The sequence below is a fragment of the Amphiura filiformis genome, chromosome 18 (assembly GCF_039555335.1).
Source record: "Amphiura filiformis chromosome 18, Afil_fr2py, whole genome shotgun sequence".
In the NCBI taxonomy this organism is placed as follows: Eukaryota; Metazoa; Echinodermata; class Ophiuroidea; order Amphilepidida; family Amphiuridae; genus Amphiura; species Amphiura filiformis.
The window spans coordinates 44,833,815-44,905,903 of record NC_092645.1 but is presented as its reverse complement, the minus strand read 5'-3'; the positions used below and the strand labels follow the sequence as shown (position 1 = coordinate 44,905,903).

The window sequence follows — 72,089 nt, the reverse complement described above, 5'->3', positions numbered from 1 at the left end:
ACCAAATTGCACACCTTAATGGCGAAACACATGCAAAATCCTACCCTAAATGGCGTAGCACATGCAAAAACCATACCCTAAATGGCTTCAACTGAGAAATAACTAATTTATACCCTAAGTGGCGTAAACAGGAAAATGAGCTAATTTGATACCCAAGGTGTGTTTTTGGTGTTGCAGACCTATAGATACTAAAGAAAACATGCACAAAGGTAACAAAAATCAATTAAAAAGTGCTGATTTTTATCAAATTAGTGCAAACTCATTCAAACAATAATATTACTAACCCTAAACGTCTAAGGATTTGGCTGAAAAGGGACCCCTAAATGACGATACCTTCTGAAAAAGTACCCCTTTTTCAAAAAACGTAGATGACGCTGTGGGGTGAAAAACATACCCTTTTAGACGTTTTTCTTGGACGCGGGTGCGTAGCAAGTCAAGTAGTGAGTGCCCCCCCGGTATGTATTATCATTATAATATCCTGACAAAGTATCAGACTAATTAATTAACAAAGCGTACATTTGATTGAATTAATACCAAGAAAGCGAGGGCACTGTCAGATAATTATGCTAATTATACTTGATTAATGACATTATTCTATCCATGGTCACTCATCGATATAATTCTACAAATCTATGATACTAAAAAGTTTATCTGTGTTTATATGTGACGTGTCATGTCAAAAGGAGACACTTTAGGGCAAGTTATCAATTTTGAGGTTTTTACATAATTATCCTAAATATAAAGATCAATATTTTGCTCCACAGCGCCGTTTTCCCCAATGAAATCGGACATTCCTAAGCGAAGATATTGAGTTCGTAAGTTATGGTATTATAAAATTGGAAATTGAGATATCAGCCTTTAAAAATATTATTGACAATGTTGAGAGTAGGAATTACCTTGAAAATGTCTCAAAAATACAAGATGCCAGTCATATTCCGGTCTGAAACTATCAGACAATATTTTAAACATTAATAACATCACAAATTCACAACAAACCCAAATTGTGAAAAAAAATCACCCCGGGCAGATTTTTGGCTATTTCTCCATTTACGATCCTGCCCAAAAGTGTTTCCTTTTGATATGACACGTCATATATAAACATCGTAATTTTCTTATTACCTATGATTCAAACACGTGAAGCCCTATTTAAATGAAACACGATAACATTATGCCAATGTTAATTATTATATTTGATATAATTTATTACATCGCTACGGTGTGCACGGTTGTTTGATGTAGTGTAAAATCGTATCATTTTTAAGAAAAGTTAAACAATGATGGCGCTATTTATCTAAAATCTTGTTTGCATATTTACAAGGGTTAGACACCTGTATAATGGTATTAGAACATCATAAAAAAGACTAACAAAATGGCAAGGAAATTTTCAAAAAACTTTTTATAATGAAATGTAAGGAATAAGTCATATTATTTGGCTAATTTAAATTAAAGATATATGCAAATAACGCCCTCAATTTGTACCCAAATGAACAGTTTATAGAATAAACATACCACAAAATAGCAGAAAAAGATGAATAGGCCTAATTTGATATAGAAACGAACATCTATCTTAAAAATAACTTAAAATTATATGTGTATTAGTGTGATAGCTATTGGTATTGTCCAGGTCTAGAATTGAACATTATGTAATGTTTTCGCTACAAAAATTAATAAATGATCTCATCAAACAACCGGCAACCGTGATAGAAAGAGTCCTCGGTACAATAATCGGGCACCGAGTTCAGTAACTATCTGAACATCCCTTTAAGGGATCTAGAATGAGCGTTTTGAGCGTTTCGACAGTATTTTTGTGGGACATGAGAGCACATCAGACATATCGAATTGCATTCTGAATACGAAGAATGACCTTCTGATATCAAATATTTTTAATTTTTTGAAATTCGCGATATAATACAAATTTTATGACAAATTATTAAAATTTGATATTTTTTAAATTTTTGATATATAACAGTCCTCGAAGTAAACTTTATAAATCTAATGATATGTTTTTAAAGTGTATGTAGCTGGGAGGAAAAGCCGACGATCAATTGAAAATTTTAACCTTTCATATTGAAGATAAACATTTTTTTTCAAAAATACCTAATTTTTTTGTGTGTTTTGGGGGAAAATCCATATCTTCAATACAAAAGGTAAAAATTTTCAATTCATCGTCGGCTTTTCATCCCAGCTACATACACTTTAAAACACTTTAAGTACATATCATCAGATTTATAAAATTTACTTCGAGGACTGTTAAATATCAAAAATATCAATTTTTAATAATTTGCCATAAAATGTGTATTACATTTGATATCAGAAGGATATTCTTCGTATTCAGAATGCAATTCGATATGTCTGATGTGCTCTAAGGGCTGTGCAATAATTATGAGCCCTGGGGGGAGGGTAAAATTGGGGGGGGGGGGAAAGAAATTTTTGGCGAGGCGAAAGGGGGGGGCAAACGATTTTTGGCACCCATTCATGGGGCGCCTTTTATATAAAACGCTCTAAAAAGGCTTAGGAAAACAGCACGGAAACGCTTAAATATGCAAATTTTCCTGCTCGCTGCGCTCGCAACATCTATCTAGACCATTTAAGGTTTGAAAATTGGGATCCTAAAAATTTGGCATGTGCAAGGGGGGGGGGGCAAAGAATTTTTGGCAGGCCGAGAGGGGGGGCAAGTGATTTTTGGCCGGTCGAGAGGGGGGGGCAAGCGATTTTTGGAAATTTAAAAAATTGGGGGGAACATAATTATTGCACAGCCCCTAATGTCCCACAATAAATACTGTCCAAACGCTCATACCCCATCCCTTAAGGGGACCTCCAAGTTTTATTTATGGCTTTTCAGATTCTGAGTACAAAAAAAACAAATTTTTTTCCCGGGTTTACAAAACTTTGCCAACTTAAAATGACTTCTTTGTAAAGCTGGGGGAAATTGGCAGGAAAAGCAGAAGCATCAATATTACATTGTTACATGAACTCCAGACCTCCCATTTTATCAAAGAAATAATTTGGGACATCTTTCCATGGTGCATAACCTTCACTCAAAAATCTTTTTAACCACATTATCTTTAATGCTTTGTTTGTATTAAATACATTCACCCTATTCCTCTGTTTTCTTTTGGTGCAATTAAAACAGAACGTTTGATTTTTTTCCTGGTTTTCCACTCCATAAGAAGTTATATACAGTATCTTTTGAACATCAGATAACACATTTCCATCCACACAATCTGTGGACATCAAATAGGTCTTACTAAAAAAAAGACTTTCTCTAAGTGTTAGATCTCTTTGTCTCCAAATATCTAATTTGTCCTTTAATTTCGTGAGTCTTGGTTGACCCATCACATTTTTACTATCATAACCAACAAATGAGCCATTTTAACAGGTTCCTTGGTTGGTTTACTACACCCCTGGCAAATTTTGTGCCTATTTTGGGATTTTTCTCAAATATTATAGCGCATTGGTGACAAGTAAGATATGTATATTATAGGGGCAAGGACTGCTACTACTGCACTGAAAATTCAGCAACTCAAGGCAAGTAGTTATTGATTTATTGATCAAATATTGGTTTTCCCTCATTTTGACTGTAACTCCACAACTGTTGTCTGTGCCGAAATAAAAGTCCAGTGCAGTAGTCCTTGCCCCTATAATATACATATCTTACTTGTCACCAATGCGCTATAATATTTGAGAAAAATACAAAAATAGGCACAAAATTGGGCAGGGGTGTAGTACCCCCCTTAATGCCATAAACATAATCATTACAGTTTCTAAGATTTCCTATCTTCAATTCCGTTTTCTCCAAATTTATCTTCAAACCATGCAGACAACTTTCCAAACGTATCTATTTCTCTTACAAGATTCTTCACAGATTTCGAATCGGATAGAAAAAAGTTGCATCGTCTGCAAAAAAGGAGCACTTAAGCTCCACCCCAGTTTTATGTCATAAATATCCTTACATTTTAAAGTTATTAAAACCAACACTTCTATCACACACACGAATAATGATGCTGATAACGGGCATCCTTGGCGAACACCTCGTGTCAGATCAAACCAACCAGTAGAAACCCCCTTATTTATTACACAACTTTTAATATTTGAATAAAAACATTTTACCCATGAAAGCAGGTTTGGACCAAAATTAAATTTTTTCAAGGTTGCCATAAGAAAACTCCATTCAACGGAATCAAAAGCTTTCTCCAAATCGGCAAAAAGCAACATACCAGGAATATGGTTATCATTTATATACTGTAGTATATCTTCAACTAAACTAATGGGTTTTTTTTTCAATATATCTGTTTGATGATTACCTATATTATTTGGTAGTAGTACACTTTCTATTCGTTTGGCAATTGCCTTTGTACCTATTTTGTAATACATGTAGATATTTAATAATGATATTGGACGCCAATTTTTGATAAGCTTTGGATCTTTTCCAGGCTTAGGTAGAAGAGAAATTATTGCTTGTGATTACGTTGTTGAAAGTTGACCACTTTAGGTAACCGAAATTTAAAGAATCAACTGAAACATTTCCAACCAAATCCCAGAAACTCAATAGAAAAACCATCACTTACAGGAGATTTATATTCAGACATGTCATTCTTTTAAGGGATCTAAAATGAGCGTTTATTGCGTTTCGACAGTATTTTTTGTGGGACATGAGAGCACCTCAGACCTATCGAATTGCATTCTGAATACGAAGCATGTATTTCTGATATCAAATAATTTTCATTTTTTGAAAATCACAATATAATACAAATTTTATGACAAATTATAAAAATTTGATATTTTTCCAATTTTTGATATATAACAGTCCTCGAAGTAAATTATATAAATCTAATGATATATTCTTAAAGTGTATGTAGCAGGGAGGAAAAGCCGACGGTCAATTGAAAATTTTGACCTTTCATATTGAAGATATGGATTTTTTTCCCAAAAGACCTAATTTTTTTGGTGTTTTGGAAAAAAATCCATATCTTCAATACGAAAGGTCAAAATTTTCAATTGATCGTCGGCTTTTCATCCCACCTACATACACTTTAAGTATAAATCATCAGATTTATAAAGTTTACTTCAAGTACTTTTAAATATCAAAATATCAATTTTAATGATTTGCCATAAAATGTGTATTAAATTGCGAATTTCAAAAATCAAAATTATTTGATATCAGAATGACATTCTTCGTATTCAGAATGCAATTCGATATGTCTGATGTGCTCTAATGTCCCACAATAAATACTGTCCAAACGTTCATACCCCAGCCCTTAAGGTTTTGTAACATTCGTCTGAAGTCAAACGTTTGTCTCTCAAAGCTCTTGCTGTTGTGGAGAAAGCTTTGGAATTTCAATTTGATTTTATATTCCTCAATATCCTAATAACCTTCACAATCTTGAGAAAATATCTTCAGAAAAGAGTTTGATTTTGTTTTAAGGACATTATACCTGTAAAGTGTGCTGAGGCTTGTGGATCAACGTCTAGGCGTTGTGCCTGTGTGTAGCGCACTGCGCTTTTTTTTTTTTTTTTTTTTTTTTTTTTTTTTCTTTTTTTTATTTTTATTTTTTTTTTTTTTTTATTATTATTATTTACAAGACTGTATTTCATCAATTCCCCCTTATTGAAACATTTATTTTTTCCCCAAGTTAAAAAATATTTCATCATAATACCTTTCTCTGGATCTCACAATACTACCATTAACTTTGTATTGTATATTTCCCCGAAGTTTTTCTTTACTTCGGCATACTCGTGTACAAGTTTATTATCTGACTTTTTTTCAAGGTCAATTAATCTTTCATTGAAAGATCTTTCGCCTTTCACGAGCATTTCTTTCTCGATTTTTTCATGAATTCCCAAAATGGTATTACACTTTTGAATCAAATCATGATAATTAACACCTTCTATTATTGAACTTCCAAAAAACCAGGCCCACATGCAAGGCTCGGTATCACTCAAAGAAATCTTCATAATAATTGTTTGGTGATCGGACATAATACTTGGTACAATATTACAATCTACTATATTCATTTTAACAGGATTTGTTATTCAAGCTATTCTGGTAGGGTTTCTTATACAAAAATGTCTATTAGATTGTTTATAAAAAGAAGACGTTGGAGGGAAATTCGGCCATTCTTATGCTCATCCTTAATAATAGTATTATTTTTAGATTTTCTATCCAAAGTGATATCCATAGCTAAATTCATATCGCCCCCCCCCCACCTTTCGGCAAAATGACCCATTCAGCCACTTTTTTTGAAAATTCAGGCCGCCCCCAACCCCCCCCCCCCCCCCCACACACACACACCCACCCACATGTTTCAAGCTGAATTGTCAAGGTCCATCAAAATATTCATCCAATTTAATTTATTCTTGTACAAAATAACAAATTGTTTCCACTTCAATATTCCAGTTTGCATCGATTATCTGGGAGCTAGTTGCACCCCAAGAAACCAACCTTGCTCAAAACGCATTCACGGTCAGGAACGTAGCAAGTGCCTCAGAGGCCCATGGACAAGAAACAGTGCGGGCCCTTTTAGCAGGTCAATCTGGCCCAGCCTTTTAGCATCTCCTTTATTTCATTTTGATTTTTTCTTGGGGCCCTAAACGCTCACGGCCCATAGACTTCGTCCACCCTGTCCACCCGCTTGCTATACACCCCTGTTCACGGTGTTCACCTTTTTTCCAAAAATAAAATACACATTTTGTCGTAAGGGTTCACTCAGATGTTACACAAATTCTCAAAAAATTTCAAAGGTACATCTCAATCAATCAATCAATCAATCAATTTTATCCTCTTGTCATAAGGATTCAGGAAATTAAAGTTTGCGATGTACTGTTTTTGAGTTTTGAAAAATAAAACTAAAACCACAGGTCAATAGCTTAAAAAATACCTTTTCAATTTCTTTTATCATTAGGTTATAACGCAGGGTGATGGTGGCCTTGGTAATCCATACTGGGTGACGTCATTCAACGTGTCAACATTCCGGACTACTGGTGCCAACGAGGTGTTTGTTGAAGATCAAAATGGAACCGTGATTGTAAGTAATGACTATATGCTGGCTAAGTTATGTAATAATCGGATTAACTACCACATCATGCTGATCTTTCGCACCTGAAAGTATCTATGAAAAGACCGGTATTGTATTCAATCTATGATTGCAGGCATACACATGTGATGAGTGCAACCTGCTTGTAGTGCTGTGGTAGTTAATCCGATTTATTACGTCACTTTGCCAACATTTATAGTAAACATGCAGACCATCCAATCGTTGTGACATACTTTTTGTTCTGGTTCTGGTTCTGGTTAAATACTTCTCAACACTTTCTACAAAGCCAGGCGAGAAGGGTATTGTGCGCAGAACGTCAGATGCTAGTTGTTTCGAGCTGTGTTTTGGTGGTGTTTTAGGACTTCTTTCTTGAATACTTTGGTTTCTGTAATGTCGACTATGGTTTGAGGAAGCTGGTTCCAATCTTTGGTTGTGTTGGGGAAGTACGAGTACACCCAGCAGTCTTTCTTGCCTGTTGGTCTTTGGAAAGCTTTTGTATGGCGATTTCTGGAGTGACGTCTGACAGGCTGCAGAAACATTTGCTCCGGAATGGCTGCCTGACCACTGGTGATTTTGTGCATGAGGGTGAGTCTGTCTGCTTTGCGTCTGAGTTCTAAAGTGTCCCACTCAAGTTCGGCCATCATGCCTGTTGGACTACTAGTTTTTCTGTAGTCTCTCAAAACAAACTGAAATAACATTATCTCTTATGCAGATATTTCCGGGCAATGTTGATGAGTATTTCGAGGTAATCGCAACTTTTCCTGAACCAGTATTTGCCCGTATTGTATGCATCAACTGTGTACTGACCACACATAGAGGCTATTACCACCTGAGATTCGAAATATTAGGATGTAAAAATTCGTAGATATGTGACTCAACGCGACAGAATGAGGCAGATGTCGGTAAATGTAAATGCGACAGATGACAACATATATCAACAGTGAAAAAGGGTGTGATTTGATTGGACGATATCTCTTCAGATTCTGTTGTCCTAGTTCTAATTTTTCAAAGGTCAGCTAGTAACATGCCTCATTTTGTAGTACCATACATTCCCATTGTATATACAAGTGTCAGTCTTGAAATATCTTTGATTTCACATTGCATGTTTTGACAAACAATAAAATCAAAGTGAAAGGGTGCAATTTATTGTGGTTTTACTGCAAACAATTCTTAAACAATTCAAAAACATTGAGTATTGTGTACCTGCTTTCTGCTTTGGTACTGTTTATCAGAGTTTGAAAGTAACTTTATCTTACATGGCGCACCGCTTCGATTATTGCGTGCAGTACAGCTATCGAGCCGAAGCACGTAGTCAATTTTGTGTGTATTTCATTAGTGGAGAAAACAAATACTGAATGCATGAATCAGCCATGTTGGATGAGCAATTATTAGTTTGCAAAAAAGGTTCACTTTAATTACTAGTACTTGATTTGGGCCATCTCCCCTTAGTACACATCATGAAAGAAAGACAATCTTTTCTGCCAGATTCATTTCACACATACGAGGATATTTTATTCATGGCTGCAGCTAGTTGGGATTCAATATACCATCAAATTGTGTAACAATAAGCTATTCTGTTTAAAATCCACACTCCACCTGTGGAAGATTTAGCTGAAGTCTTCCACAGAGGGAATACAGGTTTCCAATAGAATATACAATTGGGTAAATTCCATTTGAATTACTCTGGTTGTGTCCTAAGATAGCCATATACAGGGGGAGTATGAGTTTCAAAATAATTAACCATAGCCAATTCCATCTCAAAAACATACTCCCTCTGTGGGAGATATTTCTTAAATCTTCCAAATGGGTATGGTAGATTTCAATTAGAAAATCCCAAAGAGCATGAAACATTGCAAGAAAGAGAGAAAGATTGAATTCAATCTTAATCTATTTTGTATAATACAACAAAACAAAAACACTTTTCAGCAGTGCTTTTTCTCTACACAATCATTTCTGAAGAAAAGTTCTGACTTCAGAGGCAATGTTAGATCGGCAGGTAGTGCTCAGAAGGTTAAATGCAGACACCATGGAAGACATGATCTTAATCTTCCACACACAGAGTGTGAATTTCAAATGTTTTTAATACTTTCGTTTCTTAATTCTATGTTTTAAAGCATTTAGAATTCCTGCGTTTAATCATTCTCTCTCTCTCTTTCTTACTTTTATATATCACATCATATAATATGACTGTTAAATATTGCACATAAGGTAAATGCTGATCAACTATAACACTATTACCGGTATATATACATAAACTTCTTCATCTTAACTATCTTAAGAGCTATCATATACTATATCTAGTTTCTTAAAGATGTCCTGGGGGCAACTTGTACAAGTGTCCGGATAACCAAGCAAGTTCCAGGGGATCCCGAGAGTGACTCCATACGAGACCAGAAACTGATAAAAATATACCCTATCTAAGACCACTTCTGTTTAAACAGATATCCCATCATGCCTATGCTTTGCAGCGTAGCATGGCTACCCTGTGTGAGACTAAGAATATTGCAACAATACCATTATGGCAAAATTCAACTATTTTTCTCAGAAAAAGGAGAAAATTTTGAAAAAATTACCCATCCTCTTTATTTCTCCCAATTTTCAATTGATTTTTGCGAAAAATACAATACAGCAATTGTGGAAGCCCTACCTGAGACTTGCTGGCTAAATTGGAGACCCTACACAAGACCTCTGAAAAGTTTTGTGATTTTTGATACCTCGTATTGCAAGTCCCGGGACTGCAACTGGTATTGCATTATTGAAATAAGCTTGGTTACCCGACAAGTGTATCAAGTTGCCCTACTGGGCAAGATGCTACAAATAATACTTTGCCTCATGAGAGGACGTTGTGAACATATGAAGAGTTACCTTCTTTAAATTGCAAGTTTGAGGTTATACATATCAATAACAACTGGCCATATTCATATTTTACTGGCTGGACTTTTTTTACTTCATTTTTTCCTGCTGTTTTACTCCCTGTCCTCCTTTTCAAACACAGTAACAAAACTTTTTCCAGAAACCCGTGACTACAGATTTTTCAGCATAAAATCGGACCAATACCCAAGAATTTCGAGAAAAAAAACACCCACTGAAGTAATAAATTCCCATATGCTTCATATAATTAGAGTATCCCCCAGGTTCAACCTTTAGAAACCTTCAAACCCCATTATTTTGATTGGTGACATAAACAATTTGATCTACAGTGTCTAGGATGGACAATTCATGTCACATGGTCTTTTTAATGGTTTTGGATGCTATGAACTGTTAATGCACATGTTTAGGATAAGTATTCTTGGTAAATATATTACCAATTTTGTTTTTAAATTCATCAAAATACACAGATAATACTTCAATATGGTGTTACGATTTGACAAGTATGTCATTATCATGCAAGTATATACACAAGTGATACCACAACAATATTTATAGAGTACGACCTTGAATTCAACATGACAAGCAAATGTTTATGTTCACAATTCTACATATCATCCTTGGGCAAAAAAAACTTATGTATCATTGGCCCCTGAGCATGTTTAAAGCAAAATCTCCTATGTAACCGGTTGGCCATTTTGTTTTAAACATGTTCAGGGGCCACAAACACGTAGGAGGTTTTTCCTGCCCAACGACGATATTCATATAAGGCTATTCCATAAATTAGTAGCACCCCATCACCCTCAAAGATGGAAATTCCCCCAAATGTGTTGCCGTTCAGAAATACCATCATTAAGTAATGGGATTTCCACAAAAATAAACCAATATTTTCAAAATACTGAAGACAACATAGGAAATTCCCAAATGGCTGGGTAAATTTTTCCCTGCCTTTTTTACAAAGCAATGAGAATTGCCAAATTTTTCCAATAAAATTCTCGCTCGTGAATTCCCAATTTTTGGATTCAAAAATTACTTGCCTTCATGGGGATGCCATTAATTTTTGGAAAAGCCGAATTTTTGATCTTGATATGATATGATAAATATGTAAATACTTTGTTCACGTGACAAAACACAAGAATTAGTAAAAGGTTTTCTTGGTATACAGATTTGAAGTTTCTCTAAAGCTCTCAATAGTTATAATGGTCAGTGGCGGACATGAGGGGCAAATTCCCAGCAGTCAGGACTCTTGCCCCCTGTTGCCCTCCCAGTAAATCCAGAATTACAACAATTTCACCTTTTTGCTGTAATTTTGCACAAAATTTGTTGAATTTGCCCCCCTGAAAATCAATTTGCCCCCTCAATCCCCCATAAAAAATTTCTGGCACCACCACTGATAATGGTTACAAATCCCGACATGAATTTTTACACACGTAACAAGTTTACGTTATCCATGTAGCTGTAAAAAACACTTTCTTCAAACATTTTTTTCCAGATTTTATACATTTGAAATTGTCCAATATAGTCAATAAGAAAACTATGAGAATTGTAATGGGCTGATCCATTTAAAGTCCCGACTCCCCCTTTGGAAATATCTTCCAGAGTGAGTATGTATTTCAAATGGAAATAGCACATTACCCATCTCAATTTGAAACTCATCCTCCCTCTGTGGAAGAGAGATACAGGTTAAATCTTTATCAGAGGGTGTAAGAAATTCAAATGGAGCTGCCTAATGTATTAATTCCATTTGAAATTCACACTCCCTCATCTTCCACAGGGGTAGTGTGGATTTTAAATGGAATTGCCCAATACCCTGTTTGCACTTGCAAAAGTCACAATAATTTTTACTATTGTCACAATCAATTTAATTTGTACAGTGTCAATCAGTTCAGTTGCAATCAATCATAATTTAAGAAGTTGTGCGTAATACCAATGACGACTTGCATCATTCATTTGAAGTAAATTTGAATAAGTAATCATCACGGTTGGTTGTAGCTAGCAGAATTTGAGTGCCTGGTGGCAATCTGCCTGATTTAGCAAGATTTCAACAAAAGTGGACATCTTTAAGGATAAATTTGGAAAATACACAAATTTTTTTAAGTTTTAGTGGTGGGCTCTAGCACCAAAATGCACCTCCACTGGTGGGCTCCAGTCCAGGGTGGTGGGCTCCACTGCTGCTCACCGTCGCTACAACCCTGGTAGTCATTAATTGCGACTTTCATGTGGTGCATACATGTTGTTGAATTACTGTTTATTTATCCTAAATAAATATCCTTTGGCTGCTTGCTGCACTTTTAGATATAACCAGTAAACAAAATTTACTTTCCTATACACAAACTAAATTGAATTCATTGTAAAAACCTTGTACACTAATTATATATGATAATAATCCTCAAGAAATAATTCAAAACATGTTTTAAATCTTAACGACGTAATTTAAAACACATCTCAATTCAAATCTGATGAACTTTTGCAGTGTAAACACAGTATTCTTGTACACACATACTTTTGTGTGTGTCTTTAAAATCTTGAATGCATGTAAATTCATTGAATGAAAACCATCATCATAACACTGTCACTTTATAATACACTGCTCAAAGAAATTAAAGGATCAGACTGATTTATAACTGAGGTTATTAACTATTTTAAACTGTTGCGATTTGGTCCTTCACAGCATCTTGTGAATGGTAGTGAGCTTTGGCAAATATTGCATTGCTCATTTCATAGCGAATGTGTAGAAGAATTCAAATATCACAGATATATGTGATAGGTCCTGTGGTTCTTGAGTTATGATGTAAACAGGGCTGAAACAACAACACTTTTGTAAAACGTACATAACTCATTAAGAACAATAAATTAAGCAAGTTTTTAAGGTATAGGATTTGTAGAATGAAGTTTTGCAAAACATCAAGGTGTTATTTTTCAATAATATATGGATCTAGATAACGAAAATTGATTTTTTTTGGTTTGCTTCGACCAACAATACCTCGTCTACCCTTAACATTGTAAATCAGATGAGTGTCATTTCATTCAGTAATATTTAGGCAACAGAACACTTGCACTACCAAACACTGGTGTGCAGTGATGCTATAAAATACCTCAGTTAGCACCATAAGAACAAAAAAGAAAGAAGGTAAAATCAAGATTGTCAGATTCTGATCCGTTAAAAGTTTTGAGTAGTGTATATGACCCGATCTCATCCAACCAATAATGCTAAAAATGTTAACCCTGTGGGCACTAGTGCTTTTCTTACAGTTGCGCCGATTGGTCAATTACAGATTATAATGATCCAAGTAACCAATCGAAATAGAGCTTTTATATCGCTTAGCAATTTTAACCATATCTCTGATTGGCTCAATACATAATATAGCCCTCTTGGTAACTAATCAAAATAGTTATTAGAGGCTGCTAATTCAGCCAGAATTGTCCACAGGGTTGAAGTTCAAGTTCTGAACAACCTTCCAAATATGCAAAATTTTTACTTTAAAACCTATAGCGGTTTTGGGATATCAAGTTTTTCAGTGCACAGTTTTTTAAATTCTTACATGTTTTACGATTTTACTTCTCAGAACAATTTGATTGCTTATCAAAAGAGGAAGCTTTCACCCAGTTTAACTCTTGGACGTCATTAGCACAATATTTGACATGCGGGGGCGCTTATGGGCTATTTTGCGCTATTGACACCAGACAGTGTCAGTCGTCTCATAACTTTCTTATGTTTTTGTTTGTTCCTATTCACCTTGTTTTTGCGACAAATTGTGACATTACAAAGACTGGATCACGTACAAAGAGGTATTTGAACAATATATTGCGTTAACTACATACCTGCCGGTATATTTCAATATATAACTGTTAAACAATCTTTCAACACAAAATTTTTTATAAATACCTCAAGTTGAAAGCATCTTTAAAGAGTTACTGACTAAAATACACCATTATGAATGTACAATATGGTATTTGTGTACAATGAACCAGACTTAAATATAAAGGTTTCTGATCATATTATTGATTAAATATGATGAGGTGCATACAAATTTGCATTGGTTAGCCAGCCTTGTATATTTTATATGTATACTATGCAGCCGATTTTACTATATTTACCAATTCTTGTGCTCTATATATGCTATACATAGCTCTACTATGATGCTATACTCCGTTCACGACCTTCGAATCAGACGATGACAAGGGTCAAAACATTTTAAATCATGTTTTCCAATTCTACAAACACGTTAACAACTATTAAAGCACTAGTAAGATATGCATAATTCAGTTACGATATCGATTATATACATACCACATTTACATGGTGAACAATTTCAATGCAGTCCTTAAATGACACAGAAATAATAAAAATATCAAACTTGCATAAATAAATAAAACGTAAAATCCATCACCCAAGGAAGTGTTTGGTTGTAACCAAAGAAGGTTTTGGTTTACAGCACATTGGGCTGATCCAGTTGAAATCAATACACCCCCTATGGAAGACATGTCCTTAATCTCCCACACAGGGAGTGTGAATTTCAAATGGTATTACCTGAATGGGTGGCTCCATTTGAACTCTACACCCCCTGTGTGAGAGATTAAGTTCATGATTCCATTGGGGTCAGGGTTCGAATTTGGCTGTATCGCATAGCAGTTTGCTCCACATTTTGAAGTAACTGCTACCCAATTTTGCATTTGTATAGCACTTTTTATAGTGCTTTAGTATAATGGAAGTATCCTGATTGGGGTGTATGGATTTAAACTGGAATAGCCCTTAAATTCAAATGAAAAACGATATACACAACACATAAATCTCAATGTAAAATAAAGGGCTAATTCTTTGTACAGATTACTAGTTATACTAGCTTACTCTATCTCAAACTTTTGTTTGTTTGGTGGATCAAATAAATGTTAAATATTTCAAACAATAAGTTAATGTGCATCCTTTTCATACGTAAGGCCATAATTCAAACATAATGTGCTATTCTAGTTGAAATCCAAACACCCGCTATGGAAGATATCACCTTAATCTCCCACACAAGGGGTGTAGATTTCAAATAGTGTCACCCATTTAGGTAGCCCCATTTGAAGTTCATACTCCCTTTGTTGGATATTATAAAGTCATGTTTTCCATAGGGGATATGGATTTCAACTGGAATAGCCCATTCTCTGCACCATTTTTAAAGGTTGTAGTCAAGGTTTAGGTTAAGGTATGGGTTAAGGGCCAAGTTTCTAACCACAGTAACCAGTGAGTTGTGACCCCAAATCGTAAATTCAAAAATCTGGGGTCGCAAGAAGTTCCAGGAAAAAAATGGCAAAGTAACACAATTCTGACAATCGATTCACAAGTTGTCAGACTTTCGTGATGTGGGGTAACATTATAAAGAGAGTTGGTCAACCATGGTTTACGGCATGAATCCTAAAAGAAAAGGATAATCATCATCACTCTAATTCTATAGATATATCAAACACAACTGATACATCAAACACAGCTGATACCATAGTAGTTTTACTCGCACCTTCTTGGTCTGCCGTATTTGAACAGTATGGCATTTTGTCCAGGCATTTGCAGGGATTCCCAAACTTTTTTTCCTGTGACCCAAATTTCATTAAAAAAATATAGCGCGAACCACAACATAATACTAATGCTGTTACTTACCCAAACTTATATCAGCATATTTTATATTTTACCGGGACAAAATTTGCATTTTTAATGCTAAAATGGGTCAAAATAGGGTTACGTTACCAATATGATGGTACCCTGCACTTCAATGTGCAGAGATGCATTAAAAAAAATTAATTGGCAAGTTTCGTGATCCCTTTTGGAAGAGGTCACGACCCCCAACAGGGCGACCCAAAGTTTGGGAATCGCTAGGGTATTGATTGATGGATTTCAATTGCAAATGCCCATTACGGTGCATAGGTATACCAACTTTATTTTATTTGCCAGCGAAGTGATTACATAACTCAGGGTAACTGGATCACACACCTTTTGGAATTGGTTGTACATGTCATGGACTTTATGTTGCGATTATGGTGCAGAACTCAAAAGCATGATCCAGTTGACATGGTGATAATCGGATTACATGTAACACTTCGCTGGCGAATAACAACTCGTCCCATCTTCCACCCACTCCTCAAACGATGAAAGACATAATGATATTTAGTAACATACAACAGTCACAGGTGAAATCGAAAATTTCCAGTAACTAATGTCAAGATATTTTAAATCACAAAGTCACAGAATCTGCAGGCTCAATAGGTTACTCAAGTTGAAATCCATACACCCCCTATGTAAGACATGACCTTAATCTCCCACACAGGGGATGTACTACAGTCATCAATTTAGATTTATAACTCCTTATTCACACTCCCTGTGTGGAAGATTAAGGTCATGTTTTCCATAGGGGTGTGTGGATTTCAACTGGAAAAACGCAATCCTGATCTCAAGGGAAATAAGGCCAAAAAAAAAAGGTTTGTCTCAAAGCTCACAAGAAATTTAAAAAAAAATGCGAAATTCGATTTTTGCCGATTTTTTTTTGAAAAAACTATAAAAAATTTTTTTTTTTTTGAAAAAAAAAAAATTTCCGCTTTTTTTTTTTGTCAAATCGTGGGATTTTACAAAAACGCGCGCAAGCTTTGAGACGAACCTTTTTTTTTTTTTGCCTAATAACTTGCAATCAACAGCTAACAGCTAATCCACTTTTTCCAAAAATTTTATACAGGAGGAATCTTTGAGAACAGGAAACAGGACATCGCAAAATTTTGGAATTGGGCTATTCCTTTTATAATCCACACTACCCCTGTGGAAGATGTCAGAAATATCTTCCACAGGGGGAGTATGTTTTTCAAATGTAACTGGTCAGAGTTAATCATTTTGAAACCATACTCCCCCCGTATTATGGCTTTACCTATATCTTCCACAACTGGAGTGAGTATTTCAAATGGAAGTTACTCAATTGTCTATTCTACACAACTTACACTCCCTCTGTGGAAGACTTCAGCTAAATCTTCCACAGGGGTAGTGTGGATTTTAAATGGAATAGCCCATTATTTCACATCATGCACCATGATGAAACAAATCTCTTTGAAAATCTCTCCACAAATTCTTTATATCACAATCATCATTCACTTAGTGATAAAGTAATATTCAGATTTCCTTTTATAAATTAAGCGTACTGCTAGCCGTCCAGCACGTATTATTTTACACAAGGTCCCATGCACACGCTTAACGGCGTGCACGTATACGCAATGATTAAGCTGTCAAAGGAACCTTGGAAAAGATTATATGACGCAATTCTGCCGTTATATCGTCCTTGATTGAAACTTACTGAGACTGAAAATACAGAGCATTACTACAGAAAAACTTTGGCAGAAAAATAAAACTTATTCTCACCATGTCTCGGACATGTCTTATTTCAGTCAAATACAAAAACACATTTCAAACCAGTGTTACTCTGGGCTGATTTTATAAAAACAAACTTTGCAAACCATCTTAAGCCCCCCCCTCCCCTGGAAGGTATGACCTTAATCTTCCACACAGGGATTGTGAATGGAGTTACCTGAATGGTGACTCCATTTGAAATCTACACTCCCTGTGTGGATGATTAAGGTCATGTCTTCCATAGGGGGTGTAAGGACTTCAACTGGAATAACCCAGTTGTGGAATCTCTAGTTGTCCCTGTAATGGGCATGTCATACTAGCAGTCGTAGGGTTGGTCTGAACCCTGGAATTATGGAAACTTTCAGGCCTCATATCTGCTAAATTGTTGGTTAATGTACATAAAAGTATATATACTTAGAATGGCAAGGTCTTGATCAACTCATCTGTGAGGTCATATTTGGGCCAAAATGCCATTTTTGGCCCAAAATAACAGTTTTTGGCCCACTTCTTTTTCGTTAAACGTAACAAAAAAATTCTTTGGCCTAACTCTTTTTTAATTATTTTTTAGAAACTAGATACAAATATCTAGGAGCCATTTTTTTATTTTTTTGAATTTTGACCAACTTCACCAAAAATATTTGAAATTTGGGTGAAAATCAGGTTTTTATGATTTTTTTTGAAACTTCAGTATTTTTTTGACCATTTTTGGTGCAAATTTCTCAAAGTTGGTCGAAATTCAAAAAAATAAAAAAACGGCTCCTAGATATTTTTATCTAGTTTTAAAAATCAATCATAAAAAACATATTTTTTGGAATTTTAGGCCAAAAATGAGTATTTTGGCCCAAATTTGACCTCACAGATGAACTTATCAAGTCTTTGCCATTCTAAATATGTATACTTTTATATACTTTAGACCAACAATTTAGCAGTTATAAGGCCCAAAAGTTTCCATAATTCCAGAGTTCAGACCAACCTTAAAAATAGCTTGTAATCAAATGCTGGTAGCATTTTTTACAATCGCTACCAACCTCCAGTCATGGCTAGGAATGTAGCGAAAAAGTTGCCTTCAAGTCTACTAGTTGCAATTTGACGCTAGGACATGCGACTTATTGATTAGATATCAGTAATCGCTCTTCTGATAAGCGACGGAGGTTATGTCACAAAAACCCCACGCTCCTTGTGATTGCGAAGTATGATATGCCCTTAAGATTAACCATGGGTTTGAGCACCAAATGTTGTAAAAATTAATGAAATTTCACCCTAATAGGATCAGCATGAACAAAATAGCTATTAAGAGTTTTTTGTCTAGACCAAAAAAAAAACTTGTTTTTTTGCTGACAATTTCGCCAGAAACCTGCTGGCTTTATCAAAGCGTTGATGATGTTATTGATTGGAGCGGAAATTTTGACCGGATATTATTTTTTTACCGGGAGTACTCCTGTCTCCAACGTTGGTCTTGAATAGAGGATTGAAAATATGACTTAGAAAGAATGTCCCCTCGTCTCTGTTCATGGTGTTGTCTCCTCTCTTGCGAATCCATACTGATTCCTCGACCCATTTTGTCCTGCTGTTTTCTTCCCTATCAAGAATTGATGAACTATTCCCGTCTATTAAATGGTTAGTCCTTGACATGTGATCAGAAATACCCGATTTTTATTTCAGTAAGCGCTTCCTTTCCTTTAGACCAGAAAAGCAGAAAACTTATTTTATTTTATTTGGTCTTGACAAAAACTCTAAATAACTGATTAATCAACAGACCTGACGAAACCCCTTCAGTCATGTACAAAACAGGCTCAACTCTAAGACCCGGTCTAAGTAGCATATTTAGACTGGGTCTAAATTTAAATCCATACAAAAAACTTTCAAACTTAGCCCAGTTTAGACTTGGTCTAACTTAAACCACTATGATGCAAACAAATTGTTCCCGTACATGGCCAATAATCCCTACCACATATAAGCCAGCTGGTTAACTGTTATATGCCCACAACTTCACCGTTCTATCTGCGCTTGAACTGAGGAAACTGAAATGAGATGGATGCCAACGGCACTGGATGACTTTATCTTTGTGTTCCGCTACAACTGTAGTTGGTAACTGCTTTGTTAAGTCACCTGTGAAGAGAACGGAATAGAAAATGTTGATGATTAGGCAAAAAAAAAAAAAAGGTTTGTCTAAAGCTTTTTTAGTTTTTTCCATAAAAATCGGCGAAAATCAGACTTTTTCTCAAAATACCATGAAAAAAAAGTCGTGAATAAAAAAAAAAAAAAAAAAGCATTTCGCATTTGTTTTTAAATTTCTCGTGAGCTTTGAGACAAACCTTTTTTTTTTTTTTTGGCACATGATGTGAACCCGTGCACAGCATATCCATAGGCACTACCAGCAAAATTATTGGCTTCTAAGAACCATTTTGTTTGGCTACAAAGGAGGCTATATCATGTATTGAGCCAATCAGAGCTGTTGTAAGAATAGTCAGTAGGTCTGAAAGGGATTAAGCTTAAAATTGCAAAGAGATCTAAAAGCTCTATTTTGATTGGTTACTCAGAGGATTATATAATGTAGTAGAGCACATGGGTAAATCCACTTGAAATCTACAATGGATTTCAACTGGACTAGCCCATTCTTTATACATACCTTGCAAATCTGTCAACACAATAGTATTATCATATGACCCTGTCAGAAGGTAGTACGCATTGGGTGAGAATCGCACAGAACGGATATCAGATGTGTGAGGCTGGTATGACTGCACCACGCGTCCTCCGCGTATGTCGTACAGCATACATGTAGCATCCTCGTGTCCACTGGCCAGCAATCGTCCTGACGGGTCCACACATACAGATGCAGCAGCGCTACCTAAGAAATATAAATGAAAATAGGATGGAAAGTTGTTCAATTCTCATGCCATGGAAGAGAAATTACTATCCCACAAGTGGTTAGCATTGCATATTTATTAATTGACAGGGATGACAGATGTAGAGAACCAGTATATTATAACAATAATGTGTTGAAGCATTTTTAGACAATTATTTTACATAAGAGTATTTCCTGTAAACTATAACTGTTTTGCAATAGCTGAGTTTATATGTGACCCGTTCCGACAAAACCAGGAACAAGTAGCATTTTTGACATTTCATGATTTGAATAAAAATGTAAGCACGGGACATTAAGCTTTACCAAAATTATATACATAGCATCAATACGTTTCAAGATATGGATAATTTTGTAAATGATACCTTGATATTTTTGCCAAATTGCTAGTCTGTGTAATGTGCTAATTAGTACACAGGATTGAATAGGGATTATTATAGTTCAACTCTACAGGGGGAGTATGAATTTCAAATGGAATGAACACATTTGCAGCTCCATTTGAAACTCACTCTCCCTCAGGGGAAGATTCAGGTTGAATCTTTCTCAGAGGGTGTATGATATTCAAATGGAGCTGCCTAATGTACCGATTCCATTTGAAATTCATACTCCCCCTGTCATGCCTGTGGCAGACATTTCCAAATTCTTCCTCAGGGGTGGTGTGGATTTTAAATGGAATAGCGCAATTCTTACCTTTTCCTGATTCCGATCCCGGACTGCCAATAATTTGGATGCATCTAGAAACCCGTAAATCCCACATCCGCACCGAGTTATCTTGCGAGCCTGACGCCACTAATCCGTTGCCCCACGAGAACACGGATAACACATGACCTGAAAACAAACAAACATTTATGCCACATCAAATGTTACTTCACACTTTAGATATTACATTATAAATACAAAATCAGTGTAGGCACTATTTATAACCTGCAATTGGGGGGGTCCATGAAAAGTTCCATCATGCAGTGGCATAGGGGCAAGGGAGGGCAAATGTCCTGGGCATCTTCTTTAGGGGGCACCAAATCAACCAATTCAGTGTCACCTAGATCGATTCTGCGCCCCCTCCAAACAGTGAAAGTCAATTTTTTTGCACGCATTTCAAATTCGACTTGATTATAACCTAATTAGTGGTATTTGTGCAAATGAGCACAACATTGTTTGAGGAATGGGGGCCATTCTGTATCCTTGCCCCTGGGCGACAACGCTTTCCGAAGCTACTGCTACTACACAATAAACATGTGAAAGGGCCTTGCTGAGAACTATGGAGATTTACTAACTAGTGTTGATATAATATCAATTGATGTATCACCAGTGGCATGCACATGCTTTCTACAGTGGGGGGGGGGGGCACAGGTCCCGAATCCCCCACTGAATTTTTCCACATTTGGACATTTCCTGCGGATGCCACTGTTGACTACTGGTAGGACAAATGACCAGACATAGGAAAGTTGTCAAGTGTCAATAAACACCCCTGTACATCACAGTTGTTTGATGGGATCATTTATTAATTTTTCAAAGAAAACATCAAGTACAACCAAATTTTAGGCTTAAACAGCTAAAAGTGATATCACGCTAATGTATACAGATGCTTTTGAGTCATTTTCAACTTTAATTTTCCCTCTTTCACAAAATAATTCACCTTTATAGCATTTTTTAAAGCTTTTTCGGATATAAAATGTATCTTTTAATGACAAAATTGGTGGCGCTATTTAGTTACTGGAAATTACTCTTTCAAGCTTTTAATGCAAATAATTTCTTTTATTGTTTGACAAAATATGTTTATAAAATTTCCTTGTTGCTTGTTTCACCTATTCCAGCTGTTTTAATGGCAGTATTAATCACCCACCCCTTGCAAAGAAATATGATTTAGGATAAATAGCGCCATCTATAGTTTGCATTTAGTTAATAATGAAGCCAATTCTATATACATCAAACAACCGTGACATGAGACACTGGTGAGTAAAATGAGACTATACAATTGGGGGACTAAAATATTCAACTGACTTACCAGTGTGTCCAGACAATGCATTAATAGTTTGTTGTTGTACACAGTCTGTTATGCAGATATTACAGTCCCCAGCACCACCACTCACTAACATGGGACTGTGAGATCCAGCCTGGAACACAAGATCACGCACTGTACCATCATGGACGGTTAACTCTGTGTCTGGACCTGCACAAAATAGTACAAGATATAAATCATATAATTATCAGTGACTTGTATTCATTAAAGGAGCATTACAGTCACACTTTTTGATAAATCCCATTTACAGCCTTTGCGAGTACACCTGAGATGTCGTCATTTGACATCACGCCGACTTGCAATGCGCAGTAACGATGTTCGCTAAACAATGTGTGCTTATGTTTCAGAATTTTTGATCAAAAGCAGAGCGAAGTGTGACTTTTTGACTTTTTCAAGTTATTTCTAGTACAATAATTGTTGTATTTGTGCACTTGGTCTTATAGGGAGGGGATTTCCTGCTGAAAACTACTCCCGTTAGGGGCATGTTTTTATAGAAATAAGGGGGCATATTTTTACTAAAAACTAGTCCTAGAAGGGTCAAGCATGAGTTCCCAGAAAGTCCTTAAGAACCTCACGAGCTGCAGATATTGTCATGATATATCCATCTAAAAAGGAATGTTTCAAATACACATCTTCATTCAGTTTTCAAGATGATCCTTCGGGGTCTCCCCGTCAGTCCGAAATCCTGTCAGTATGAACCACGGCTAGTCCGAATTTTTAGGGTTAGGGTTCGGTTTAGGTTTAGGGTTAGGATTCCTAAACCCTAAAAATTTGGACTAGCGGTGGTTCGGACTGACAGGGTTTCGGACCGACGCGGTGTACCCAATCCTTCCACTGTACTTTGTAGGCATAACACAATCAAAGACCCTGAATTCGAGGGGGGAGGAGGTTCCTGTTCAAAGTCAGGGGCAGTTGCAGTAGACTGATGAGAAAACTGAAAACAGGATGTAGTACAACCTGGGCTTGATAATCCCAACAACTCAAAGACTGTGCATGTCTTTATAGAAACGTGTCAAACACTGATGCATTTCAAGCCAAAATTTGACCAAATTTGCAATTTGCATTGTCCTGTGAAAGAAAAAAGGATAACGGGATCACTTCCTGAGTGGATTACAAGTGAATATATAAAGCTTTCTAAAGATAGGGATCATTACTATTCAAAAGCACATAAATCCAATAATCCTCATGATTGGGCAATGGCTAGAAAATTAAGAAATGATGTAAATAAACTTAATAAAACATTAAAGAAGAACTATTGCAATGATGCTATCAATATTAATATTAATGATTCAAAGAAATTATGGGGTACTATAAGGAAATTGATTCCTAAAAATAAGTCTTCTGCTACTAATGTTCAGACTAAGGATGGTTTTACTTGTAATGATGCTGAAACAGCCAATCAGTTTAATAGTTATTTTACTTCTATTGGTAATACGTTGGCTGATAAGTTTAATGATGATGATTGTAATAATGTTTTGTCTAATACTGGGGATTACATGTATGAAGATTTTCAATTTGATATCATAACTCCAGATTTCATCTTTGATCAAATTTGTAACTTTGCAAACAATAAGTCTTCAGGTATTGATAACTTCAGTATTAAACTCTTGAAGATAGCTGCACCAGTAATTTGTCACCCCTTGCATATATTTGTAACCTTTCGATGTTCACATCTACCTTCCCAAGTGAATGGAAGAAAGCAAAGGTTACTCCTATATTCAAGAGTGGTGACAAAATGATGCCAGCAACTTTAGGCCGATCTCAGTTCTTCCCTGTATTTCAAAGATTTTGGAGCGTGCTGTACATGATCAATTGTATAATTATCTCACATGTAATAATATTTTGAATCCATGTAAATCAGGTTTTAGGAAGAATCACAGTACTAATACTGCTCTTTTAGATGTAACAGATCATATTCTCAATAATATAAACAATGGTAAAGTTACAGGTTCAATTTTCTTAGATTTAAAGAAGGCATTTGACACGGTGAACCATGACCTTCTTATTTCTAAACTTAAATCATATGGTATTAAAGGAAATGCAATTAATTGGTTTCACTTTCGTATCTTAGTGGTAGATCTCAGGCAGTAAATATAAACTCTACCCTTTCAGATTTTAAGGAAATTGGTATCGGTGTTCCTCAAGGTTCAATCTTGGGACCGTTATTATTCATTGTATTTGTTAACTCTCTGCCTGAGTCTGTAAATTCTAACTGTAAGTGTGTAATGTATGCTGATGATACAACTATTTTACTTAGTACATCTGATCCCAATATTCTGCAAAATGATCTTAATGCTAACCTGAATAACATTGCTGATTGGTTCCAGGCCAACAATTTAACTCTTAACATAAAGAAAACTAAACTGATGTTATTTGGAACAAGACAAGCTCTTCATAAGTTTAACAATGTTTCTCTTGTCTATGGAAATGAACAAATTGAAAGAGTGGAAAAGTTTAAATATTTAGGAGTTACCTTTGATTCACATCTATCATGGAATGAACATGTAAATTATTTATCTTCTAACATATCCAAGCGTATAGGAGTTATTAAGAGAGTAAAGCAATACCTGCCATGGAAAACTGTCAAGATGCTTTTGCACGCCCTTGTCTTTCCTCATTTTGACTACTGCAGTTCTGTTTGGTCCAATTTCAGTGCCTGTCACAAAAATGAGCTCCAAATTTTGCATAATAGGCTAGCCCGAGTTTTGCTCTCTGCAGACATTAGAACTTCAGTAGACAATATGATGAGGGACCTAGACTGGGTTAAACTTGGCTGTAGATGGGAGCATCAATTACTTATTTTAACTTTTAAATGTCTCACACAAATTGCTCCTAATTATCTTTCATCTCATTTTACTTTCACTCATTCTACACATTCCAAATGTACAAGGGGTCAGTCTCAAAACAGTTTGGTTGTTCCAATATGGAAAACCTCTTCTGGAAAGAAAACTTTCCTTTACAGATCTTCAGTTGCTTGGAACAATCTTCCTCCAAATCTTCGTACCAATTTTAATTCAATGAGTTTGGGTGGATTCAAAAATGCAATTGGTCTGCTTAAGTTTTGTATTTATATTTTGAGCTCAACATTGCTGCATTTTGTTTTGTATCATGCATGTTTGGTTCTTTCATTTTGTATAATATATATATTTCTTTTTTTGTTATTATCATGTTCATGTATTATGTATATATATAATTTTAATCAGGTCTTCCAGGGAGACCAGTACATTTGTATTGATGGAATTTCCTGAATAAATAACGAATAAATAAATAAAATAAAATAAAACAAGAAGCGGCTACACCCAGCCATGGATTTTAAACTCATGTCCAAGTTTACCCACACAAACAATATAGTGTAATATTAAAAAGTAACTGAGTTTCCATGAATATGATTTTAATGGAAATGAAGGACCCTTCTAATTCTCACTTTCACAATTATAATTTACACATAAAAATCATCAATTAATCGTATTTGGCAACAACACATCAGCAACTCACCGTCCATGTGACTCTACTTGTTAAATTTCATTAATATAATTTAGTCAGTTTATCGTTTGACCCTACAGCTATATTGTCACTGGGACTCCAAGCTATACAATAGATAGAGCCTTTGTCATGTCATTCAATATCAGTTCGGGGGCACTCGTAATAAACGGACGTCTTTGATTTCAAAGACGGGTCAGTGATTTCACATACGGGGGTCTGTGATATCACATACATCGAGCTTTGTTGACAGCTGGGCACTCGATGCAACACATCGGAACGAAGCTGAGTGTATTAGAATAAGATTTCCTATGTTTAGCAAATATCTACCTGTGCAAAAAGTATATCTATCTGTGCAAATTCTGACAAATGGTCCCAGAACACACTTAGATTGCAATGGCCAAAATCGAATGTTTTGAAGTAAAAAAAATCCCAATTTTACTATCCAATTCATGAATTGGATAGTAAAATTAGCAGGCACTCAACATGCTCAACTTGGGCTTGTACAACCCTGATAAGGCCTATACACAAAATTATTCCCACTGCGCTGGCACGTTCACCAAAATTACTAATATCGTTTGCGACTGGGTTTTGAAACTAGGGAGTATGTGATTTATGAGACGTCTCTGAAATATGATACTGTTATGTGACATGACGCTTCAAGAGTATTTGATATCAGAGACGTCTATGAATTAGCAGTGGAGTGCCCCCGACTGATATAAATCTATATTTGGTCATAACACATAAGTAACTCACCATCCATGTTACTCTTCTCTGGGTTGAATTTCATTAATTTGATCAGTTTATCATTTGACCCTGTAGCTATTATGTTGCCACTAGGACTCCAAGCTATACAGTAGATAGAACCTTTGTCATTTCATTCAATATAAATCTATATTTGGTCATAACACATAAGTAACTCACCATCCATGCTACTCTTCTCCGGGATAAATTTCATCAATTTGATCAGTTTATCGTTTGACCCTGTAGCTATAATATTGTCACTGAGACTCCATAATACAGTAGATAGACCCTTGTGGTGACTGGTGCTTGGTTCGATATAAATTAATCTATATTTTACACAAGTAACTCACCATCCATGTTACTCTTCTCCGGGTTGAATTTCATTAATTTGATCAGTTTATCATTTGACCCTGTAGCTATGATATTACCACTAGGACTCCATGCTATACAGTAGATAGAGCCTTTGTGGTGCTTGGTACGCTTGAAGAGTACTGTAGGCTGCTTTGGATCGTCACCTTGGGAATGGCTGGAAAAAAACAAGAAATAATATTTATAATGCTGGTCATACACACAGGTCCGATTGGGCTATTCCAGTTGAAATCCACACTCCCCTGTGGAAGATTTTGGAAATATCTTCCATAGAAGGAGAATGTTTTTCAAATATAATTGGTCAGGGTTAGTCATTTTGAAACCCATACTCCCCCTGTATTATGGCTTTACCTATATCTTTCACAAATGGAGTGAGTATTTCAAATGGAAGTTTCCCAAATGTCTATTCTAATGAATATATTATATTTGAAACTTATACTCCTTCTGTGGAAGACTTTAGCTAAATCTTCCACAGGGGTAGTGTGGATTTTAAATGGAATAGCCAATTGGGCTATTATAAGTTTCAAACCCATACAACTCCTATGGAAGACATGACCTTAATCTCCCATACAAGGGGTGTAGATTTCAGATGGAGTCATACATTCAGGTAACCCCATTTAAAATTCACACTCCTTGTGTGGAAGATGCAGGTCATGTCTTCCATATGAGGTGTATGGATTCCAACTGGAAAAGCCCATTGCCCATTTCTCTTTCTGAAGAATAATGGCAGATTTGGCAGAGTAATGGCAGGTTTTTTTTTAATTAATTTGAAATTCTCCTAGACAAAGAACTCACTGCTAATTATCCCATTGTAACCCATACGAAAACCGCATTCTTTTTAAAATGTAGTCTTGACATCTTTCGCCTAAACACAAAGGCACACAACACCGTAAGCTGTTAGACACAGGTGATAGAACAATAGGCTCTTGTGAATATGCTAGAATCCTCATGCAATACAAAGTATGGGGACTTTCCCAGTAAGTGTAGAATATTGAAAATTCCAACCTGAAAGATCAATTTTGACCGATATTTTAGCTAGTTTTTTGCACACGTAATCAGGTTTTTTTACCCCCTCCCTCTCTAATGAAAGAACTTTAGTTTATAGGATATTCCTTTCTTGCATTAACCCTAACCCAACTATCGGAAGGGAAAGATGAAACGAAAAAGGAGAGAAGATGAACAAAGAAGTCACTTAGCACCCCCGGGATTCGAATCTCTGACCCTCACATGCCATGCAGAAGATCATAGACCTGTACAAATGTAGCCATGGGGGTTGCGCTGACATGGCCAGTGATTCCCTGGGTGTATGTGACCCACTCTGACAAAACCAGGAACAAGTCATATTTTTGCCAATTCATAATTTAAATATAAATGTAAGTACTGGACAATATGATACCAAAATTATATAAATAGCCTTTAAATATAAACCTTTATATCTTTGCCTAATTGCTATTTTGAGAAATGCGCCAATTAGTTTCCTGCTTTACACAAAGTTGAACTGTTAATTATTGATTTTAAAATGAAACTCTTTGAAATAAGTGCTTTCAAGGATTTGAAAGTCCACTTCCTCCCACAGTCAATTACCATGAAATCAAGAATTTCAAAATTCAGATTTTTTATGGGAATATCAGCTTTAGAAGCTAAAAACATGTCTGGCGACTTGTTCCGGGTTTTGTTGGAGTGGGTCATATATGACAGCATTCAAGCTTTGACTTACATTTGGCGGACACACGTGTGAAAAAAATATTTAGGGGTGAAAACAGTCAAAATTCTTGATTGCTTAAATGTTTTTAGGGTAAAATGTCACATATTTTCAGATTTTGGCACTTAAAACCCCTTATTTTTCACTGATTTTGAGAAAAATTCATTTTTTGGTCCAATTTTGGCAAAAAATGGCCATTTTGGGGTGACAAAAATTTTGACTTGCTAATTTCCTGTGAGTGTATGAACATGAAAACTACTGAGTAGTGCCTAAATTTTTATGCTAATTATGTGACAAAGGTACATTTGTGATATTCAAATCATTAAATGGGATAAATCTGTTTCTTTATTTTTGTAACAGGGTTAGAAAGATGGGGGTCAGGGTGACAATTGATTTGGGAAAAAAATGAAATTTTCGCCTAATTTTGAGCTTGAAAAAGCCGTAACTCCTCAATGGTATGACCTATTGAGATGCTTTTTGTGTCTTTATGTTCAGTATTTCACTAGCTAAATAGTGGTGTAAAACTTGACACAGTTGAATGTACTGACAAAAATTAAAGTAGTAATATGTTACCCCTACCCCTAACATTTGGCAGGTGTGAAAAAAATAAAGTTTTCATAAAAAAATAAGTCCTTCAAAACTGTGAGGTTTAAGGCTAAACAAATATAAACTTGCTATAGCCAAGACCTCCCTCTAGAGCAAGTTTATGTTTGTTTAGCCCTGAGAGTCCCAGTTTTGAAGGACTTATTTTTTTTTTTTTTTTTTTCGCTCAAATTTGAGGGCTTCGGGCAGAAATATGCCTGTACAGTGCTATGGGGAAAATTTTCAAGTTGACAATTATGCATTTTTTATGTCAGATTCAGTTTCTACACAAAATTTCACCCCAGAAAATGTTCCTTTAAGTAGGATATCTTTCACTTTAAGTTCCCACCATTATGTCCGCCAAACGCAAGTCAAAGCTTGAACGCTGTCATATATGACTTAGGCTGATTGCATCATAGCATCACGTGGAATGCATGCATGGGCAGTGCTTTTCATAGTGAGCTTTAGTGAGTTTCAGTAGGGTTAGGGTTAAAGAGTGAAATGGTTATCTCAAAAGTCAAAAGAATTTTACCTTATGTTTGACACGTCTGGATACAAACATACTCTCAGTGTTTTGGAATTAGCACCAACTGCATACATTGACCCAGTGGGGTCAAAGGTCACAGCTCGTATCGCTTGGATATCTTCAAGCATGGTCACTGGTACGTAGTCTGGTTTTCTTGCACTGTTGATCTGAAATAGGATGAAAAATCTTGTTTAACTTTAATGCTGTTCAAGTGCTATTTCAAAAGAGCATGATATTTTTGTAAGACAATAAATGCCCTCGAAACCTTTTAATATACTTAATGTAGCTTGTAATATGCGAGACCCATAACATCCTGGATCGTACATGTAATAGAATGATGTACACACAAGTTGGGTGTAGCACCCATATGAAAAGCCCTTTTCGTATTGTGCGGCTACAGTCTCTAGTAGAGAAGAACGGCCCTTGTTCACATTTTGAGAAGGTGCACAGTGTGAACACGGAAGTGGGGTTCTGATTGGCTGATTTTATCATCTGACAATCATATCAAACCGATAATCTGATTGGCCAATTACGCATCAAAGTGTTGGTCAGCACAGAGTGTCGTTCTTGAATGGAACACAAAACTCTGTGTATGTTGTACATTAACAGGCTCTAGCGTCACTCGGAGCAATATACTGCCGTACTTTTCTGGAAGCTAGTACAATGCATGGTTTAGCAAATTTAAGCAAGCCTAAGTTTTGACTGCAATGATGCACGCAGTACTACAAAGTAAAAACTTAATAATTATTTGTTTTTAATATTTTTTACCTTTCCTTCACAAGGCAGTATGCATATATCATAAAGGGGCAGCTTTAAATCCTGTGCATTCGCTCAAAGTGCATATTTGCAGGACACAACAAAATACCTTCACAACGAAAAAAGAACACTTATAAAAGAGAAACTTTACTTAACACAAGCTTGTAATCAAATACAACAGCAAACCAATGATTAAAAAACAAAGAAAACCAGAGAAATACAAACATGCATAATGATATAGAATAAATCCACAGCAAAAAGAAATGTACGAACCTCCTACTTAATAGATGATTACTTACACATCTCTAGTTTGCTTGTGATAAAAGTTTAAATTACATGCACTAAAATGTTGAAAACTGATTCAAAATATGAGAAAGGGAGGGAGAAATAACATGTAAATTCAAGAATATCAAATAAAACTACTATTAAAGCCCATTTTGTGATCCACAACATTATCCCCCTCAATTTGTTACAAACTTACCAAGATTATAATGTTATCTGAAACATTTGTATAGTATACAGTGCGCAAAAGAATTAAGGTACCAGTTATGGTCACCCAGGATATCCTAAATTGGAACCAGCAGCCAGCCATTAGCTGCATCTTTTAGCTCGGATTTAAGACCTCATTTGTTGAAATTGTTCAAGAAATAAAGACACGATGATCCAAACACCCAAGGAAGATGCAAATTCAAAAGTTGCATTTTGCTCCATTGCATGCCCTATTGATTTGTACACAAAGCATTCTTGAACAAGAGAACTATAGTCTGCCTCGTCTCAAGTTGAGAGTAACGCCATGTTGGATTTCATGGTGTAGAATCAAATCGCATGCTAAACCTAATCCTATGAGGCGCGTCGCCGTGTATACACGTAGAAGGGCGACTTGTCATTTTGACATATTTGTCTTTGTTTTGGATATACAGGGGTGAACATAACTGGTGCCTTAATTCTTTTGCGCACTGTATATCAGTACGACAGCAACTTCGTGACCTCTTTTGTTCGACAGAAAATTTATACGGGTTGGTGAACACGGGTTACGTAACACAATGTTGAAATTTTAGCCGGCAAACGCCTTTTATCGAAATAGCTCCAGAAATGGAAGACACGGGTCGTATATTGCTCCATTTGTGTACCCTGACCTTAGATAAGATATCAAACATTTGTGTAAAGCAAGAAATAACGTGTAAAAGTTGAATTAAATGGAAAATAAAGAAGCTCGAACATGTCCAAAGTAGCTCGGAAAATGAGAAAAATTGCATGTCACAAACACAAAAATGTTCATATCATCAAGGAAGAAAAAGCGCCGGAATCAAAAATGGGTGTCATGTTATAGTATAACTAAAGTTAGCTTGCCTGAAAATTTCGTTGGGGTATATTCTTAGTCGTATATTGAACATGTTGAAATGTTTATCTTTGTGCGTGACTACTGTCACGCGATATATTGTACGGACGATGTTTTTCCTGCAAAGAAACTTTCATTGTCAATTGTCCATTGTTGGTTATTTACCTTGAAAATAATACTCCCAACGTTCAAACAATTTTAAAGTCAGCATAAAGGTTTGTGTTACATTATTTGGACGGTGTTAATTCATTCCAGAAATAAAATACACGAGTGAGCCACTGAGTGGGAATAACATTGATATTATTGTCACCGAATCTATCATATCTCTGGGTATGGCTCTAGTGGTAAATACATGTATTTGGAAGGTCGATCTTGGTTCGAACCCCGCTAGCACCTCTCTTTGATTTTTGATTTGATTTTAACTCATATTTTTAAATCCTATTTTTCATATTTTTATTAAAGCCATAATATACGATTTCAGGCAAATTTGAAGTTTTGTTATTCCAAAAATTATAACAATATTTATAATATTACTAAATAACTGTCAGGAAGGTTTTCACGTTACATTTGAAGCAGAAGTAGCGAGATAAAAATGAAAGAAAACACTTAATATCTTGACCGCTTAACTGTGGTGTTCTATGGGGATTAGTCTTAATAAGACATCAAAGTTAGTTGCTCTATCTAGACAACGAACTTGGCTGATTCCAATTAGGTGTAATCCGAGGTGTAAGTTGGACATTGTGTAAAAATTACAAATATAGGCCCTACCAAAATATTAGGTTTGAAATTCGTGCATCTCATGATTTGATATGTATGCATAAAAGCTCATAAAATATGTTGCCGATAGGGGAGGGGTCTAGTCCAATTAAAAAATCGTGAAAATCTGTGTTGACGTTCCTTTATTTGATAGGCCTATATATATTCTTGAACTTTTAAAAATTACTTAAGTTTGACTTGCTTTATTTGATTATTTCATATTGAAAGCTACTGACCCTAAATGCATTTTTTTTTAAAAGATATCAACTCGAATGTAGGTTTAGGCCTAAACATGAACAAGAAATAAATCATGAAAAAAGTGGGCCTTCAATCTGACATTCATTAGGCCTATATTAAAAGGGAGAGGAAAAAAGAAAAGAAAAACGAACAGAAAAATTCCACATGATCGATAAGATTACATGGGAATCGAACTCTCAACCTTCCGCACTGCACACTTTCGCTCTGTCCACTAAGCCATCGCATCTTGTTCTGGCAAAGGGTATTCTTTTGCCTTCTTATTTCTCGTTCAACATGTTCAAGGATCTCACTCAACAACAATCTTTTCAAAACTGCTTGTACTTCAGTTAAATGAGATGATACTACCTTCTTTGACGACTACAATATTTTGATATACAATAGAGTATTTTGCATTTATAAAATATATAACAATAGATGTTTTTAATTGCTATATTAATCAATATAACATGTATAATAGACAGCGCCGGCTGGGATCCATTTCGTGAAGCATCGTGACACTTGCAACGCGGCGCTTACGACACGAGAACTCAAAGAACGCAACTTTTCACCCTACAACTAGGTTATTCCACCGCTCATTTTCGCTGAAATTTTAATACAAGCTCAGGTTAATTAATTTTTATCATAACAGAAAAGCATTAGACCGGCGTTTCCTCAAAGCTGTAGATATAACCATTTTAGTGATCGTGACATGCATTTTCTCTCATTTTTTAGGCTACTTCGCGCATCAAAAGCATTCATTTTTTCCACAATAATTCAACTTTTACACGTTATTCTTTGCCTTATACTCATATTTCATATCTTCTCTATGGGCTCAATATGGAAATGACGGGAGCAACGACTCGTGTATTCCCTTTCTTTTATGTTTTCTGAAAAACCGTATTTGCCACCTGATTGTCAACATTGCGTTACGTAACAGCAGAGGTCACACCGGTAAAAATTACCGGAAGTGAGCTAATAAGTTGCTGTCGTACTGTATGCCTCATCTTCCCAGTAGATTTCGTTATCCATGGATTGGAAGGAATCCTGAATTTGATGTCAATTTTTAATTTTGTTCTGATGTTATAGATGAGTATAATACAGACTGTAGAAATTGTCAATATTTGAACTAACTAATTGAACTAACCTTTGATATACTGAAATTCTAATGCAAGTCAGTATTTTGAGACTTTGTCAGTAAAATGCTTGTTTGTATTTGCTTATATTCTACAGTGGGCTATTCCAGTTTAAATCCATACACCCCCTATGGAAAACATGACCTTCATCTACCACATAGGGAGAGTGAAATTTCAAATGAAGTTACCTGAATGGCAAATCTGGAGCGTTGCAGAGTAACGTCAAAGAAGAAGAAGAAGAACTCCATTTGAAATCTACACCCCCTGTGTGGGAGATTAAGGTCATATCTTAAATAAGGGGTGTACGGATTTCAGCTGGAATAGCCCAAAGTATTCACCCTTTGTAACAGAAAGCCTTCTTCCTCTGGGGACAGCTCGTCAGCTTTAGGTGACCTCTCATCCAACGCATAAATCCCACTCTCAGATGATTTATCTTTCGTCTCGTACAGATGCGACTGATTGTGAGATAACGGCTGGCCCGGCTGTTGCGACGTCGACAAGACCGGGGCTGGACTCACATAGGTCACATTAATAAGATTACCCCCTAGGATCTGACCTCCGGAAGTATCCAGTCTTTGCGAAGAGGATGGTGCCAATGCTGATGTGGCGGGGGTGAACTTTGACCCCGGATATATGCGGGCGGGTAAGACCGGCGAGGCTTCCGGTTCTGGGGTTGAGGTAGGGTTAAATCTGGAGACTTTGGGAGTGCTGGAATTTACAATTCCCGGAAGGTGGGGGTAATGTAGGAAATGGGGTGTATCCTAAATGCAGAAAAACAAGGGAAGAAATGGTCAAATCAACACAATTAATACAAGGTATATGGGTCAGTATATAGTTTGACATTTTGCATGCATTTCCGTTGCAACAACGATACGTTTTTCATGCTGTTACCATTTTCTGTTGTCCACAAGAATTTTCTGCTTAATTGATTCGTTTGGGGCTTGGATCTCATTATTTATTACATTGTCGCTGTGACATATGATGCATCAGAACAAATGTGGTATGGCAAAATTGCCGCTGGATTTGTTGCCATGGAAAACATACAGAAAGCATTGAACCATATACTGACCCTCAGAAAGTTGAACTCCACATGGTCCTGGCACATATATCCTGTCACACTTACCAATATACACACTTATGATTATCGGGTAATGCGAGTTGCATCAAGCAATGAAATGCTGGTATGCTTTGATCAGATCCAAACAGCCAATCAAGGCCCTACAGACTCATTCAACTTTGTTTCTCCCCCGGGGGGGGGTACTCAAGTTTGGTTTTGGTAGGGACGTGCCGCTGAGAATTTGAAAGTGGACCCATAAATATACCAATTTTTCAAGAAATTTGGACCCATTTATATACCAAAAGTCAAAATTTTCGCCAAATTTAACCCAAATTGTCTTAGTTTTTACAAATTTTCCCAACATTTTGGGAAAATTGTGAAAATTTTGGCTAGATTAAGGAAAAATTGGGCTATTTTCCGAAAAAATTGAGAAAATTTTGAAAAAAGGACCCATTTATATACCAAAATAGGCTTTAAAAAAGGGGTCATTGATATACCAAAAGGCTGAAAATGCTACCCATATTTGCGGCACGTCCCCGTATGGTCATTTGTACTGAGAACCCCCCCGGGGTTTCTCCTCTACTTGGTAGTGGCATAGGAGTGCACTACACTAAATCCTTCCGAATTTGGTGTAACCCTTCATAGTTCCGATAAAAAATAGCGCCTATGCGAAATATATCGGCGCCCCAAGGGAACCAAATTTGAGTGACTCTTGGTTATTTTGATAAAAACGATAGAATAAGAGCTCAACATTACAAATCTGTTCAGAACATGTTCCGAATCGAATGTACATGGGCAATAGGCCCTCGGAACAATATCATGGCCGGAACTGGTAAGGAGGCGAGAGTGTCGGCTGAAATTCGGGATGGCGCTGTTCAGGAGTTCGTATCTCTTAAGCTTGTCTCAACTTGTCCCAAAAATCAAATTTAAATAAAAGTTTAATCTTTATTTAAGGCGTTGATTCGATCAAAATATTAAAAATGTTGTTACATGGGGTAGAAAAACAAACTTACTTTCTTGTATTTTCCCGTGTATTTCAATGGGACGATTATTTAGTGGTGTGCGCCCATAGGTGCGTAGTTTGCTTGTTCCAATACCCAATTGCACGCATAAAGTTAATCGAGCACTACGAGCAGAGGGTACACCCACATGTACAAGGACAGTTTTTCGGACGCTTGCGTCCCAATCACAAAAAAGGAAATGTAGTCACTACTGAATTTGAGGTCAACCACAGTGTAGCTGCAAGGGTGACAGGAGTGTGACTGGACCTACATGCACATCCAAGTATACAAAACAATGAGATACACACAGTGTCACAACTGACATTTTCAGTAAATTCCATAAACATTGCGTTTATTTGGACCATTGATGTCATCACATCGTTAAGCTTTGTTGCTGCGCACTTCACTGTGGTGAAATAAATGCACAGTAACGATGGTCTCTAACAATGTGCCCATCAGTATGACGAAATCAGGTCTAAATGCAACGGATTATGGGACTTACCAAAAAGGCCCGTTAATTTTTCTTGATCACTGTTACACCGCGATGCTCAACAGTAAGTGTATGGTATCCTTTTGGCTATTCCAGTTGAAATCCATACACCCCCGATATGAAAGACATGGCCTTAATCTCACACACAGGGGGTGTGAATTTCAAATGGGGTGACCTAAATGGGTTACTCTATTTGAACTCTACAACTCCTGTGTAGGAGATTAAGGTCATGTCTTCCATAGGGGGTGTATGGATTTCAACTGGAATAGCCCATTGTTCTGAACCAGAGCTCAACTTACACTGGACACAGATAACCACTCATGCTTTATAAAAAACAGGGCCTCGATTTCGTCTTGGTTTGCGAGAATCAAAATCCATCGAGAGTCGCTGCACTTACTGAATGATACAATGAGAGAAGTTGATTCTCGCAACCAAATCTTACAAAATTCTGTGATTCTCATCGAAATCTAGGCCCTGAAAACCCTATCTAAACAGAGGGAAACAATTCAAGAGAAATTGAATTGAAAAAGATTTCAAAGTAAACTTTCATGCAGAGAAATATGTCCACATTTTCATGAAGACATGCTGGCGCTAGGCAAATGAGGCTCAACAGTCACATGGGTATACATGTGTTTTACCCTACAACTTAAACTTATAAGTTGTAGGGTACATTCTCGTAAACTCTTTAAATGGCAGCACGGTAAACTACATACATGTAATGCTGTGGTATTAACAAAAAGGGTACATGTATACCATCTGTGCTACAAAGGGTGTCCCACTGAGACAAAAAGCGCTCACATAAGTAGTTCCGCTCACAGACACCCCCTGTATCAATCTCATAATGCCTAGTGCCTTTAGGTACATGCCTCAATGACTTCAAATATTTTCAAGCAAACTAGTAAAAGATCAAACATTGTTCTCTTGTACAAGTTTGTTTCTAGAACTATCGCATCAACAACTGTTCTTAAAGACAACATGAACAAAATTCAATTTCTTTGAATGAGATTCATATATCAGAGATTCAATGTCCAAGACAGAAATTAACATCGATTATATATTCACTTCAGATTCATGTAATGGAACATTTTGATAACTAAATAGCTCTGATATATTTACCTTTCAGTCTTGAAGCATTGAATTATGCTTATATGTGACATGATATGCTCCATGGGGCACAGTGACATCGCCCCGATCTCTTCATGGTATAAATCGCCATGGTAGGTTGAATCCACAGCCAACCATGGCCATTTTATTCGGACCTTATGAGATGTATAATTAGCGAAGTGACCTGACTAAGGCTACTGATAATAGACGGTGTAATTGATTTCTCGCTGTGTGAGTAAGCTTGTATACGACATCATTGCGGTCAATGGTTACTACTCTCCACTTGAGTGAGTGCCGCTATAGCCTAGTAGTCCATACACATGATACAGGACCAACGCAATATAAAATTAGAGTTTTGGTCAAATTTTGAGTTCAAAGCGCACGGCCAATTTTCAAAGCGCACGCTAACGACTATCATATCTGTTCAACACGTATTTTCAAGTGTATGAGACCACATCTGGTTTCTTGAGAAAAATTCATTTACGGGAGATATTCATCATTTTCTAACCCAGTATCCGAAGATTTTCGTCTGATATCAAAATCGTGCATAGCAATTCACGTGTATCGATCCCGTGTATTCATTTTAATGTCACTGCTGCACCAAATAATTATTAGCCAGGCGATGTCGGTGTGTGGGGGCCAAAGGAGGCATTTTGAAAATTTGAGTTACTATAATTATTACTTTATAAACATTTTAAAAGCTATCATATACTGAAAACACCAAAGGTCTAGCATAATTACATGTAGTTCCAAAGTTTTATTATATCTAGATGTGGTTTTTAGCATTTTAGCATCGTTTTGCTGCAGTAGGGGTAGAGTGTGTGCTAAATAATGGAAATTTAAAAATCCCTCATCACTTTCCGGAGCAGTTTCAGATGCGCTTGCAACAATAGTAATTTATTTTAAAAGATTTTTATTTCACAATATTATATTATATGCTGCAGTAATTCATTTGGAAGTGGAACATGTTTGATGTTTGAATAAATGAGCAAATAAGGAAATGATGCCAAATAATGAATAATGAAATGTGACCTCGTCCCCTTTTCAAGATCTCCAAGAGGAAACTATGAATTCATTGCCGATGGCCTTATTTCAATTCCAAATTTGCCGCCATTTTGGCCTCCATGGACCAGATCATGTCACATATTGTTTTGAAAACTTAAAACCATCACACAAAAGAAAATCATATCACTTCAAACAAATAATTAAAAAATCCACACAATTGAATACACACCAGCACCTGTCCATGCATCACTTACCTGACCCGGGGTAACCTCACAGCTTCAGGAGGAGTAACATTGGGTCCCACAGGGTTCCGTCTTTGGTCCTGTTGCATCTGATCTGCGTCCATGAGTTGTTGTTGCAGTATTTGTCTCTGTTTTTCTTGTTGTTCTATCTCCCTGGCAACTCGTTCTCGAGAGGCTCTGAATTCTTGATACATGTCGGCAGATGAGTTCCTTACATCTGCTAGGGTGGTCTGTGCAGCATTGGGAGAAAGCAAATTGTTTGTAACATTGTATAATTATCTTTACTTTTTGTCTATAAGGGTTAGGGTACTCTTGGTTAGGGTTACAGGTATGGAAATTAGAATGGAATTAGGGCTATAATTATGACTAGGGAACTTCTCACACACAAAACAGGCTGCAAAATGACAGAAGGCACTGAAGCCCTAGCAGTTGCCTTGATGCCCTATTAATTGCTGCTTTTCTTTAACATGTAATAGCCTTGTAAAATAGATGTGCCCTTTCAAAATTGCCTTTCAAAATGGGTGCCCTTCAGAATCCTTATTTTGCAGCCTGACACAAAATATCAATTACCTGGCTACTTGATCTTTTTCTACCCGTCCTACATAATCTACATTGTAATTATAACCGTAAGTGGGTCCAAAAAACATTAAGTAAAAATTCAAATTGTGGCCATGGGGTGGTTTTTAATTTGATACTTACAATATCTATCAAATCTTAACTTGAAATTTGAAACATACAAAAGAAAAGTGAATAAAATGAATAAGCTTTCATTCCACAAAATAAATTGAAATTGATGTTATGGACATGCAAGTCATGCTTGAAGAGATTTTCATATCAAGCAGGTTCTATGGAAGTGTAAACTTTATAGTTTAAAAAGTGCTAGTGAGAATTGGAAACCTACAAATGTTGTGCCAATAAACTGAGAGTATGGGGTTTCAAAAGTTTGGTCCCCATGCAGGCCAGACATTGGGCAATTCCAGTTGAAATTCATACACCTATGGAAGACATGACTATAATCTCCCACACAGGGGGTGTAGATCTCAAATGGAGTCACCCATTCAGGAACATTGGGTGCTCAGAACTTTCTCTCAATACTAAATGTACCATCATGCATTCTGTGTATATGAGAATAATCTAAAACCAGAAACGTCACGGTTTTCGACGCAAGGCGTCGAATGGGATGCCTCCACCATGGGGCGATTTAAATGTGTACAAATCCATTTTTAGTAATTTGACCTCAGATGACCCCTGGGTGACCCCGGATGATTCCAAAATGACATGCCAAAAATTTGGCTCTAAATGTTGACTGCACCCACCAAGTTTCATGCCCATATGACCAATTTTAGTAATTTGACCTTAGATGACTCTGGGTGACCCCGGATGACCCCGAAATGACCTTCCAAAAATTTGGCTCTAAATGTTGACTGCACCCACCAAGTTTCATGCCCATACGACCAATTTTTATTAATTTGACCTTAGATGACCCCTGGGTGACCCCGGATGACCCCAAAATGACCTTCCAAAAAATTGACTCTAAATTTTGACTGTACCCACCAAGTTTCATGCCCATAAGACAATATTTAGTAATTTGACCTTAGATGACCCCTAGGTGACCCCAAAATGACCTCCCGAAAAATTTGGCTCTAAATGTTGAATGTACCCACCAAGTTTCATACCCATACAGCAGTTTTTAGTAATTTGACCTCAAATGACCTTTGACCTCGGTATATGACCTCGAACCCCACCCAAAAAAAAGTAGCCAGAGTTTTTGACCATGACCCACCTATCCTGAAAATTTAAAGTCAATCCGCCCATCCATGCCCGAGATACAGCATCCGGACGGACGGACGGACAGACGGAAGCTCGGAAACTCAGACATTACAAAAACAGTATGCCTCGCGGTGGAGGCATAAAAATGTCAATACCAATGAGATTCTAGAAACACAGGGTCACATTTTTAACCATTCATTAATTCATGCTGCCCCACTGAACAATTCAATGTGTTTGCAATCTTCACAAATTCACATTTAACATAATAATTTTGAATTTTACCCAATACAAAATCCACAATGCTGTGCAAGATTTCATGAACACTTTGAATGCATACATGCAAACATATTGAACTAGTTTACAATGTAATTTTTATGTTTTCACATTCCAAAAAAAGATGATTTTAAGCATTTTTTTTAATGAAATCAAACCTGATATGCACTTCTTGATGGATATGGATATGAGCCAAAATACTGCAAAGAAAAATGTGTACATCTCAGTAGGTCTTCAGTTACAGGAGGTACGTATATAGTGACACGATCAAGGGAAATGTCGCTAATATTGATTTTGAGATATCAGCAAAGAAAGTGTTGAAATTCTTTTGTTTTTTGTTGTTTTCAGCGACTGATCAATTGATGTAACTTCGCAACGAAAAGTCGTATCAAGACAGGGTTTTCAGTTTCTGAAAGGTCTAAATGTCCTCTTTAGAAAAATATGTAAAACTCATTTTCGACCAGGGTCGACATGTGACTCATTCCCCTTGATCATGTCACATATATACAAAGTCACCGAAACTGTCAGACTCTGAAGAACCACGGTTCATAATTTGGCACGCTATTGAATCGGGTTTAGGGTCAGGGATTGGGATTAAGATTTATGGTTAGAATTTAAGGTTATGACTAAGGATAAGGGTTAGGTTAGAATTATGGATTAGGGTTAGGTTAGATTAGGGATTAGGATTAGGGATTAGGTTAGGATTATGATTTAGGGTTAGGATTTATGGTTAGGATTACAGCTAAGGGTTAGGTTTGGATTAGGGATTAAGGTAAGACTAAGAATTAGTATTTTTAACCCTAAAAATAGCATACATTGTACTAGAGACATTCTGAGACTGATGATTTTTGAATTATTTTATACTATCACTAGTATGCTGCTATACTTTGTACTAGAACCATGGTTCTTCCCTGAAATTTTGTCATATTTTATAGCCAATATACTAATGATACATACAGGCGGGATTTGTTAAAGTTTCAAAATAATATTTTGCCATTGATCTTTAATCTCCAAAAATAAAACAATGAATAACAAATACATGTACAAGCATGTTATAATTAAAGATAGTACATTGCATGTTTTAAAGCAGCAAATAAAAACACTTATATTATATATTATTGGTGGTACTAAAATCCTAGATAAAATAGCCTAATGTACATTCATGTATAAATCTTTGATACAAATCATGCAAATGATAAAAATGGAGGAGTATTGAACTTCGCTGGCACTGGCAGTACTGTTTTTCGCTACTTTACATTCTGTCAGTCAACCTTCGCTCTGGACTCTTATCAACCTCTGCTTGTTGTAAAAGTAACATTCACAGCACAAGCTTTAATATTACCGTCCCGGGATTGTGCTTCACAAATGCTGCCCCAATGTTATGGAACACCTTACCACTTGCTGTCAAGAAATTCTGCCACATTCATATCATTTATTAACCAAACAAAAACTCTTCCCGAATGATTAATTGGGCTATGCCAGTTGAAATTTATACTCCCCCTGTGGAAGATTTTGGAAGTATCTTCCACAGGGGGAGTATGCTTTTCAAATATAATTGGGCAGAGTTAACCATTTTGAAACCTATACTCCCCCTGTATTATGGCTTTACCTATATTTCAAATGGAAGTTACCCAATTTGTCTATTCTAATCAAAACTGAAACTCACTCTGCAGAATAGCCCATTCATGCTCCACATTTGCTTCTTTTGTTGTTTATTGTATTAAAGGTCCGTAACCCGATCGACAGCATCATCCCCGATTTTTTCATTGTTGATGAGGTTTTAATATCACATAATAGATACTATTTTTCTCATTACGATCCTCAAATTTGACGCTCCAAGTCGATGTATTTCGGAGAAATCATGAATCACAGCGGTTTTTACAGGTTACCAGTTTGTAAACAATGGTAAATACTTTGGATTTCTGGGAGGAATTATGAGCGAAATATCAGTCTCCGCAACAGCTACTTTGGTTTCAGCACATATACACATTCTGTGAAAAAGCGAACCACACTTAACTGCTGAGGAGACGGTGCGCCGTATATAGTTATGAAAACGGCATCAGTAAGCGTGGTGTGCTAAATGGCTCAATTGGCTAGCGCGTTTGTTTTTACCCGAGAGGTACCCGGTTCAAAACCCGGTCTCGGAAGGTTTTTTTTCCTCTCCATTTTACCCAAACTTTTTTATATTCATTTGAAATGTACATATTGCAAGGGGAAATATATTTTGTTTCCTTTTTTCTGAAACGGTACGAAAAAAAAAACATTTTCCGTTCAATACGGGCCGGGCATTGTACAGCATGTCAGCATTCGTCATTGCCTGCCCAGAATGCAATTCACGTATACCAAGGTATTGGATTGCAAATTTGGCTATTTATTCACATTTACGCTGAAAATGCTCTCGTTTTTCACAAAGCAGCATAAAGGAGGCGATATTTGATATTATTATGTAATTTTAAAGACAATCCATATCCAAAACCAATAGGGTTACCCCCCTTTAATTGTTTATTTGTGACACGATCTGGTCCATGGGGGGCCAAAGGAGGCATTTTTGCAAATTGAGTTACTGTAATTTTTACATCATATATGTACATACATTAGGCTATCATTTACTGTCATTTTCTTATGTATTTTATTGTTTTTTTACTCCACATTTTTACCTTTATCTCAGTTTCAAATTTGCCGCCTTTGGCCCCCATGGACCAGATTGTGTCACATTTGTAATATTATGTAGTGTAATTGAAGTTTACGGCTGCATATTCTTTTGTGTAAAGTGCAATGGTTGTGACTTTCATGTAACAAAAACACTCTAAAAAGCCACTTTTGTTGTTGTGACAGAATATGCCTGCTTCTCAGATCGATCATAGCATATATTTTAGTTGAAAATACTGCATAGCATTTGTTTGTCAACCTTTGACACAATTGAAAACAACATTAGTACCAACTGCATGCATGCAAACCACACAACACATCTGTGAAGAGTTGCCATTTAAGTTTCAATGCCAAGCCAGGGCAATTAGGCTATGACAAGAACTTTCATTTAGCTCAGATAAAGCCCCCAATTTCCACAAATTGGGTGCATTTTAGCAGCAAAATGCTTGAAATCACCCAATTGGGTAGAAAATTCAGTTGGCCAACTTCATCTACATTGTAGCAGCAATAATCATCACGGATCACTACTGAAGGCAAAATCCCTCTATATATAAAGGACTCTGAAAGCAAACCATAAATTAATCAACATTATGATCGCACAAGTAACCCAATTTGGGCAAGCAGCAAACAGGATTTTTTAGCCCAATTTGGCGGCTAAACTGTCTTTTTATATTACATATAAGCACAGCCATGCATGTGACCTTACCTGAGGTGGTGACTGTACTTGTTGCCTTGGCGACTGCTGCGTCTGTTGCCGTGGCGACTGGTACTCTTCTCCATAGATTGGTTGTTGCACTGGCTGTTGTGGGGATGTCCTCTCTCCATCTTCCGAAAGCGTCGGCAAAGATGTGTTAGGGGACATACCGCTTGGAAGGTGAAAATTGGCGAAGGAGCGTGACAGAAAGTTAGCGTCCACTCCTGGGCTATCATCCTTTTTCTTAATACCTTGATTCGACAATATTGCCTCTAGGGTAGGGTTCAAAGACTGCGATAGCGCTCTTGCACCAGAAGACCAAGGACGCCCTCTATAAAGTGTAGGTGTACCTGGCGAGGGCGACATACGCTGCTTGCTGCTTGGCGTCGGTGTCATAGGAGTCATGATCTGTTCCGACCAAGACGTGCTCGGCTTGACGATTTTCTTCACCGACAAATCCAAACTTTTCTGTTCAAACGGACAATTGAATGTTCCCAATGGAATGCTCTGTAACCACGACAACAAGCTCAAATCGGCATCGTCGGCATCCGACCCCGTCAGCATACCCCTTAAGCTGAGCTTTGAGTCGTGAATGTCTTTGGCTGTCGCCTGTTGCTGGCAATAGTCCACACAAGCTTCAAACATCATCCCCTTCAATACCAACTGAACTAATCTATCCTTGCTAGCTGTGTGATCAGTTTCGTTCAGGTTCTTATCAATCGGCAAAAAGATGCAAACAAGGGGATAGATATCGTTAAAACACTGAACTCTTGCACTGGATGGGCTCCAATCTTTATACGTAGCATGATCTGAAAGACGAGGAAGTGTGAGCAGCAGGCAAAGACCGCTATAGTCTTCCTTCGATGGACAGTACGGCTCCAGTTCGTTGAGACATGCGACTACTTCATCGATGGAGAACTCTATCTGGAGGTGGGCCAGGTCTTCGGTTTTCATGCATAGCATTTCTAAAAATTTATGTCTGAAATAAAAATTCAATGTGGTAGATTAGAGTTAGTTCATATTTGCAAGTTTAACTACATGTATGTTGTGATCAAACGCATAATCGTCTGATTTTGTGAAATCCAATTATGATAAATGTTGGGATCCAATTGTGTTAGGATCAATCCATACCAAATCAAGGAGGGCTCCAACCTGACCCCCTCAGATTTGCTTTATACTTTACTCAAATTTTACCTGTAGAAATATTAAAAACTGCAAGTTTGAGGTCTGTTGCTCTTTCTGTGGCAGCCATTTAAACTTGAAAGGGGGGCTAAATTTGGATCCAAAAGTTGCCCTTTAAATAAATTTTATCTTTGGGAGCCTGTACCTTCCTTATAAGGAGAGAGATGGAGAGAGGTCTAAAACCTTGTATACACACTAATTGCATACCCAATTTGTCAAAAAGTAAAAACATGTCCGTAATTGCGCATCGTGTCACAGGGTCATTAAATATGCGAAAATTTGTTAATGTTTTGTAAACTGGCAAGTTTACCTCTCCTAAATTCACATTTCTTGTCAGATTAATTGTTTCTGCAGTATGCTAAATATCTAGGACAAATACATGTACAATGCATATCCAAAAAATTGAGGACACAAGTCATTTACATTTTGAGATACATTTTGTAGGTTGTATTGCAAAGGGTCAATTAGCACCAAGAATGGGCTGTTCCAGTTGAAATCCATATCCCCCCTATGGAAGACATGACCTTAATCTCCCATACAGGGGGTGTAGATTTCAAATGGAGTCACTCATTCAGTTAACCCCAATATAATAGAAATTCACACTCCTTGTGTGGAAGATTAAGGACATGTCTTCCATATGGGGCGTACACTTCAGTTTTCAACTGGAATGTAAGCTCCACTCACTCCAAGTCTTACTTTACTCCATTTACACAGAGAGGATATCTTGCCCTTTGCTGCAACATGATGTATCTCCTAATTACCGCAAATGTCAATTAATCTGTGCAGGTTCCCTTTGAATTCATGTTGAGAACAGACTGCCTAAACATGGGTCGATAGTCAAGAAATAAACATATTTTGCAAGATGTGGATGTGATCTGTTCTTTGAGGTACTTTTTGTCACTATCGACCCATGTTGCACTTGACAACAAATCAGTACATAACTGAAATGGAAGAAATGCATTGTGGGAAGTGTACAATATCTTCTCTGACATTTACATACCTTAGGATTAGATATCTAAATTTCTTAGCGTCAAAACTTTCAATACTCTCTAGCGGCTGAATAAACTCCAGTACATCGTCCCACTGACCATCCAGGATAAGCTGTCGTAAAAACAGCGCATCTTCAGAGTACAAGCCGTTCACGCATCCGCTTTCTCGTTCCACCGCTCGCATGGACATGAAGAGAGATCGTCCCTCTAGGAAGTCTAGGACGAGCTTGAGGACGTCCTGCTCACGGACTGTGATTGACATGGAAGGAGGCATTGTTAGAGATGATCACCCTTGTACGGTGATGTAGCGGCAGTGATGATGATGGTGATGACCCTGTGGTTTTGTAACAACTGTATTTCTACGACAGATGGGTTTCCTGTAAAGAATAGAATGATTATATCACTGTGAAAAAGAAGGTCATTGTATTGGACAAGACAGGACAAACCACCTTGTTTTAAAGCTCCCCTGAAAATGGTGGATTAGCTTTGTTATCCTGGCAATAAGATTAGCAAAACAAGGCACAAAACAAGTACTTATTCCACCCAAAGTAGCAAAACAAGAGAGGGTTGTTTGATTTAAATCACTTGATTTTTTTTTACATCACTGATTTCAATCAACTTTTTCATTTTTTTACCATTTTTGATAAATGTAAGTTAATTTCATTCTTAAATTGATTGTTTTACTTCATTCCTAATGTTTCTACAACTTTTGGATACAATTAAAATACCTCTAATATGTCACTTTATCTAAATTGCTAAAAATCCATCTTCAAGGTGCGAATTCAACAGGTTTTTCCCACGATTTTGGCCAAATTCTTTTTGCGCATACATTGTATGTCTAGCATTCCACTGGTCTCTTTTGAATTTATTATGGGGTATACTGTAGCAGTTCTTGGAATAAAAAAATATATATAAAAATCAATTTAAATCAAAAATATATGATTTAAATCAAAAAAATTTCACACATTTGTGATCAGGTTCTAAAATACCACGTGAATATTATGTGGCAAAATCTAACATTTTGTATTTGATTTGGAAGGTTTACGAAAAACAAGATTTTCAAGTTTTTACACAAATTTTGCAAGAAATTTGCATGGGAGAATTAAAAGCAAGCACGATTGAAACCAGAATCTTAGAAAAAGCTTTCCTATCCAAAAAAAGTCAGATATCACTCTTCTGCCCAATTTCATTATTTCAGTGAAGTTTAAACACCATCTTTTACAACATAGACTTGTGGCGCAATATACAATGTACATGTATATCATGACTTGAGTCATGTCACAGTCCTGTCTTGTGCAAATTAGAGTTGGGCGACTCTCGCTTTTTTCCTAGTCGACTAGTCGGCAGCAAATAGTCACAACTACGACTATAGTCGCGACTATCTGTGATATAAAATTGGATCAATTCAGCCCATATTTATTGGTCGAGCTATGAGTTTTAAAATATTAGGCGAGGCGTGAGTCGAGTCCAATATTTTAAAACTCATAGCGATTCAATAAATATTAGCGTAAAGCATCAATTTTATTATTATTATGTGATGGATCCAATATTTTCACACACTTCGATTCATCAAAACATAATACTGGTCATTATTATGTTTTGATGGATCCAAGTTGTGATAATATTGGATCCAAAACATAATAATGATAAAATTGGATGCTTTACGCCCAATATTTATTGGTCTCGCTATGAGTTGTAAAATATTGGACTCGACTACGTCTCGTCCAATATTTTAAAACTCATAGCTCGACCAATAAATATGGGCTCAACCTATCCAATTTTATATCAAAATTGGACTGAAAAATTTGGTGAAAGATTGGTTCAAATTTACGATAACAAGTCAACAACACCAATTTAATGATGATTTATGGACTTTATGATTATTTGTTGGTTAGTGTTACTATTGGTAAGACTATGATTAACGTTTTTATCATATTTTTGCAGTTTATTATTATATGTTACTAATGTTAGTATTTTAACATGATTTTTAACATAAAAATATAGTTGTGTTAGTCGACTTTTGGTTTTCAATAGTCTTAGTCGCGACTACCAGTAATTTGCGACTAACGACTACTGGTGACTTAGTCACCCAAACCTACATGTAGTGGAAATTTCAGTGCAGTTTAAACACTGTCTTCTACAACAGATAGTAAAGTACAATATCACAACAAGAAAGAAACTGGGCCAGAACAGAAAAAATACAAGTAACTTTCCATAATCGACTTTAAATCCATATCTGCCTGACTCATCCTATCTACTTTCAATGAAGTTTGCTAATAAATTCATCTAAAAAAATCTACAGTGCTAAAACATTTGTACAAAAAGAATAGCTGTGAAAACAGCTGAGCTAATCAACACCCGACATATACCTCCTTGATTTACATGAACCCAAAATTCAAGTCCAAAAACAACAGATAATTTCTGAGAGCAACTTCAGTCAAACGCAGCTTCACTCCATGAATACATGAAATCAACAGCTCCAAAATTTATGCAGAATTTTGCGTTACCACGCATTGCGTAAAGATGCAAGGAGTTTTTTTTGGGGGGGAATTTGATGTTTTGTTCATGCATTTGCTTTATCTAGACTAGCGGCACATGATTGGTCGAGACTCAAGAGCCAGGCATAAAACAACATTCAGCACGGGTGATTTCCGTGAAGATTTCAGTACCGACAAGACATTTTTGTTATTAAATACTACACCCTGCCCAATTTTGTGCCTATTTTTGCATTTTTCTCAAAAATTATAGCGCATTGGTGACAAGTAAGATATGTATATTATTGGGGCAAGTTTATTTATTTATTACTGGAAAATTTGTTTCAGCACAGACAACAGTTGTGGAGTTACAGTCAAAAATGAGGGAAAACCAATATTTGATCAATAAATCAATAAAAGTTGCTGAATTTTCAGTGCAGTAGTTGTAGTCCTTGCCCCTATAATATACATATCTTACTTGTCACCTATGCGCTATAATTTTTGAGAAAAATGCAAAAATAGGCACAAAATTGGCCAGGGGTGTAGTACCCCCTTAATTAGATGAAATACATTTCACTTAATAACGTTGTGAAATATATGAGCTGGCTAGGCATAATCGTGTTTATGCCCCCTTGGGCTTGGCTCCGCCAGGCAGTAATCAATCATTTCAGAGCAATCTTAACCAGGCTGGAATTATGGAAACTTTTGGGCCTCATAACTATCTAATTATTGGTCTAAAGTATATAAAAGTATGTATACATTTTGAGAATGGCAAAGACTTGATAAATTCAAAAATGCTAATTTCTGGGGAAAATCCTATTACAAGGACCTTACACTCTGGATAACGTATAACACCGTTACCGTACATGGAACTGTTGAAGGAATATCACAGTCAAGAATAGGATCCCTCATAGTCTCCCCAAACCAGGGCTCGAATTAACCGAAGGCCACCGAGGCCATGTGGCCTTCGGTGCCCTTAGACTTGGCATTGATGCCTCAGAACTGCTTCAAGTTTCAAAGCATTCTTCAGCACTAAATGGACTTGGTGCCTTTGCAAAGGATTTGTTGATGGCCTTGAAATGGGTGCCCTTCAAAATTCCTATTTCGAGACCTGCCCCAAACATCAAAACACCAAAAGCGTTGCACATACTAACTTACAACTGCCTTTTATCATATTACGCACACTAAGGTTTGTCAACTTGCCTAGAATAGAAAGGTCAAATTTTGCCAAATTTAATCTCTGTGCAATCCTATGCAAGTCCCACATCACATCGCAATCTGCGATTGTTTTTTTTTCTATTCTGATGTTTAGCTGGTTCCCACAAGCGTCATACACATGACACACACAGCTAAAATGATTGACCCGGAATCTGGGTAATTCGTAGTGCATCAACTGAAATCTGTAATCTCAGTTTGTAATACAATGATATTAGGGTTGTAAAATTCCCAGGAATTTTCGGAGTGGAAAGTTTCCACTGGCAATTTTGGGAATTAACAGGAACAGGAATTTTCGGAATTTTCAGGAATTTTCATTCAAATCTAAAAATCATAGTTTAAACAGGGGAATCACTGTGTAGATTCGGGTATTGGAGTAATTTATAAGAGCATACAATCATAATTAAGAACTTCAAGAATGATCAATTACGGTACCATTTTTATCAAAGAAAACAACAAGCATGACCAAATCTTACTTACTGTGTTATATTTTTGTTCTGTAAAACATCTTACACTAGCTAGTACAATGAGTTTTGAAACAATAACCATAAACTCTGAAGGAATAATCATTATCTTAAATCTTATTACATAAAGACTTAGATTATTTTAGCACTATCAACATTTTTGTTAAAGTGATCTTGAATAATAATTTTAAACTCTCATTCTGTGCTACATGTAGCTCATAAGATGTGAACTACAAAGATCTTGCATGAGTTAATGCACAGGAGTTAATGTCGTCTGTTCAGTATACGCAATTTTTTTGCGTTTGGTTGGACTTTTGAAAATTAAAATACAAATAATCACCAATTATTTTTCATCATCACCAATTATGTTTCGATGCCAAAACATAAATTATACAGCATTCATATTCAACAGGGTTGGCGCGATTTAAATCTTAAATTGCGATTTAAATCAAATGATTTTTTTTAATCATTGATTTAAGGGGGTACTACACCCCTGCCCAATTTTGTGCCTATCTTTGCCTTTTTCTCAACAATTATAGCGCATTGGTGACAAGTAAGATATGTATATTACAGGGGCAAGGACTACAACTATTGCACTGGAAATTTTATTTCAACACCGACAACAGTTGTGGAGTTACAGTCAAAAATGAGGGAAAACCAATATTTTATCAATAAATCAATAACTACTTGCCTTGAGTTGCTGAATTTTCAGTGCAGTAGTTGTAATCCTTGCCCCTATAATTTACATGTACACTAAGCCAAAAAAGAAACTTATAATTTTTCACAAGGTCATATCTTAATCCTGTCTATCAAAATTAACCAAAATTACACACAGGATTGCCTCAATACTCTACTCTAAACACATGTCACTAACTATGCAGTTGTCCAACTGACACAACAGCAAAATGCACTGACATGCAACACATTCCTGGGCCACATTCACAGCGTAACATATTTATTTGGCTGGGTTACAATTACTCGCCTGTGAAAGTGATCCCGGAAGCTGTTAAGTGTCAGTGCATTTTACTGTTGTGTCAGTTGGACAACTGCTTGGTTACTGACATGTGTTTAGAGTAGAGTATTGAAGTAATCCTGTGTGTAATTTTGTTCATGTACAGGCGAATAATTGGAACCCAGCCAAAGAAATCTGTTGCGCTGTGAATGTGGTCCAGGAAGGTGTTGCATGTCAGTGCATTTTGCTGTTGTGTCAGTTGGACAACTGTTTGGTTACTGACCAGTGTTTAGAGTAGAGTATTCAAGTAATCCTGTGTACAATTTTTGTTCATTCTTATGGAGAGAATTTTAAGATATGACCTTGTGAAAAATTATAAGTTTCTTTTTTGGCTTAGTGTACATCTAATACTTGTCACCAATGCGCTATATTTTTTGAGAAAAATGCAAAAATAGGCACAAAAATTGGCCAGGGGTGTAGTACCCCCTTAAATCAAGTATTTCATATTTTACCATTTTTGATATAAATGTAAGTTAAATTGACTGTTTTACTTCATTCCCAATGCTTCTTCAACTTTTGGATGCAATTAAATACCTCTATGATGTCAGCTTATCTATTGGTAATTCATCTTCAAGGTGCAGAATTCAACAGGTTTTCCCCATGATTTTACTAAATTTTTTCAAATGTTAAAACATGTTTTGATTTTTTTTAAATACCTGATAGGATTGTACACATGTCTAGCATTCCACTGAGCTCTTTTGGCTTTATCATGGGGTATAAGCAGTTCTTGGAATTAAAAAAGATCAAATAAATCGATTTTTTTTTTTTTTTTTTTTTTAATTAAAAAAAAAAATTAAAAATCGCCAACCCTGATTATTCAAGAAGTATAGTATCACTTGTGCTATTTAAAAAGTATTTAATAAATGATTTCTGAAAATGATAAGAAAATTTTCCATTTTCATAGCTAGATTGAGGAAGTCAATTATATGACATGGCAAGTTACATCGTCAATCCAAATGACTCCCATATATTCTAAAGGCAAAATAAAGAGGAATGTTTGTCTCACTGACTCAAAGCTATTGAAAAATCCCAACTGCATACATTTTTGGTTAAGAAATAGCAATTAGCTATTATAATGGTAATTAGGAATTCCCAAAATATGCAACATTTTAGGAACATGCAACATTTTAGGATGAAAATATGCAAGATGCTGGACATGAAAAAATTTTTGTCATTTTTTTAATACTGAAAATCTGTGGTAAAAGAACATACATGTATAAACAAGGTCTATTCTTCATTGGTAGCACTTATTTGCTTTCAATTTGCTTTCTGAATGATTAAATATTAAAATACAAGTTTTAAAAAAAGCGTCCTTTATTAAAAATAGATGCACTATCTAATCCAGCACATTATGTCATGTTGTTGTTTACTCAGCAGCCATTCACACATGAATATGCATATCTCTGACCCCTGTAAGGTCAAACATGTGGGGTTGTAGAGTTGGGCGACTATCACTTTTTTGCTAGTCGACTAGTCGGCAGCAAATAGTCGCGACTACGACTATAGTCGCGACTATCTGTGGTTAAAATTGGACTGAAAAATCAGGTGAAAGATTGGTGGCAATTTAGTATTTATAATGCATGATTACAGGACCCGTGATTGCCGGCATCGCATCACAGTTTGCTACACAAACCAGCACTGTTGCGATACAGCACTGTTGCGTTCGCGATGCAAATATTTGACTGTAAAATGCTGTAATATAGGCCTAACTTTTCTGTTCAATTAAATTCACTTGCCACTTTCCAGCAACAGCACAAGAAACTTCATATAATTTCTCAAACCATCAATATTCCAATAGCGATCTTTGTCGTTTTCATGTTTTGCTGTGCATGAAAATATGTAAACATGCCGGTACGGCAGTGCATATTTTCCATGGTATGCTCATGAACGTGTTGCATCGTGCATGTACGATTAACTTTCACCTCCGACCTAAGTCACCTGACCTCATCTAGACTACTGCATTTGTCGCTACAGGGGTGGCATTGCAACATTACGACTGTTTGTCAGCTAATTTGTTTATTTTCCTGTTACTTTCTAAATATTCTGTTACCACAATAAGCATAGCTTTTTGAAATTACGTGAAAAGTACTTCTAATCTAATAATATTTTCCTAAATTTTCCCTTTTGGAAAACACTTCTCGGAAGTTCTCGCTGTTTCTTTCCAAAGTTTAAAATAATCTCATACCTTCAGTAGTTGGTACAAACACCCAACCTGGGTCTGTACATGCACGCTATGACGCTGCTACACCTGTTATCGCTGCATAAATTATAATCATAATGAGATGTTCGACAGTTCTAAGTAATTTGAGTTTTTTGACTGCTTTTATCTTGTGGGAAAGTAGTTCGACAACAAGTCAATAACACCAATTTAATGATGATTTATGGACTTTATGATTACTTGTTGGTTAGTTTACTATTGGTAAGACAATGACTAACATTTTTTCACATTTTTCGCAGTTTATATGTTAGTATTTGGTTGGTTTTGTTACAAATAACTGGCACTTTTAAAGTAATTTTTTAACACAAAAATATACTTGCATTAGTCGACTTTTGGTTTTCAATAGTCATAGTCGCGACTATCAGTAATAGTCGCGACTAACGACTATTGGCGACTTAGTCGCCCAACTCTATGGGGTTGATTCCAACCAATCCGATCCACCGATTGTGACCATGTGGTCTGTTTCATGAATATTTAATAAGCAGCTTGATACTGACGTCACATCTGAAGTGACCAGGAGGCAGCAGCTACCATTTTGGTCAACTGAACTCGACTCGCATGCGTTCTTTTGGTTGACATAAATCGAACAAAATTTTCAATAACGGGTAATACAGTAGTAGAATTTCAATTTTTTATGAATGAAGTTACTTGTAGTTTTGAGGAATGACAAAGTTGTTTTTGGAAACTTAGATATTTGTTTCAACTGATGATGTAGGATTGCAAGGTGAGTGAATTCGTGAAGAGATTTCCTTGTTTGAGTGATAGTAGGATACGGGACGTAGGCTAATGACCTGCTCTGACGTCTCAATTCACGCGGAATTATTCGTACCTGCTTACCAGACAGCAATACGCAAGCGTATTGCTGTATGGAACCAGACATAGGTTTTGTCCAGGCACAGTATACATTAAAATCTAGACTGAAACACTCAGTCTTCTTCACTACGATTTCCACTGACATCCGATGGTATGGATGTCATGGATGTGAGCTGAGGATAGCCGGGAGGATTAGACTGCGGAACTCAGTCTTCAATGATAGTCAGTCATTTATCTATTGGTCGTTACATGTATATTTGAAGACTGAGTTCTTCTACTTCTATGAAAATACTCGTTAACGCCTGCTCAGCAACTTTCATTCATTCATTCATTTATTTCCATATATAAAAATATACAACTACATCAAAAATAAAGAAACACAATATGGCGGAAAAGGCAGGAAGGCCAATAAGGCCTGAGAATTGCCTTTCCTTACGAAAAAACAAAACAAAGATTATGAAATCAACAAAAATAAATAAAATGACTAACAGACATGACAAATTACAGTGCTCGAGAATGGCCTAATTTACGTGTACCATCTCCGCCAATTTCCTTTTTAATTTCCCCTTTTTTTTTTTTAATTTCCCTTTTTTTTTAATTTCCTTTTTTTTAATTTCACTTTTTTTTAATTCCCTTTTTTTTTTGAATTTCTTTTTTTTTAATTTCCTTTTTTTTTTTTGAATTTCCTTTTTTTTGAATTTCCTTTTTTTTTGAATTTCCCCTTTTTTTGAATTTCCCTTTCTTTTTTGAATTTCCTTTTTTTTTTGAATTTCCCTTTTTTTTGAATTTCCTTTTTTTTGAATTTCCTTTTTTTTTTGAATTTCCTTTTTTTTTTATTTCCCTTTTTTTTTTGAATTTCTTTTTTTTTTTTGAATTTCCTTTTTTTTTTTTGAATTTCACCTTTTTTTTTTTGAATTTCACCTTTTTTTTAAATTTCCCAAGTAAAATAAAGTTTGGCAGAGGCGGGTTCGAACTCACGGCGCAGGGCTTTGGATACTCTGTGGGCCTAGCGCCTTAGACCAGTCGGCCACTTGTCATATTGTTATGTTTCAAAATTATTTGAACATATGGTCATAACTTCAACATAGGCCTACCACGTGACAAGCAAAGGCAGAAAATGCGGAGAAAATGTACCATATTTTGGAATTTTATTTGTTAAAAACATTAATGTGTATTAATAGCGCTCAATTGTTGAGAAATCCGACATGATAAATGGGCAATTATTATACATGCATTATCGATTTCAACTCGCTAGGCCGTATGGCGGCACCGGCTGCACGTGCTATAATACTCCTATATACCGGTATACCGGGCCTGGGATACCGGGTATATACCCCAGGGGGGGTACTCAGTACAAATGACCATACGGGACGTGCATAAACATGGGTAGCATTTTCAGCCTTCTGGTATATCAATGACCCCTTTTTCAAAGCCTATTTTGGTATATGAATGGGTCCTTTTTTCAAAATTTTCTAAATTTTTTCGGAAAACGGCCCAATTTTTCCTTAATCTAGCCAAAATTTTCAAAATTTTCTCAAAATTTTGGGAAAATTTGTAAAAACTAAGATAATTTTGGGTAAATTCGGCCGAAAAGTTTGACTTTTGGTATATCAATGGGTCCAAATTTCTTGAAAAATTGGTATATTTATGGGTCTACTTCCAAAATCTCAGCGCACGTCCCTACCAAAACCAAACTTGAGTACCCCGGGTATATACATGTGGTTCACATTATAGAACCTGCCATTTTTCGTGCATACACGGTCTGGATTTTCGCAATTTATAGGATAATTACACGTAGGTCCCCCAAAGTTTCTTCCAGTTATTGAAGTGCTTATATAATGACATGATGTTGCATTCAATAATATAAGCCTCACGATACTTTACTTTAGGCCGTGTAAAATTAATATTTTGGTTCTCGCCCCTCCCTCCTCAATTTCTGGGATTTGTCAGATTTTTTTTTTTTTTTTTTTTTAGATTTTTCAATTTTTTAGACTTCGGAATGATTTATGAAATCTTCATACATATAAATAAGTTTATTAGAGAACAAGCATCACTTCCAAGTCTTTTTGTGGTACTCTAGGGGTTTATCCTCAGAATCTCACATTTGAAAAAAAAAAAAGGGCCTCATCGTTTCCTCTAGCACTGTTGGAGAAGACCGAAAACTACTGACAATGCTAATTTTACATTGAAAAAAAAACAAAACAAAAAAACACCTCCCTCCCTCATCAATTCATGAAAATCCTCTAGACGAGAACCAAAACATTAATTTTATACGGCCTTACCTTTACTGTCACTATTATAATTATATAAACTTTTTCATAACCATTTTATACTAGTATTTTGATGTAATAAATATCAGCATAATTTCGAGTTCAACTGAATGCTTTCATCATGATTAATAACATGTTTTATTTATCAAAAATCGACTATGGCATAGTCTAGGACCTACGTAAAATTTTCATAAAATTTTTACCATCAATAGAGTGTTAATTTTGACTAAATTCAGAAAATATTTTGGCGTATATAATTATAAAATTGAAATAAAATTCTCTGCCTTGATTTATTTGTTTGTTTATGTATTTATTTAACAATTACCGGTAATTGATTATTTGCTTATTTATGTGTTTATTTATCAATCAATGAATTCTTTTATTTATTAATTTATTGATCAATTAATGATTTATTTTATTTATATTTATTTCTTTATTTAATCGTTTTCATTTAATAAATTAATTGATAACAACCGTATTCATTCCAATAAGCGCCCATGCCCCAATATAAAGCGCCCACCCAGGGAAGCTTAGGGATTAAGTTTAAAATGTAGCTCCTGGATGACCTTTGACCTCGGATGACCTCGATATTAAGTTTTACGTGTTCCCCTCATATCAAGGATTCCACCCACCAAGTTTGAGCCCGATCGGACAAAGTTTGAAATTTGACCCCTCCATAATGACCTTTGACCTCGCTTGACCTCAATTTTATTTCGGGAATATATTCCCCTCGTATCAAGGATTCCACCCACCAAATTTGAGCCCGATCGGACAAAGTTTGAAATTTGACCCCTCCGTAATGACCTTTGACCTTGGTTGACCTCGATTTTATTTGGCGCATTATATTCCCTTGTATCAAGGATGCCACCCACCAAATTTGGGCCCGATCGGACAAAGTTTAATTTTTTGATGAATATGCATTTTTTTTGGCGAAATAATTTCCCCCTTTTTTTTAATTTCCCTTTTTTTTTAATTTCCCGATATTTTTTTTGATGTGCGTATAATGTTGCAGCTAGTGGATTCAGTTTAGTATACCGCGGGAGCATTAGCTTTAGTCAAGGCTTCGTCTCATTACTTTATCTTTGAACACAGCTATCCAATTGAACATGGATAGCGCTCAGATAGCTTTCTATTTTTATATCTTGGCCCGGGATCTTGGCCTATAGTGAAGACAAAATTAAATCCAAACCTAGTAAAACAATCCGAATCCAATAGATATAGAGTGATCACGAGGCTTATATTAAAGAAGGCCTAATTTGAATTAGATTACATTACAATAATAATTATTAATAATATATTAAATATTTAGACCCTTCCACTGTATAAGTAGCTAATATATAATTATTAGGCATATAGCTAAAGCCACGATTTCTCCGTGTTCATGGTGTTACAAAATTTAAAATCCGTGTTATTCCGTGATTTTCCGTGTCCACTATAAAGCACTAGGCCTATGGGCAGCCTTGCATCGTAGGCCTAAAATTAATGCTATTGTTTAATGGTTGATTACTGCTAAATAATCACTTTTCTTTGTTTTATTTTGCAAATCAACACAAAAGTTAGACATTTTATACAGTTTTTCACTATTTGGTGGCATTTTCAAATTTCCCTGAGCAAACCCGACATAAGATGAGTTTTTAACATCTTTTTAAACATAGTTACATTTTTAGCAGTTCTAAAATATATAGGCAGTTCATTCCATAGACGTGGAGCTGTAATTTCAAATGACTCACGTGCTGTTATTTTGTTTCTTGAAGAAGTTGCATGTTTCCAGATCAAGATACGAGTGGGAACATAATTTGAAAGAAGTTCAGATAAATCATGAGCAATATCATTATTACATTTATATACAATCAACATAAGTTATAACAACAATTCATTGGACGACAGGAAGCCAATGCAGTTCCTTACCAGTGTGTTATTAGTTTGTGAGAAAAATGCAAAAATAGTCACATAATAGTCATAAAATAGCTCTATTAAATAGTACTGAAAACGTTCTAATATGCCGTCCCTTTACATGGCAATTTTAATGGCAATTTTAAAACATTTGTCATGTGCAAAGCAGGGGGGGCGAAGATTTTTTGGCAGGCCCAGAAGGGAAGCAAGCAATTTTTTTGGCACGCCTTGGGAAAATTACACCCCCCTCACGGACCGGGATAAAACCACTGCGAGTTATATACTAGTATTCTTATGGTTTTCCGTGACTTGACATAAGTCTCACGGCCCTAGCACACAGGCTATACAGGGACGTGCCACTATTTAGTGAGCGCTTCCTGGCTATATCAGTGGTGTAATACACCACTGATATAGCCCAGGGAAGCTTCACACGTAAAGACTACAGTGCGTAAAGACCAGCATACGCAGCCAGTAGGAAGCGAGCAAATTCTCGGACAACTACCAGTATGTGCCTCGGCCAAGATTCTGCTTTGTGAGAAAAAGGGGAATTAAAAAAAAAAAGGGAAATTAAAAAAGGGAAATTAAAAAAAAGGGAAATTAAAAAAAAAAGTGGAAATTAAAAAAAAAAAGGAAATTAAAAAAAAAAGAGGAAAATAAAAAAAAAAAAAGAAATTAAAAAAAAAAGGGAAATTAAAAAAAAAAGGAATTAAAAAAAAAGGGAAATTAAAAAAAGGGGAATTAAAAAAGGAAATTGGCGGAGATGGTACACCGTACTAATTGTACCTAGAGATAAGTTTTTGTTTAAGGTGTTTGCGGAAATGTTCTATGGACTTTGAGTCTTTAATTTTTTTATCTAGAGAGTTCCAAAGTATGGGCCCGCTCGTTCGAATGGAATGGTCGGAAAAAACTCTTTTATTTTTTGTTAACTGGAGATCATTATTTCGTCTTGTCTGGTAGTCATGGATGTCAGAACGTTTTGTAAAATACTCATTAAATGAATTGGGTAACTCATGTATGGAATTCTTGTACATAAATACACCAAGTTCAAGAGAATACATACATCTTCTATATTTAAAATGTTGTATTTGGCAAATAAAGGTCTAGTATGACTTCTATAATGACTATTAGAAATTGTTCTTATTGCCCATTTTTGGAGTTTGGTCAGTTTATCTAAATAAAGTTTACATGTATTCCCCCAGATTAGAATTCCATAATTGAGGTACGGCAAAATAAAAGTACAATATAAGGTATATAATATTCGATCAGGAATAAAGTGTTTTAATTTGTTCATGATACCAATATTTCTCGACAAAGTTTTGGAAACGCAGTCAATATGACATTTCCAGGTGAGGTTTTCATCTATTAAGACACCTAAAAATTTGGTATGTTTCACTCGGTCCAATAGTGTGTTGTTTAGGACGATGTTTAAATCTTGCTGCACTTTGACTGATGTCATATAAGGCGTTCCTAATAACATATAATTTGTTTTGCTTGCATTTACTGATAACTTGTTTGCTCTAAACCAATTGCTTACTTCTTTCAATTCAGCATTCACGACATTTGTTTGATTCTCAATATTTTCATGCGAGTAAAGGATAGTGGTATCATCAGCAAATAGTATAAAATCCAGAATATTAGAGGTACTAGTGATATCATTAACATATAATATAAAAAATAGTGGACCTAATATTGATCCTTGCGGAACACCACATACAATATCTTTAAGTTATGAGTCACACATGTTGTAGGATACATATTGCTTTCTATTACTTAGATAATTTGTAAACCATTCCAATACCACACCACGAAATCCATAATGCTCTAATTTATGAAGAAGTATTTTGTGGTCAATTGTATCAAACGCTTTTGATAAGTCTAAGAAAATTCCAATAGTTGCTTTATTTTTGTCCACTGCTGTATTAATTTTATCCACCAGCTGTAATATAGCCATATAGGTAGAGAGGTTGGATCGAAATCCAAATTGTTTGTCATTAAGGATTTCGTGAGTATCTATGTAGTTAACACATTTATCAAATACAAGTCTTTCTAAAATCTTTGAAAAACATGGTAAAAGTGACACTGGTCTATAATTGGAGAAGACTTCAGCTTCTTGTTTTTTGTATATATTGGTATAACCTTAGCTATTTTTAGTTTTTCAGGAACAATACCTGTTGAGATTGACATATTAAATATGCTTGTAAGAGGTTTTACGATTTCCTTAGCTACTCTTTTTATAATGAAATTTCCTATGTTATCATTACCAGCACTTTTATTTTGGTTAAATTTATCAATAATTTTTATAATATCCATTTCCACAATTGGGCTCATGTACATGCTACTAAATCTTGGATCATGAAGGTAATCATAATATTTTTTGTCGGAATCTTGAATACTGGATGCAAGTTCCGGGCCTACATTTACAAAAAAATCATTAAATTGATTTGATATATCGTCAGAGTTTGTATATATGTTGCCATGACCTTAAATTTATTCTGGGAAGATTTCTGCTTTCCTCGTCCAAGAATATTATTTATTGTATTCCATGTTTGCTTCATATTATTCTTGCTATGTTCGAATTTCAAGAAATAATATTTTCTTTTAGCTTTTCGTATAAGCATGTTTAATACATTTTTATAAGTTTTAAATTTTTGAAGTCTATTTTGACTTGGGGAGTGAAGATATTGTTTGTATAATTTATTTTTCTTATTGATACTTTTTAGTAGGCCTTTTGTGATCCAGGGAGACATTGGTTCCTTCTTTCTATTATTAGTGCATTTCTTAAGTGGAACGCATTCGTTATATAACTTATCAAAAGTTTCTAGGAACTTATTGTAATCATCATCTACATTGTTGTAAATCAAGAACTTCCTGCCACTTAACTTCTGATAACCTCTTTTTAAATTTTGCAATATTATCGTCAGTGTGATTCCTTTTGTAAGAAATTCTTTTAGAATTATTAGATGGACTAGTTTGGGTATTACGAGTTGTTAACACAGTTGGTAAATGATCAGTTAATATTTTCATCATTGGTTAAAATATTATCAATTATTGTTGCAGTAGTTTCAGTAATCCGTGTTGGTTTGCATATCGTAGGTAATAAGGAATAGGAATAAATGAGTTCAAGATAATCATGAGTAGGTCTATGGGTATCTACCTTTAAAAGGTCAATGTTAAAATCTCCCATGATATAAACTGATTTTTTCTCTGTATTCAGTTTCTTAAAGACGGGCTCAATATCTGTCATGAAATCATCAATAGACGTATGTGCTCTATATACAACTCCGACTACAATGTTCTTAGCATTATTACATTCAATTTCAATAAAACAGAATTCGTAATTACAGTTTGCAATACAAAGATCTTTACATAGTTTATAATTAATTTTGTCAGATACATACATGCATACGCCACCTTTCTCTCTTGCAATTCTATTTGTATATTCTACTTTATACCCAGATATGTTATAAAAGTCATTTGGTTTGTCTTAAAGGGGGTACTACACCCCTGTCCAATTTTGTGCCTATTTTTGCATTTTTCTCAAAAATTGTAGCACTTGGTAACAAGTAAGATATGTATATTATAGGGGCAAGGACTACAACTACTGTACTGAAAATTCAGCAACTCAAAGCAAGTAGTTATTGATTTATTGATCAAATATTGGTTTTCCCTCATTTTTGACTGTAACTCCACAACTGTTGTCTGTGCTGAAATAAAATTCCTAGTGCAGTAGTTGTAGTCATTGCCCCTATAATATACATATCTTACTTGTCCCAAATGCGCTATAATTTTTGAGAAAAATGCAAAAATGGGCACAAAATTGGGCAGGGGTGTAGTACCCCCTTAAGGTGAGTTTCTGATATCCCAATTACACTAAAGTCATTTTTCAATATATTAATGCATTCTTTGAGCTTTTCGAAATTTTTTGATAGGCTTCTAATATTAACATTTAGGAAACTAAATTTGCCAATACTAGAATTAGAATCTGAGGAAAAATGTTCAGGGTAACATATGAGCATTCATGACTCCTTTCCGTATCATCATTTACTACATCGTTATATCTTTTTTCCGTTGAATTACAATCAAATCGTATAGGATTAAAAACCATTTTATCATATTTTTTAGGTCTACCTCAGTAACATTAAATTGAGGATTCTCGTTTAAGTCATTTGTATCTTCTTCAAAATCAGAATCAGGAATAGTGTTGTTTGAGCACTTTGAGCACACCCACTCCTTAGGATTTAGACATTTTAGTTGTTTTGGCTTGAGTTTTGTACATTTTTTGTGCACATATCCTGTATACATTTGGCATGATATATCTTTGTGGCATTTTTTTACTATTTTCGAGCACACAACACAGACATCACGAGTATTTAAATTAGAAACTATATATCTTCCGAGGAGCAGTTTCAGACAATAACTCATTGGGACAGAGGTTATCTTTTGAATTCTTTCATGACCACTGAAGCATAGTCATGCCTGTCAAGGACACTCAGCGTGAATTGAAAGACCATGTCACTCGCCACAAACGGTCATAAAACACCAATTTGGTGTCTTTCCGCTCCTCAGAATTCTGTCGGTCCGTGCCACGTCACTTCCGGTTGATGATATGCGACTCACGGTCGAGTGAAAACAAGTCCCTGATTCGATTTTTGTTGATGATTTCTGTCATTGGTGTTATGTAAATTTCGATCGCAAATAGTCAGTGGAATCAAAACCGTTTCTAAGTCTTCAGAGTGGAAGAAACTTACTTGATTTACCGTTTATATACTGACAAACTTAAAATTAAATTCCATGGACATGGTCGAGTGTCATTTTTTTCAAAATTGAATGTCAGTCCAACAACATCGCTATGTAGCCTCTTTCACAGCCGGTTTCTGTTGTTCATAACAAACCGTGAGCCACATGCAGTTTGGGCCCGAGACTAGAGATAGCCCGGATGTTGGACCGACAGAATATGATGCTTTTAAATGGCTGCGGGAAGGATAGCTCATCGACATCGGACAGGAACAGAAAACATAAGGCAAAATAAAAAAATAAACATGTTTCACGTCCCCTCCCGCTTCCTTTTTTGAGGTTTCCTCAAATATCTTTTTATTTTTTGAAATTCAGTTAAAAATAACTTTTCAAAAAATATGTCTAGGAAGTTGGGATGCTTTCTATGGCCCTTGTTAAGATACAAGAAACATTTTAGGAAGGTTTTGTGATCATTAGAGGGGGTGTAACTCTCAGAACAACAAATAAAAAAGGGCCTCCTCCTTTTTCCAGGCATTATTGTAAACGCCAAAACAGCTGTAAGTATTGTTATTTAGTACTATTTACACCAATTTTGCGATAAAAAATAGAAAATAAAAAGCCCCCTCTTCCTCCTTTTTTTCGAAAACCCGGACGTGAAACATGTTTTATTTTTTACTTGGCCTAATAAAAGTATGTCTGACGGTGAAAAGCCTCTGACGGTGAAGAGTTGGCGAAAGTACAGCAGACTGAACGCAAGAAGAAGAAGGAAAGAGAAGGCCATGAAGTTTCGGGCTAAACCGGCTAAGTAATAAAATCATGTGAACGTGAAAATCATGTTCAGCAACATGGTATATCATGTATATGGAGCTATGGAGAACGAATGTTCAGAATTGGGCTACACTTTATTTCTTCAGAGCACTTAATTAATAATTTTAATGAACAAAATTTTACACACATCAAATTTTACTAAAACCTTTATTTCTAATTTCTGAAACACTCACCTTTATGTAATATAACCGCGATTTTTAGGTCCAAAACAGGCAAAGAAAGTCGCCCGTTTCCACATCTGTGTTGGTCGCCATATTTTGTATCCCACCATGCACTTTTTAGTCTATTAATAGAAAGGTCAAGAAAGGTCACCAACATATCTTTTAGTAAAAAAGTTAGATACCCGTGTCCACTGCCCTTTAGTCTACCGAAAATGAAACAAAAGTATTTATTCTTCAATTATGCATGTACTCAATCCAAATATTATATTCAGCTTCTAGCCTGTAGGGGAAATTGAATTCATTTATTGTAATTTGGAGGTCACGATGACGTCATTTATTATCTTAACGTCATTTTCTGATTAATTGATCCGTTGCCACACTGAATATCAAAACCTGAATTTGTGCAATTTATGACGTGTAGGTGTAAGGGATGGGGGCCCCGCCCACTACAAACAAGTTTTACCATCAATATTGTGTGAAAGAGACATATTTTAACCACCAAAGTGTGTTTAAGTAATATAAAGAGATGTTTTAGTAATAACAAGCAAATTTCACTGACAATTGAAATACAAAATCGTTTACGTTCCTTACATAGGCTTTAATTAGAAATTAAAATATAGGCCTATTTCTAAAATTGCCAGAAAATGGCCGGCTAGCTAACCAAAAATGAATTTTGTCATGTGAACAGTCACTTTTATTATCTGACTGAAGTTTGTCCATTGTCATTAAGTATCAAGTGATCTCTGTGATCAAGATGTATGTTCATTCTTCGACCATTTAGAGGCCGCTTTGAATCAGGGGTAGCGCTAGAACTAAACACTCCAGTGCGGGTCCGCAGGGACACCCGAACTTGCAGAAAATTAAAAAGTAGGGGGTCGGAGTAGAGTTTAGTGAGTCCGAGTTGCACAAATGCAGCATAAATAGTATGTCTGCAATAGCATGAATAGCGCTAGATTGAAAAACTGGGGGTCTGCAGTAAGGCTGGCATTTTCGGGCGGGCTAGCGGGTACCCGCCCGAGATTACATTACCCGGGTAGGAAATACCTCCCCGGGTACCCGAAACTTTTTTAAGTTTTTTATTTTTTCGGTTTTGTAGTGTCCCCTGGACCTAGACCTAAATGCTAGGATCATTCATGGTTAACAAAAAAAAAAAAAATTATATATAATACAAATTTTATGACAAATTATTGAAATTTGATATTTTTGACATTTTTGATATATAACAGTCCTCGAAGTAAATTTTATAAATCTAATGATATATTCTTAAAGTGTATATGTAGCTAGGAGGAAAAGCCGACGATCAATTGAAAATTTTGACATTTCATATTAAAGATATGGATTTTTTTCAAAAAAAGACAAAAATTTTTTTTGGTCTTTTTAGGAAAAAAATCCATATCTTCAATACGAAAGGTCAAAATTTTCAATTGATCGTCGGCTTTTCACACCACCTATACATACACTTCAAGTATAAATCATCAGATTTATAAAGTTTACTTCGAGTACTGTTAAATATCAAAAATGTCAATTTTTAATGATTTTCCATAAAATATGTATTACATTGCGAATTTCAAAAAATCTGCATTATTTGATATCAGAAAGACATTCTTCGTATTCAGAATGCAATTCGATATGTCTGATGTAAATGTCCCACAATAGATACTGTCCAAACGTTCATACCCCATCCCTTAACGTATAGGTCAGCATGATTAGTACAATATATAGCATGTTGCATGCTAGGCTATGCCATGCATAGTAGATATTTGGTCTTTTTTCACCTTTGTGTGATCTATTATAAGCTATTATAATCCTTCTCATAGCTTATATTCAACAAACAAAACGAAACGATAACAATAATAAATGTGTAGTTTTATAATAGACCTAGGCCCCACACCTTCTCAGACCCATCCACACAATAAATAAATAAATAAATAAATAAATAAATAAATAAATAAATAAATAAATAAATAAATAAATAAATAAATAAATATATAAATAAATAAATAAATACACAACGATTGTATTTATATAAGCTGGGCCTATTCTAAAAACTTTAGTTCATCTTCACATTTTTAAAATAACGTATAATCATCGAGATAAATCATGTATGTACGTCATCCACCAGTGGAGCTCCTGCGCCCCTCCGCAGAACTTCCGGTAGTGGATGTTCTGCGCTCGGTGGCGCAGAGAATCCACTGTCGGAGTTGCTGCGCTCGGAAGTAAAATAATAGATTTTCGTATTATAATAACGGTGGATCATTGCTGCGCTCGGGCGCAGAACATCCACTGTCGGAGTTGATGCGCCCGGGCGCAGTCCCTTATATGTAACGGTGGATCATTGCTGCGCTCGGGCGCAGACAATCCACTGTCGGAGTTGCTGCGCTCGGGAAGTAAAATAATAGATTTTCGTATTATAATAACGGTGGATCATTTCTGCGCTCGGGCGCAGAACATCCACTGTCGGAGTTGATGCGCCCGGGCGCAGTCCCTTATATGTAACGGTGGATCATTGCTGCGCTCGGGCGCAGACAATCCACTGTCGGAGTTGCTGCGCTCGGAAGTAAAATAATAGATTTTCGTATTATAATAACGGTGGATCATTTCTGCGCTCGGGCGCAGAACATCCACGGTCGGAGTTCATGCGCCCGGGCGCAGTCCCTTATATGTAACGGTGGATCATTGTTGCGCTCGGGCGCAGAACATCCACTGTTGGAGTAACTGCGCTCGGAAGCAATATAATACATAGGCCTATATTAATAAATATACATGCGTATAATAACTAGTATTAAGTGAATTGCTATTAGTATAACCGAAACATCCACTATCGGAGTTGATGCGCTCGGAAGTAAAATAATAGATTTTCGTATTATAATAACGGTGGATCATTGCTGCGCTCGGGCGCAGAACATCCACTGTCGGAGTTGATGCGCCCGGGCGCAGTCCCTTATATGTAACGGTGGATCATTGCTGCGCTCGGGCGCAGACAATCCACTGTCGGAGTTGCTGCGCTCGGAAGTAAAATAATAGATTTTCGTATTATAATAACGGTGGATCATTTCTGCGCTCGGGCGCAGAACATCCACTGTCGGAGTTGATGCGCCCGGGCGCAGTCCCTTATATGTAACGGTGGATCATTGCTGCGCTCGGGCGCAGACAATCCACTGTCGGAGTTGCTGCGCTCGGAAGTAAAATAATAGATTTTCGTATTATAATAACGGTGGATCATTTCTGCGCTCGGGCGCAGAACATCCACGGTCGGAGTTCATGCGCCCGGGCGCAGTCCCTTATATGTAACGGTGGATCATTGCTGCGCTCGGGCGCAGAACATCCACTGTTGGAGTAACTGCGCTCGGAAGCAATATAATACATAGGCCTATATTAATAAATATACATGCGTATAATAACTAGTATTAAGTGAATTGCTATTAGTATAACCGAAACATCCACTATCGGAGTTGATGCGCTCGGAAGTAAAATAATAGATTTTCTTATTAGGCCTATATTAATAAATATACATGCGTATAATAAAAATAAATTATTTTCTTATTTTATTAATAAAATACAATATGCATGCGTATAATAACTAATATTTTCTTATTATATTAATAAAAAATAATCAAAATAATAGATTTTCGTATTATAATAACGGTGGATCATTGCTGCGCTCGGGCGCAGAACATCCACTGTTGGAGTTGATGCGCTCGGAAGCAATATAATACATTTTCTTATTATAATACTGGTGGATCATTTCTGCGCTCGGGGCGCAGAACATCCACGGTCGGAGTTGATGCGCTCGGAAGCAAAATAATACATTTTCTTATTAGGTCTATATTAGTATAACCGAATTGACAGCAAATAATATATTTTCTTATTATAATAACGGTGGATCATGCGCTCGGGCGCAGAACATCAACTATCGGAGTTGATGCGCCCGGGCGCAGTCCCTTATATGTAACGGTGGATCATTTCTGCGCTCGGGGGGCGCAGAACATCCACTGTCGGAGTAACTGCGCTCGGAAGTAAAATAATAGATTTTCTTATTAGTCCTATATTAATAAATATACATGCGTATAATAAAAATAAATTGTTTTCTTATTTTATTAATAAAATTATTTTCTGTTTTCTTTCATCTACATTCTTTTCTTCTTTTGTCTTTTTTTTTTCTTTCCTTTTTTCCCGTTCACGTTTCCTTGTCGGTACTTTTCATGTAACCGCAAATGCTATTTCAGATAATTCCTATTCAAATATAATTCTGATTGACACATGACCACTTGCAATTCGGCCTTTGTTAGTCAACAGATAAGTAGGTGTAATCCATTGGATTCCCAAACAAGCGGAGGGGGTCAAAAAATTAGCATAAGCGAAGATCAATGTCAATTTTAAATCCATGGCAGAGGATAATTATGCGCCGTCATTTTGTGGTTAGAGATTAAAGGAACCGATAAACGTGGTTTCATGTCGCCGGCATCTAGGCTACACCAAGGCCTACGATATATAGACGAAACATAAACGCTATTTTCTTATTATGTTAATAAAATATAATATGCATGCGTATAATCATGGAATAAGTATATAGAGCACGTAGTGCGATGGAATTGAAACTCCGTTCGTCGACGTGAGGCCAGGCGTTCGTCACGCTTGCAACATGTGGACGTAGATGGCAGCAGCATTTTTCTTTAATTAGCATATTCGTGACGTCATGTTAAAGTAAGTCTCCACAGCACTACGCATATTTTTTTACGTAGCTTTTAGTACTATCGTGGTGGCAGCAGCATTTTTCTTTACTTTTCCAAAATGGCCCCGCCCGGGAGACGCCATTGGACGCCATGTTAGTGAAGGGTAATACACAGGGAAAGCCGACGCTGTCGCCACCTTTTTGTATTGCGCTAGCATATGAGTTGCAACGGCCTGGTATAATAACTAAACTCAAGAAGTTTATTGCTATTAGTATAACCGAATTGACAGCAAAATAATAGATTTTCTTATTATAATAACGGTGGATCATTGATGCGCTCGGGCGCAGAACATCCACTGTCGGAGTTGCCATGCGCCCGGGCGCAGTCCCTTATATGTAACAGTGTATCATTGCTGCGCTCGGGCGCAGAACATCCACTGTTGGAGTAACTGCGCTCGGAAAAAAAAAAAAAGAGTCTAGAGTCTAATATAATATAATATAATATGGTTTTTTTTTCTCATTTTACATTTATTTTCTTTCATCTTCATTCTTTTCTTCTTCTTGTCTTTTTTTTCTTTCCTTTTTTTCCGTTCACGTTTCCTTGTCGGTACTTTTCATGTAACCGCAATTGCTATCTCAGATAATTCCTATTCAAATATAATTCTGATTGACACATGACCACTTGCAATTCGGCATTTGTTAGTCAACAGATAAGTAGGTGTAATCCATTGGATTCCCAAACAAGCGGAGGGGGTCCAAAAATTAGCATAACCGAAGATCAATGTCAAATTTAAATCCATGGCACACAAAACATTCAGAACAATACAGAACAATATCAATGAGGATAATTATGCGCCGTCATTTTGTGGTTATAGATTAAAGGAACCGATAAACGTGGTTTCATGTCGCCGGTATCTAGGCTACACCAAGGCCTATGATATATACACGAATAAGGAAATCACAAACGCAAACTCGGAATCAACTTAAATTTTCGGAATAACCTACTTTCGTGGATATCTATTGAAAAAATTCATAAAAAGAGGAGGCTAGGATCAAGAAATCCTCCTTTAATTGTTTTTGTGACATAATTGTGCATTCTACATTTAATTGTGTTTTATTCCTTTTTTGTATATAATTATGTATGTTGTTGTTTTGAACGCATCGCTCGTTAAATAAATAAATAATAAAATAAATAAATAAATACATATTTAATTAATTAATTAATTAATTAATTAATTAATTAATTAATTAATGTTTACATGACGTTTGTCCGCTTGTTTCTTTTGCCATTTAGTTTAAATAACATGGATACGGCCAGAATAAGACTTCCGTATTGCAATAAACTTAGAACCTGGCGATATGCAATTCAAACAATTTATCGGCGTTATTAGCGTTTACTAATATATTAATATTTGTTCCTATAAAAAAAATGATACAAATGAAATGTTATACACGGTATCACTATCAATTTTCATATAAGTAATTTAAAGGAATGTGGCCCGATATATTTGGAAAATGTTTTGGTGATATATGTGGAAATACATTGATTTTGAACGCATAATTTCAATAAAGAGTAAAATAGGATCTCTCGTTTGATCATGTTGATATCAAAATCTCATCAAGTTTGAGGTGAGTTGGGGGTATGACATATTGATCGGGTTACACACCTTAAACACAAAACACCAATGTCATTTAACATAATAACAATATTAATAAAATGTATAGGTTACAAAAAATAAAAAATGAACCAATCAAAACATTTTTTTTAATTCTTATTTGTATCTTTTATCATTGTTTCCTCATTCTTCATTCATTCTTTTCCTTCATCTGTCGAATAAGTATCTATTTTTTTTCTAGTACCGTAATAGTGTATACTCAATGCTATCTTTATTGCTTTATTGTTTGTTTTTGTTTTTTAATTTATTTTCTGTTTTCTTTCTTCTTCATTCTCTCTTCTCTTCTCTTCTCTTCTCTTCTCTTCTCTTCTTCTTCTTCTCTTCTCTTCTCTTCTCTTCTCTTCTCTCTCTTCTCTCTTCTCTCTCTTCTCTTCTCTTCTCTTCTTCTCTTCTCTTCTCTTCTTCTTTCTCTTCTCTTCTTCTCTTCTCTTCTCTTTCTTCTCTTCTCTTCTCTTCTCTTCTCTTCTCTTCTCTTCTCTTCTCTTCTCTTCTCTTCTCTTCTCTTCTCTTCTCTTCTCTTCTCTTCTCTTCTCTTCTCTTCTCTTCCTCTTCTCTTCTCTTCTCTTCTCTTCTCTCTTCTCTTCTCTTCTCTTCTCTTCTCTTCTCTTCTCTTCTCTTCTCTTCTCTTCTCTTCTCTTCTCTTCTCTTCTCTTCTCTTCTCTCTCTTCTCTTCTCTTCTTCTCTTCTCTTCTCTTTCTTCTCTTCTCTTCTCTTCTCTTCTCTTCTCTTCTCTTCTCTTCTCTTCTCTTCTTCTTCTTCTTCTCTCTCTTCTCTTCTCTTCTCTTCTTCTCTTTCTTCTCTTCTTCTCTTCTTCTCTTCTTCTCTTCTTCTCTTCTTCTCTTCTCTTCTTCTCTTCTCTTCTCTCTCTTCTCTTCTCTTCTCTTCTCTTCTTCTCTCTTCTCTTCTCTCTTCTCTTCTCTTCTCTCTTCTCTTCTCTTCTCTTCTCTTCTCTCTTCTCTTCTCTCTCTTCTTCTCTTCTCTTCTCTTCTCTTCTCTTCTCTTTCTTCTCTTCTCTTCTCTTCTTTCCTTCTCTTGTCTCTTCTTTTCTTCTCTTCTCGCAAATTCTCTTCTCTTCTCTTCTCTACATTTCTTCTCTTCTCTTCTCTCTCTTCTCTCTCTTCTCAAAATGATCCTCTGATATTCTTCTATTCTTCTCTTCTCTTCTCTTCTCTTCTCTTCTCGAGCGCAGTTCTTCTTCTCTTCTTTCTCTTCTCTTCTCTTCTCTTCTCTTCTCTTCTTCTCTTCTCTTGAAAGGTCCGTCTTCTCCTCGTCTCTTCAGGGTTTCTCTTCTTTTTTTGTTCACGTTTCCTTGTCGGTACTTTTCATGTAACCGCAAATTGAAAGTTCCCAATACATTTGGCAGTGGATTCTCTGCGCTCGAGCGCAAAAATGATCCACTGATATTATAATATTAAGAAAATATGTAATTTT

The 72,089-nt window shown here is 36.0% G+C and overlaps 1 protein-coding gene across 1 annotated transcript; it reads right to left on the bottom strand.

Annotated features, from left to right (window-relative positions):
• Nucleotides 1-16,582: 16,582 nt before the first annotated feature.
• Nucleotides 16,583-64,411, bottom strand: LOC140139181 (WD repeat-containing protein 47-like). Its single transcript, XM_072160961.1, has 13 exons — nt 64,323-64,411; nt 46,240-46,605; nt 44,070-45,036; nt 40,873-40,914; nt 38,684-38,901; nt 36,620-36,716; nt 34,111-34,533; nt 29,558-29,718; nt 26,723-26,898; nt 22,134-22,298; nt 20,819-20,956; nt 19,895-20,113; nt 16,583-19,374 (listed from the first exon to the last, which is right to left on the bottom strand). The coding sequence occupies exons 2-13, from the start codon at nt 46,500-46,502 to the stop codon at nt 19,232-19,234; spliced, it is 3,012 nt and encodes a 1,003-aa protein (XP_072017062.1). The 5' UTR covers nt 46,503-46,605; nt 64,323-64,411; the 3' UTR covers nt 16,583-19,231.
• Between the last annotated feature and the right edge of the window lie 7,678 nt (nt 64,412-72,089).

Coding starts and splice junctions, on each gene's coding strand:
- LOC140139181 (XM_072160961.1), bottom strand. CDS start 46,502: ATGCCTCCTTCCATGTCAATCACAGTCCGTGAGCAGGACGTCCTCAAG. Junction 38,902..40,872: donor CATCAAGAAGTGCATATCAG/GTTTGATTTCAT, acceptor AATGCTGCACAG/ACCACCCTAGCAGATGTAAG. Junction 22,299..26,722: donor GGAGAAGAGTAACATGGATG/GTGAGTTACTTG, acceptor TATTTTGTGCAG/GTCCAGACACAGAGTTAACC.